At 53.3% G+C, this 70,200-nt stretch overlaps 2 protein-coding genes across 3 annotated transcripts; both read right to left on the bottom strand.

Moving 5' to 3' along the window:
• Positions 1–17,542: 17,542 nt before the first annotated feature.
• Positions 17,543–18,334, bottom strand: LOC101548684 (general transcription factor IIF subunit 2-like). Its single transcript, XM_055138425.1, has one exon. The coding sequence runs from the start codon at positions 18,332–18,334 to the stop codon at positions 17,543–17,545; it is 792 nt and encodes a 263-aa protein (XP_054994400.1).
• An 8,504-nt stretch (positions 18,335–26,838) lies between these two features.
• On the bottom strand, positions 26,839–66,635 carry RIMS3 (regulating synaptic membrane exocytosis 3). 2 transcript variants are annotated; one of them, XM_055138511.1, is made up of 8 exons: positions 66,330–66,635; positions 49,238–49,411; positions 43,198–43,445; positions 38,209–38,350; positions 35,874–35,986; positions 33,898–33,999; positions 33,484–33,623; positions 26,839–32,027 (listed from the first exon to the last, which is right to left on the bottom strand). In XM_055138511.1, the coding sequence occupies exons 3-8, from the start codon at positions 43,412–43,414 to the stop codon at positions 31,815–31,817; spliced, it is 927 nt and encodes a 308-aa protein (XP_054994486.1). In that variant the 5' UTR covers positions 43,415–43,445; positions 49,238–49,411; positions 66,330–66,635; the 3' UTR covers positions 26,839–31,814. The 2 variants fall into 2 exon arrangements, with proteins under 2 accessions (XP_054994486.1, XP_054994487.1); XM_055138512.1 differs by lacking the exon at positions 49,238–49,411.
• Between the last annotated feature and the right edge of the window lie 3,565 nt (positions 66,636–70,200).

The following is a 70,200-nucleotide window of genomic DNA, read 5'->3' as shown; positions in this document are numbered from 1 at the left end:
GATTCCCAGCATCCCATATGGTCCCCTGAGCACCGCCAGGAGTAATTTCTGAGTGCAGATCCAGGAGTAACCTCTGTGCATTGCCAGGTGTGACCCAAAAAGAAAAAAAAATAAAACAAAAAAAGCACTGATGAAAGAAAGAAGCACCTGGGTGTTACCTCTCTCCTGTGAAAACTGTCATTAACATCTGCCACCCAAGAATGAGAGGGGAAAATGTAAAAGGTATTGATGAAGAAATCAATTGGAGGTACTTCATTAAATCTGAAAATATGTTGAGTGTAAGTGATTTAAAAGACTGGTTTTGAAGAAAGCTAGAAATAAGGTGATGGAAAGAGAATATATAATGATGCTGGGATGCCGTGAGATGGTACAGGGGTTGAGGAGCTTGCCTTGCATGCTGCCAACCCCAGTGTGACTTCTGGCACCATTTGGTCCTCGGAGCACTGCCAGGTATAACACAACACCCCCCAAAAACACAACATTGAAAAGGTGAAAGGAAGAAGTCCATTTCTTGAAGTGATAGTTTGGTTTTTTTTTTGCAATTGTATTAATGAATTTTATGTACAAAGTTATTACACCTTCACCACCAGCAAAGAGCTCAAGACCCTCTGCCCAGTACCGTTCTTAATGCAACTTCTCATCCACAAGGATAGAGACTTCTCAAAAGTAACTTCCCCACTCCTCCTCTTGTCCTCTTTGTGATGACAGGGTTGCTCTCATGCCAAAAGAAAACCCACTAAACACTCACTCCCCATTACCTCTCGGTGATTTCTATTTAAATAAGTATTAAAATACTATACTGCATATAAAATGAAACGTATCTATGGGATGGCTTTTATTTGTATTTACATATCAGTAGACAGATATATACAGACTTGGACTGGAGAGAATTATAGTGGGTAGAGTGTTTTCATTGCATGCATCCAACTCAGGTTCAATCCCCAGCACCCTAGATGGTCCCCCAAGCCTCACCAGGAGTGATTACTGAGTGCAGAGGCAGAAGTAAGCTCTGAGCAGAACTAGGTGTAGCCCCAACCCAGAACTGAAAATGAAAATAGAAATATATAAACTCACATTTTATATTGTTGATGTTTTTGGTGGAGAGTATTTGGGCCGTACCTGAGGTGGTTGGAGTCAATCCTGTCTCTGTCCTCAGGGATCACTCCTGCTTATGCTTGGGGGATCATAGGGAATCGAACCGGGGCCAGCTGCAAACAAGACAAGTGCTTTAACCCCTATTTTATCGCTCCAGCCCCCATATTTATATATTGAATCTGTGTGGGTTTTTTAATCTTATGAAAATTAGTTCTACAGTTTTGTTTTCAGTTAATGTTATATCTTTTTTTAAAGTTAAAACAGGTCTCATTCGGAAGTTTAGAAAGGGGTGAGAGAGAGAGAGAGAGAGAGAGAGAGAGAGAGTGTGTGTGTGTGTGTGTGTCAGAAAGAGAGAGAGAGAATAGTATGTTCAGGAGAAAACAAAGACTTCTCCAGAGTGGAGAGGGAGCCCAACACACCTCAGCATTAGATATGTAAGCACACACCTCAAGAGGAGACATGAAGGTGACACATACATGGGCACCAAATTCGATTGGCAGCAACACCTGAGCACAGGCAGTGCATGGACTTGGGCAGCACATGCACCTAATGTTGTATCTTTTTACATGTCAAAGTACATAAACCATGCCAATCTTGTTAATGTAGGTATCACATCCCATTGTTGGATCCCATTGATTACTAAAACTAGTTTATAACTTATGCCTTTTTGATGGATATGTCAGCTATGTTTTTCTATTACAAATAACTAATAAATAACAAATTTATATTACAAATAACTAAAATAAATGTTCTTTTACTTGTATGTTTGAAACTTGTTCTAGCATTTCTAGAAAAAAATTTCTAGGGGGCCAGAGTGATAGTACAGTGAGTAGGGCACTAGCCTTGCATGCGGCTGACCCAGGTTCAATCCCTGGCACCCCAATATGTCCCTCATGCCCAGCAAGAAAGATCCCTGAGTGAAGCCAGGGATGGCCAAAACCAAACAATTTCTTGAAAAGGAATTGATGCCCTAGAGATGATATATTTAACTTTGCTGTCAAATTGCCCCAGAAGGTTGAATCAACTTGTCATTGTGAAGATTCTTTTCATCTCATTCCCTCTAACTCCTAGTTTTTATTTCTTTGCTTCTCTGGAACATACCAAATACCATCTTTTGATCTACTCCCCTCCAGACCTGCTTTTTCTCCAGTCTTCTCCTCCCCACTAGTAAAATCGGAACTATTTTCTCAGCTTCTGAGGCTAAAACCTTGGCATTGCCCTGAGTCCTTTCTCTCTCTCTCTCTCTCACCCCAAATCACCTCAGCAAATCTGTCAGCTGTTTCCACCATCATGTCTCTCTCCCCGCCTCCACTACTGCTATGCTGTGCTACATCAGCATCTCTGCTTGCCTGCTCTGAGCAGCCTCCCCACCTACCTTTATCCCAACCCATTTTTCATGCGGCAGTCATCCTGAGTCTTTAAAACGTTACGTCAAAACCTTCCTTGAGCAATCTGTTTCAGCGGGTGAATAGTTAAACAAACCAGGGATAGCCATCCTGTGGAAACTACTCAGCAATAAAAAGGAACAATTCAATCATAAAAACAGTTTGGATAGACCTGAAGGGAATTGTGCTCTCTGCAAGAACAAAAAATCGAAGAAAAAGTCACTCTTGAAAGGTTACATACAGATTGTCAACAGTGCTGCACAAGTTGGCAAAAAATGGGCTCAGGTCAGAAACAAAAGATATATTTCTCTGAGTGTGCTGTGTGAGGAAGTTGGCAGGCACAGGTTTTGGTTGGTTGGTTTTTTTTTTTTTTTTTTTTTTGCTTTTTGGGACACACCTGGCGATGCACAGGGGTTACTCCTGGCTCTGCACTCAGGAGTTACTCCTGGCGGTGCTCAGGGGACCATATGGGATGCTGGGAATCGAAACCGGGTTGGCTACGTGCAAGGCCAATGCCCTACCCGCTGTGCTATCACTCCAGCCCCAGTTTTGTTTTTTGAAGGCCACACCTGGCAGTGCTCAGGGCTTACTCCTCGTTCTATACTCAGGAGTCACCCCTGGCAGGACTCTGGGACCCTATAGAACCCAGGGACCAAACCAGGTCCACCACGTATAAGGCAAATACCCTACCCACCGTCCTAGCTCTCCGATGCAGGGGTGTGTCTTCAGAGGAAACGTTTCCATCTTCTCGAGGGTGATCTGATGGGAGAGCAGCTCTTCCTGGCAGTAGTGAGCAAGGGTCCCAGCTATTCCCCTGAGAAAGTTCCTCTTGGTAACCATCTGTCTGTGCAAAAATCCATTTCTGAAGAAAGGGAATTGGAGAAAGGGGTGATCTCCATCACGTCTGGCCCATGCAACAGGACTGTCGTTAATTATTTCCCAAGAAAAGTTTCTCTTGATAATATTCTTACCTGTGCAATCTCTTCTGTATAAACAGCATTTCTGTGAAAATCATTTTTTGAAGAATGTCAGGGGAACATCAGATAAGCTTTTACTTCACATTCTTGAAATGACAAAGCCAGAGCGCTGCAGGACAGATCCGCAATTGGCAGGGCTTCAGGCAGAGGAAGTGGTAAGTGGGCTGAGCTCTGTGGGTAGGGACGCTTGTGACTGAACAGTTCTCCATCTTGATGCTGCAGTTACAGATTGACACCTGAACTACATCCCAATGCAACACCATATTCCTGAATCCTAAATGTTAGTGCTGTTGTAAATCACTTGGGCTAAGCTGAAAATCATTCACTAGAGAATCCACACACACAAAAAAGATGCTGAAAGTGTGCTGTGGATTTCAGTTAGAAAAATAGAAAAATCCCATAGGCCCAAACTGCAGGATATAGACATGCAGGAGAGAAACTCCTAGAAAGGTGCCATAAGATGTTTTCCACAAACATTTTAATAAACATGTTTACCTAGAACCCTAAACTAGCTCACAAGAGCCCCAGAGAGATAGTACAGAGGATAAGACACTGTCCTAGGGGCTGGAGAGATAGCACAGCGGGTAGGGCGTTTGCCTTGCACGCGGCCGACCCGGGTTCGAATCCCAGCATCCCATATGGTCCCCCTGAGCACCGCCAGGGGTAATTCCTGAGTGCATGAGCCAGGAATGACCCCTGTGCATTGCCAGGTGTGACCCAAAAAGCAAAAAAAAAAAAAAAAAAAAGACACTGTCCTAGCACACACCTGACCCAGTTCAATCCTTGACACCATATGTAGTCGCTTGAGCACCGCCAGAAGTGATCCCTGAGCACAGAGCCAGGTTTAAGCCCAAAGCAACGCTCGGTAGGTCCCCAAACCAAAGTCAAATAAAATAATATCTTAAAAGCCTATAAGAGAATTGTAGAATTATGGGCCTGAGAGGTAGCCCAGCTGGTTGAGTACATGCTTTGATCCAGGGCATCTTACGTCCCCCTGAGTACCACCAGGAGCTACTCCTGACCACCGAGCCAGGAATAGCCCCTAATTGCTGGGTATTCCCCCCAAACAAACAAGCAAACAAGTACATATTAGAAACAAGGTATACCACCAGGCTAAACGGAATTGAAAGAAATGCTTTTTTTCTTTGTGGGGGGGGGGGTTGCTGAAATGATAGCACAGCGGGTAGGGCGATTGCCTTGCACATGGCTGACTGGGGTTCGATTCCCATCATCCCATATGGTCCCCTGAGCACCGCCAGAAGTGATTTCTGAGTACAAAGCCAGGAGTAACCCCTGAGCATGGCCAGGTGTGACCCTCCCAAAAAAAGCATTTTTTGTTAAGTGTTTTAATATAACAAAATGTAAGAGGAGTCTCCATAAAATTCTGTTTGTGAAGCGGCAATGACAGGAGTGAAAAGAAGGAGAAACCATGGACTATCCCGAGGCAAAAACAAACCCCAAACCAGGAAGAACTGAGTACACACATAACCTGTCCAGCTACCAAAACAGCCAAGAGTGCGAGTAATCATGCAGGTAGGTCGGCCCACGTACTGTTTTCCTGGGTAATGGGCTCTCAGCATTGTGTAAAATCTTACCTGGAGATGTGTGAGAATTTCTACTTAACATTTCTTACAAAAGTGTTCTTGTTTTTCAGTGGGTGGTATGCGGCTCATCTCTATCAGAATTACTTGAGGAAAGAACTAGAATGCAAATACTACTCAGTATTCAGTACACAAAGAATACACAATTATAGGGGCATTTGTACAGAGACTTGACTCCTGAGGTTAATCGCATATAAACGTAATCAGTTTATAGGTTGCAGATCTAGGATTTACATTTGTAAAAGTTAATCCCCCTCTAGTAGGTGATTATTATGTACACTGAAGCTGGAGCAATTCTGCTTTATGCACGTGGGAGATCTAAACACACATACTGAAAGTTAACAGTAGGTTGAGAAATTCAGAGACGAGAGGAGAAGAGTTAAATCATCTGTAGTATGATAAGGATTAAATCAGAAAGGCCAGGGCTGGAGAGAGAGTTCAACGGGCTGAACACATGGTTTGTGTGGAAGAGGCTTGAATTCGATCCCTAGCACTACAAGGTCTCCTGAGCACCGCCAGGGGTGGCTCAGACACAACAATACTAATAAGCAATGGGCATGATATAAAAAAATCAGTCTCTGAAATTATTTTGGCTGACTTGGTGTTAGCCCCGCAGGCCTCAAGGAGTAAAGATCACATGGAATCATATAAACATGCGGCTTAGGTCCTAATGTAAATCTGTCTTAGCGGTCCCCAAGTGGGGCTGAGCACAAGAATCAACTCCTCAGCTTGTTAAAAATAAAGTTATCTTGGCTTCCACCCCGGGAGGTCGTGATTCAGCCTTTCCGAGAGGAGGCCTGACTCAGCATGAAAAATCCAGGTTTGGAAACTACTGTTTTTGTTCCTTTTCTAAACGTTAATCAGGTTTCCCGGAAGCTAGTGTACTGGGTATCTTGATCACACAATTAAGATGGTACCTGGAACATCCTGCGAAAGTCCTGCTGCCTCGAGTTTCCTGGGGTGGTATTGAGGGAAATAAAGGAATTGTGCAAGCAGAGGGCTTCTGCTCATGCGAACAGTCAGGCGAAGACAAGTGGAGTTGTCAGAGCAAACCATGCCTTAGGGCCGATGAATAAGTTCCACAAGTCTGTTTAAAGAATATAAAAATAATTTTGCACTTGTCAGCAATTCCTCACTAAAAAAAAAAATGTTTCTGGTGCTGGAACATTTTGTTCTATAAGTAAAAGCTGTTGGTCCTGTGATCAAAAAAAAAAGAAAAGAAAAAAGTCCCATGATACCATAGGAACAAGTGAACCAATAGACTCCAAGAATCTCTTCCTTACTTCCCTGTGGAAATCTCCAGATAGGGCTCTAATACCTTTGCAAAAATAATCGGGGACAGGGGAGGTGGCTCAAAGGGCTAAAGTGCATGCTGGAGGCCTTGATTCAGTCCCTAGAACCACACGGTCTCCTGAGGACCTCCTGGAGTGACGACCCTCCCCTCCACCTCGAGCACCAAGCAAGGAAATAGCCCTTGAGCACCAGCAGGTGTGGCCCATACACAAAGCAAAAGTCATTGTCACTGTCATCGCGTTGCTCATCGATTTGTTCAAGCGGGCACCAGTAACATCTCTCATTGTGAGACTTATTTGTTATTGTTTTTGGCATATCCAATACGCCACGGGTAGCTTGCCAGGCTCTGCCGTATGGGCGAGGAGATACTCTTGGTAGCTTGCTGGGCTCTCCGAGAGGGGCGGAGGAATTGAACACGGGTTGGCTGTGTGAAAGGTGAATGCCCTACCACTGTGCTATAGCTCCAGCCCAAAAGCAAAAGTACTCGATGGAATTCAATAAGGATCAGATGTTAGAGAGGCAGCAGGGAAGCAGGGAAGCAGGGGAGGCGAGGGAGGTTGCCAAAGAGCTGACTGGCCTCAGGTCCCTGCCACAGAAAGATGGGCCACAAGCAGCCACCCGGGCTCTGGGGTTGCAGCTCTGAAGAGGAAGCCTCGATTCCTCTCTCCAGCTGCAGAGTGGTGCCATTTTAGCTGTCACCATCCTGCGTTCTAAACATTACTGCAATGTTCAGAGCCCACATTTCTCTGGGCCATAAATTATGCCCCAGGCTTTGGACCAGAGATAACAAGCTGTACCAAGGCAAATGTTTAAATAACCACAAGGTCTTAAATAATCAAATGCCGCCAGTCCGAGTGGAAATACAAGATGTTAATCTTATTTTAACAACACAAAAGGGCCCCTAAATTAACAAAACATTCCTGAGAAATAAATGGGAGTCCTCTCTCGAATGCTTTGTAATTTCTCTGTCACTTGACAAGAAACATTCAATTTTCTTATAAAAAAAACAACTTAACAAGGAGCTGGTATTTCAACTTAGTCCAGCCATTAGGAAGTTTTTCTTCTACTGTTCAATAAGCACTTCTGTTTTTAATTCTGAGTCTGAATATACTTATTCATTATTGTACCCATGAAAATATTGAACCTAGGAACCGTAAGTCAGCAATCAACACAGACACCCCATGGCTCCTCTCCTCTCTCCCTCTCCCTCTCTCTCTCAAAGAGACTTTTTGTTTGTTTGTTTGTTTGTTTTTGCTTTTTGGGTCACACCCAGCTATGCTCAGGGGTTACTCCTGGCTCTACTCTCAGGAATTACTTCTGGCAGTGCTTCGGGATTCCGGGGATTGAACCCTGGTTAGTCGCATGCAAGGCAAATGCTCTACCCACTGTACTATCCCCTCAAAGAGTTTGTTGTTGTTGTTGTTTTGCATTTTGGGTCACACCCAGTGATGCTCAGTGGTTACTTCTGGCTTTTTGCACTCGGGAATTACTTCTGGTCGTGACTCAGGGGACCATATGGGATGCTGGGAATCGAACCCGAGTCAGCTGCATGCAAGGCAAACGCCCTACCCACTGTGCTATCGCTCCAACCCCACCTCAAAGATTTTTTACTGAACAAAAGATACTTAGACATGAGGCAAGAGTGAGAGAGGAATACATGTTCAAGGGAGAATACAGACTTCTTCAGCAGGAAAAAAAGGAAAAGGAGAGAGAAAGAACATGTTTTTGAAAGAGCAAGCCTCCTCTATCTCTTTAAAGGAATCAGCAGCAGTAGTAATCGATAATTAGTAATCCTCCCGGCAACCGAATCTGGTGCACCTTGACCTGAGCTTATATGTATCACTGTACCCCACAGCTTACCCATTTCAGTCATCTAATTGGTTATGCCTTATGTAAATGAGGGTTTATAGGACCAACAAACCCACCCTCGATGTATATGTAAGGAAGGGACCAACCAGGGGCTGGAGCAATAGCACAGCAGGTAGGCATTTGCCTTGCACGTGGCCAACCCGGGTTCGATTCAAAGCATCCCATATGGTCCCCTGAGCATCGCCAGGAGTAATTCCTGAGTGTACAGCCAGGAGGAACCCCTGTGCATTGCCGGGTGTGACCCAAAAAGCAAAAAAAAAAAAAAAGAAGAAGAAGAAGGGACCAACCAGAAGTCTTTGATTACTTGGTCCCTCTCTTTTCTTTTAAGTCATTTCTTTCCTAATAGAGTTGCTGTATTGTTCATCCTATTTTGATGAAACTTTAAGATATTTAAGACTTTGGTTTCTCTAAAACCAGTTTACAACTTAGGGTGAGATCCATCTGGTAAAAGGTATTGTGAGAAGAAGTTTTCTCCCAATTGTCTTGCCAACATATTTGTCTGGAACAAGGGTGGGAAATTTGTGGGTAGGGATGGAGAAGAAAACTATCGTGGAAGGTTCATAGCACCCTAACAAATAAGACTTGTTTTGTTTTTGTTTGGTCACATCCAGTGGTACTCAGAGCTTACTACTGGTTCTGTGCTCAGGGATCACTTCTCACAGGGTTTGGGGGACCATATGGGATGCCAAAGATCAAACTTGAGCCATCCACATGTGAGATGAGCACCTTGCCCACTATATTGTCTCTCTGAACCACACATTATTTTTTAATAATCTACTACTTAGCAGCTAATTTGGTCAGTTCACAGGGTAGGTTATGGAGAGGAAGACTGAGTCCATTCTCGTCACCCAGAGATGATACAGGGATTACGACTCTTGCCTTGCATCCTGCTGAGCCTGTATTCTGGTTTGAATTCCTGGCAACACATCTGGTGCCACCAGGGGTCACTCGAGCACAGAGTCAGGAGCAGCCCCTGAGCACTGCCAGTTGTCATCCAGCACCCACTCCCAAAAGATAAAACCATTCCCCTCATCCTCTTCTGATTCCTCTGCTAATATGGATCATGTGGTTAAAGTTAGAAAGGACAAATTAAAAAATATATATATGGGTCATGTGGAGCCCCAAACCCAACAGACAAATTTACCCCTCAGCAACTCGAGCAACTTCCCTTTTGCGGTGGTGGCAGTGCGGCTCCTAGGGACAGGAGGTTACACCCAAGGGTGCTTGTGGGCCACAGGATGATGGAAAGCAAATCCAGAGCCTCATAAATGGAAGGCATGTGCTCTGCCACTTAAGCGTCATCCCTGCCCCAGAAAATTCTTTACTTTCTTTTTGTTATTTGTTATTATTTTTTATTAGCAAATCACCATGGGGCACAGTTACAAACTTATGAACTTTCGTGTTAGCATTTCAATCATACAATGATCATTTACCCATCCCTCCATCAGTGCCCATTCTCCACCATCAGTGTTCCCAGTATCCCTCCCACCACCCCCATTCCATCCCCCCACCCCACCCTGCCTCATCAGCAGGGCATTCCCTTTTATTCTCTCTCCTTTGGGGTGTTGTGGTTTGCAATAGAGGTATTGAGCGGCCATCATGTTCAGTCTATGGTCTACTTTTGGAACGCATCTTTCAACCCGAATGAATCCTCCCAACATCATTTACTTGGTGTTCCCTTCTCTATCTGAGGCTGCCTTTTCCCACAGAATGTGAAGCCAGTTTCCAAGCTGTGAAGCAAACCTCCTGGTCCTTATCTCTCCTACTCTTGGGTGTCAGACTCCCATTCTGCTACTTTATATTCCACAGACGAGTGCAATCTTTCTATGCCTGTCCCTTTCTTTCTGACTCATTCCACTAAACATGATACTTTCCATGTTGATCCACTTCTATGCAAATTTCATGACTTCATCTTTTCTAACAGCTGCATAATATTCCATTGTGTAGATGTACCAAAGTTTCTTTAACCAGTCATCTGTTCTTGGGTACTCGGGTTTTTTCCAGATTGTGGCTATTGTAAACAGTGCTGCAATGAACATACAAGTGCAGATGTCATTTCTACTATACCTTTTTTTTTTTACTTTTTGGGTCACACCCGGCAATGCACAGGGGTTACTCCTGGCTCATGCACTCAGGAATTACTCCTGGCAGTGCTCGGGGGACCATATGGGATGCTGGGAATCAAACCCAGGTCGGCCGAGTGCAAGGCAAATGCCCCACCCGCTGTGCTATCATACTTTTTTGCCTCTCTGGGATATATTCCCAGGAGTGGTATTGCTTGCCCCAGAAATTTTTTTTTGGGGGGGTCACACCTAGCAATGCACAAAGGCTACTCCTAACTCTGCACTCAGGAATTACTCCTGGCGTTGCTCAGGAGACCATATGGGATGCTAGGAATCGAACCCAGGTTGGCTGCGTGCAAGGCAAACACCCTACCCGCTGTGCTATCACTCCAGTCTCGCAAATTTTTTATTGGAGCTTTCCCCCAATTTAAATGTCCTCTTCAATAGTAAACTATTATTTTCATCATTTTAAAAGTCTTGGAGCCAGAGAGATAGTACAGGGGTTAAGACACTTGCTCTATATGCAGACGGCCCTGGTTCCCTCCCTGTCACCACATCTGAATTCCTGAGCATTGCAGGTATGATCCCTAAGCACAGAGCCCAGGATGAACCTTAGGCACGGCCAGAAACAGCCCAACACCACCCCCTCAATCTTTAAGCATTGTCAAATCAATGCCTAGTTCCAGGAATGGTTATCAGGTTTCACTCAGGCAGTTTTGTTCTTCTCTTGGTTTTCAAAATCTTAGAAATGTTTCCCTCAAGAGAGGAATCTTGTCATTTTTACTTTGATCTGTTTCTGATTTACCCATTGCCTGCCTCCTGATGCTCAGAACCGGAAATGAGTGACAGCTCCCAGAGCTATGCTGCTCCCCTGTCAGCTCCCAGAGAGCAGCTCCTAGTAATCCTTGCAAACTTCTGGTGCTTTGTCCCTTCCCAGTGCAGAATTTTGGTCATAAGCTCTTCCACTCAGACACCAGGAGAGCAGTGGGGAATTGGAAAGGTGCTCAGTGGAGACTAATACATAAGCATTAGATCATTTCTTTATTTTTTTTAATAGTGTAAGTAGGGGCCTGAGCAACAGCACAGCAGTTGGGGCACTTACCTTGCATGTGGTTGACTCGGGTTCAATCCCTGGCACTGCATATGTTCCCCTGAGCACTGCCAGAAGTGGTCCCTGAACACAGAGCCAGGAGGAAGTCCTGAGTACAGCCAAGCATGGCCCAAAAACCAAAATACAAAAATAAAACCCACAACAATAACAAACAACAACGACAAATAAACAGTGTAAATAAATAGATGAAAGAAATGCAGAGTCTCTTGCCCCCACGCCTGGCTGTCTTCACCAGGGCCCCTCGGAGGGGGTGGGTTGAGTTTCCCTCCCCACCCCGAGCAGAGCCCCCTCGGCCAAGGACCTCCAGAACCCAGCCATAGCCGTGCTCAAGGCCCCTCTCCCCACACATTTGGACAAGCCTCACGCATGAAGGAACCAGCAGGGAACCCAGGTGTGCGGGACCTGGGGCCGAGATCTCCAAGGCTGCCGGGATCGGTACTGGGCCTCTTCCACCCAGATCCTCCATTTTCCAATAACTAGATGGGCACACCCAGAAACTGCCCCCGGCACTGTGCAATCCCACCAATGGCCAACATCCAGAGACTATAAGACCAAGCTCCCAGAAGCCACTTTGCGGCCCCGGGACCTCTTATAGCCTAATTCTCCCCCTTGGAGAACCTGGCAAGCTACCGAGAGTTTCCTGCCCGCATGGGAGAGTGTGGCAAGCTCCGGGTAGCATATTCATATGCCAAAACCAGTAACAATGATGGGTCTCATTCCCTGACCCTGAAAGAGCCTCCATTGGGAAGAAAGAGTGAAAAAGAGGCTTCTAAAATCTCAGGGCTAGGACGAATGGTATGAGACTGCTCGAGAAAATCAACAATCAATGGGATGATGATGATGATGATGGAATAGATGAAAATGGTAGCTAGCACCAGTATATAGATATAATTGGTACTGTCCCGGCCACTCAAGCCTCCTCTGTATCAATGCTAAATATAATATTCAGTACCTCTTACCTTTGGAATGCAAAACTAAGCTTTGCTTACTCACTCACATTGTTTTGAATTGCAAACCTCAAAAGCAGTGTGTATAATCTTGACACTTATTTTATTTCCAGATATTGACCTCCCAGCCATAAAGTCTGAGAGTCACTTTACTCACTGGCTCCTAACATTTCCAGGGCTTGACCCACCTATTCAAATGGACTTTGAGTCAGTCACACTGTCCTTGATAGTGTAATTAGACGGATCTAGTTAGTAAATGTTCATTCATTTCCGAAGTATTCATCTGCACTCAAGAGCTCTGCCAGGAATTCTGATGTGTAAAGGCTGGCTTCCCCACTACCCCCCCCCACATAATGCACCCCCTTGCGTAAATTGTGAATTAGCCACAGTGGCCAGTACGATGTTGCTCATAGGAGCATTTTAGAACTCCAAGAAGAATAGTTCTTTTGGGAGATATCAGTGAGGGATCTCTGACAAGATAGTTCCTTTTATTCACATTCTTGGAATAATTAGAACACAAGTTTCATGAAAGACATTTGATAGGGTTGCCTTGGGAAAGTAGGTGGAAATCTATAACTTGGGCTAACGAGGAGTTAAGGTGCTTGCCTTGCATCGTGCTGACCCTGGTTTGAATCCCATAATCAAGCACTGAGCCAGGAACAGCCCCTTAGTATCACTGGGAGAACCACCTCCTTCCAAAATAAAATAGTCCAAGGAAGAGAAGGTTCAAAGCAGTGAACGGGAATCATGGGTTTGATGTGGTTTGTTCACTGGTTGGCTTGTTCACAAGCAGTGCTCAGGGGGTTGGAGGCCACTTGGGCCTGACTACAGAAAAGACTCAGAGCCTCCACTTGCAAAGCAAGGGCTGCCCTCTGGTCCTTCATCTATCTCTCCAGCCTCTTTGGTTTTGTTTTTCTGTTTTGTTTTGGGGCCATGCCTAGTGGTGCTCAGGGCTTACTCCTGGTTCTACACTCAGGGACGGCTCCTGGCCTTGCTCAGCAGACCATACGGGGTGCCAGGGATCAAACCCTGGTTGGCCAAGCGCAAGGCAAGAGCAGGACCTGCTGTATTATCGCTGGTCCTATTCTTCTCTTGTATTGGTCATGTCTGTTGGTGCTCTAGGGGAACGTGATGACAGGGACCAAACTTGAGTTACATTACCAGGTCCCAGGAATCATGTTTTATACCAGTTTTTGGCGAGGGAGGGTAGAGGGTGTAGGGGATAATGGGGGCCACACTGGCAGTGTTGTTCGGGGCTCACTCCTGACTCTGTGCTAAGGGATTACTCCTGGTGGTGCTCAGGAGTCTGTTTTTGGTGCCAGGAATCAAACCAGATTTGGCCATGAGCAAGACAAGCACCTTAGCTTGGTCCTGTCTCCCCTGCCCTATACCTGTCTTTCTAGCTAATCCATCCCTTCCTCCCATGGTTGCTGATGTGCTGATCATGAGAGGCCAGGGTGCTCACACATTTCCTGGAGTGCTCCCTGTGGGTCTAACGGTGTTGAAGGGTGGTTCTTGCACATGCTCTGGTTGTAGTGCTCCCCCAGGGTAATGTGGTGTTCCTGCAGGTGCTTACAGGGGTTGTACTTCCTGACTGTGTTACTCACACACACTTTTTTTTTTCATTATGGTGTTTTGCCAGGGCTGCATCTCTTTGTTTTGCTTACACACTGGCCGTGGTGTGGTTGGAAATCACTTACCACTCTGAGTCCCCGGACAGCAGAGCCCTCAGAATTGTGCTCAGCACATGTGGTGGCAGCAAAGCCTGATCTCTTGGCGGTACGCCCTTAAGGCAAGCGCTCTGTGCCACAGGTCCTCTGGGTCCTTTAAACAGGCTTTTTTTTTTTTTGAGGAGGGATTTGAGTATCACATGAGTTGGTACTCAGGGATTATTCCTGGCTCTGTGCTCAGGCGTGACCCCTGGCAGTGCCCAGAGGACCATATGTGGTGCTAGGGATTTGAACCCAGTCAGCCATTTCCAAGGCAAATGCTTTAACCCTGTACTTTCTCCAACCCTTTACCAGATGGGCTGCACTTGCAGTGCTCAAAGCTTACTATAGTCTCTGTGCTCAGGGGTCGCTCCTGGCAGTGCTCAGGGGACCACACACAGTGCCAGAGCTTGAACCACATTTGTCTTTATGCAAAGCAAGAGCCTTAGCCATTGTACTATCTCTCTGATCCCTACACCAAGCTTTACCCCAGGTGTGGAATAAATAAAATTAGGATTTTTAGGTAGAACTTTTGGCAGAAATATAAACACTATTTAAAAAAGTAAGTGAACACTGCTGTTGCTAAGAAATTTAATAATGGTGCTCAGGTCTGGAGATACTGAGGTGCTGGGGGCCACCAGGGTTACACTTGGTGGGGCGGGGGCAGGATATGTGGTGCAGGGGTTCAAAATCAGGTCCGGACTCATGCAAGTCATGCATTCCTGACCTCTGAGCATCTTCTCAGCTCATAGTCTTTTTTTTTTTTTAAGGAAGAGGAAAGATTAGTATAGTTGGTAGTGCAGACATGCTGGTAGATTTGGTAGTGGAAGAAGTGAATTTTCACTGGATTCAAGTGCTGCTCAGGAGTGGAACCCAAACCCCCGAGTACTGCTTGGAAGTACCCCCCGAAAGGAAGAATTTATATATCTTTTATATATGCCAACTTCTTCATCCCAGGATCCAACCTAGGTCACCCTCAAGGATATTCCTAACTTCCCAACTCATTCTTATATTGTTGGTTTTCCTGCTCTATTAGCATGTACTTGGCTTTTTTCTTTGGCAGGGCTGCGGATGGGGGTCAGAGGGCACCTAACAGTGCTACAGCTGACTCCTGGCTCTGTGCTTAGGGATCACTCCTAGTGGGGCTCAGGGGACCATCTGGGGTTCCAGAGATCAAACCCAGGTCAGCTGTATACAAAGCAAACACCCATCTGCTGTACTCTCACTCTGGCCCCAGCATTAAAACAAGAACCCAAAAAGGGCCAAACTCTTCCCCACTTCCTCGTGACTCAGCAGTCTATGCAGGGGCGGGGGAGGGGGGCGTTTCAGAGCAGGAGACAGACACCCTGACTCTCTGGCAGCCCGGAGCAGAAAAGGAGGTGGAATAAAGGAGGTCCTGTCAAAAACCAGCAAACCAGCCCCTGGCCTTGCAGCAAGCATGGTTATCGCTGCCATGTTGCATTACTGTAAACTCCACAATTAGGAGTCCAACCTTAAGACTCCATGCACATAACTCAACCGATGTAAGGAAAGGCCACCCAATTGAAAAGCCACTCCAGCCTTACCGTCCCGATAAAAATATCGAATGCCCTGAGCAAACACCATGATCTCTTAGCACCTGTGTTGCAAACCATAATGCACAAAAGGAAAAGGAGAGAGAGAGAGCAAGAAGGAAAGTGCATCCCATAGAGGGAGGCTGCAGGTGGGGGGTGGGGGGGCGATGGTGGTGGGGAAACGGGGGACATTGATGGTGGGACATGTACACTGGTGGAGGGATGGGTGCTGGATCATTGTATGACTGAAACCCAATTATAAGCAGCTTTGTAACCGTCTATCTCATGAATATCCAATAAAAAATATTTTTTAAATAATGTGGAGTTCATGCCCAATTCAATCTGATTGATCGATTGCTGAATAAATAGCAGTACTCCTACATTAAAAAAAGGAAAGGCAAGTGTCAGGCAGAGCCTGTCCCAACATGACCAGCACAGTGCTGTCTCCCTGCCAAGCTTCTGTGATCTCACACTCTAACTCTTTTTTTATATAATTTATTTATTTTATTGAATCACCATGTGGAAAGTTACAAAGCTCTCAGGCTTATGTCTCAGTTATACAATGCTCGAACACCCGTCCCTTCACCAGTGCACATATTCCACCACCCAAAACCCCAGTATACCTCCCATCCCCTCACTCGCCCACCCCCGCCTGCGTAGCTCATAAATTTCACTTCACTTTCTCTTTACCTTGATTACATTCCATATTTCAACACAAAACTCACTATTGTTGTTGGAGTTTCCCCCCAAAAAAACAGCCCTGCTGAAAAGGAAGCATTTGATAATTAGTTTTCCGTTGCTGAGAATGAAGAGATATGAAGGCCGCAATAGCGGCTGCGTGGTTTGGGATTTCTGCATTTTAGCATTTTAGTAACTAAGTCCAGGGAAATTTATGCTAGAAATTGCATCATTTCCCTTTCGGGGCAGCATGGAGCTATGGCTTAGTTCACAGTCTAGAGACATTTCTGCAAGCAGCTGCTGGTACCAAATGTAGTCTAGCTGGCTTCCGGATCGTGGTCGATCAGCAGCCGAGCGGCTGCACAAACGACACACTCTAGCTCTTGGCATTTTGTTCACTGACGTGTCAACATTTAAAAAGACAAAGTATGAGCCGGGGAGATGGCTCAAGGGCTGGGGTGCAGGCTTTGTGCAGGAGGCCCAGGTTCCGGTTCCATCCCTGGCACCACTTGGTTCCTCCAATCCCCAATCCCACCACCCAAGACTGCTAGATCTGAACCCCAAACCAAATAAATAAATGTGAACAAAGACAATGTGCTTTAGACATTTAGGTTTTTAAACATTTATTTGGGGCCCTTTTTTGCTCTGTGCGGGGGGACCCTATGTGGTGCTGGGGATTAAACTGGGGTTGGTCATATGCAAAGCAAGTGCCTTCCCTCCACCTTCCCCACCCCCCCTCAATGCTATTTCTCCATCCCAGGCACAAATTTCAAACGTGTTAAAGGCAACCATATTGTTCTTTTATTTTAGAGTGTTCTCCCAGTTCAGCCCCTAGAATGCCGGGGGCTTGTCTCTTTGTCTTGAGGGGTGCCACTTTTCCCTTTGGACTTTGGGGGTTGGTTATGTGACAAAAATGGACTTCCTAAGAAAATATTCTCTCTCTCTTTCTCTCTCTCTCTCTGTCTCTCTCTCTCACTCTCTCTCTTTCTCATGAGTTTTTGAGCCACACCCATTAGTGTTCAGGGATCACTCCTAACTGTGCTTAGGGGACCATATGGGATGCCAGGGATAGAACCCAGCAGGCCACGTGCAAGGCAAACGCCCTCCCTGGAGTCCTATCTCTCTGCCCGCCAAAATTTCTCATTTTACCTCCTTTATAGTCTTTCTTTTACAGTCCAAATGTGAATATTTGACAACCCCAAGGGATGGATGGAGCCCTTCTGCGCTGTAGGAATACTACCCGCCAGGCCCGCGGCCTCCCTCACTGCCCGCTGCCGTCTGGCGCAGTCTTAGGGGCCGTCGGGTAGTGCTGGTACTCAGGCTTCAGCTCCCACAGGCTTTTGTGGGGCCCCTTCATGTTCCGGGTGCCTATTTCATTCAGGATTTCTTTCAGGTACACCACGGGCTGCATCGTCAAGTTGACCAAGTCCTTGATGTTGTAATACTGGTGCTTCTCAAAGGCCGCAAAGAGCACAGCCAAAACCTGCTCTCTGTCGGCCCGCACCCTCCTCCCCCTTTCTTTCTTCTTCTTCTCGTGGTCAATATTGTGCTGATGGTCAGCAACAGGTCTGTAGTTGGTGGTGACCAGCTTCTCCAGTTTCTGCGTGGTCCTGGTGGGCTTGCAAGCCTCCTGGATTTGGATTCTCTTCAGCCTCAGGTAGTTGTCGCTTGCAGCGGCTCTACATTCCACCCGATGCACCACTGTTCCCTCCAAGGAGCACTTGTGGGCGGCGTCTTCTGTGAGCACAGCCAGGAGCTGCCCTCTGACCCCCTCCAGGAAGAACTGGTGATCTCGGGGCGCACTGGCCCCACTGGATTGTCCAGGACTGCCCAGGACATTTGTAAATTCCTCATGCAAAGTGAACGATATTCTGGGCTTTTTGTGACTCTTGTCAATCTTCAGCCTCCCTACTTCAGTGCTTCTGGAAGCTTCGGACCACAGCTGTGACAGGTACTTAGGGACCTTCACCAGCCACATCACCTGGTTCTTTTGGATGCCTTTCAAGTCCAGGTATGTGCGCTGGGTCTTGCGGCAGCTGCTTCCAGAGGCCATGTGCTCCTGGGCCGGGGGGTGCAGAGGAAGAGGAGGACGGAAGGGAAGGAGAAGCCGGGCACCAGCTCAGGCCTGGGAAACTGGCCAAAGGAGGTGAAGCACATGCGATCTCAGACACAGTCACCGTTAAAGATGAAATCATGCAATTTGCATGATTTCCAGCAACCTGGATAGAACAGGGAAATAGCATGCTGAGTCGAGCCAGAGGAAGGACAAAGGCAGGCTGATCTCATGTATCTGTAGTATACAGAACACTGAGTGGGGAACTGTTATGTAGTAAAGGGGGGATACCTAGATCAGCTTTGATCCCAGAGTTTAGGGAGGACAGAGAAGGAAAGAAATCAAGAGGGGAAGGAAGAAGAGAAAGGGAAGTAATCGGGAAACAGGGGCCAGGGGCCTTAGGGATATCAGTGATGCGGGAGAGTGCGAGAGTTATACATCCAAAGCACAGACTCTGCAACACTGAAACAGGAGGTCTAAACTACAGCCACAGAACTTTGAACTATGCTTATCAGTTTGGTGGGGTTGGCGGGTGGGGGGGACATGGGAACACTAGCGGAGGGAAGTTGACACCATTGGTAGGATTATTATCAGAATATCGTATGCCAAAAACCCAGTCATCAGTAATTTCACAAATCACACTTCTTTAATTAAATAGACATTAAAAAGTAAAAATGAAACGATCACTGTTAGTCTAGAGCAGAACTTCCTAAACTTCTTCCTCCGGTGTCTCCTTTTCACCTGCAAACGTTTTCATATGACGGAGGGTGTAAAGCAAAATAAAACTGAACACTTACTAACAAAGAAATTTACTTTAGGGGCTGGAGCAATAGCACAGCGGGTAGGGCATTTGCCTTGCACGCGGCCGACCCAGGTTCGATTCCCAGCATCCTATATGGTCCCCTGAGCACCGCCAGGAGTAACTCCTGAGTGCAAAGCCAAGAGGTAACTCCTGTGCATTGCCGGGTGTGACCCAAAAAGAAAAAAAAAGAAAGAAAGAAAGAAATTTACTTTAGAGGTAAATCGATGGCTCAATGATCTGGTTCAAATCCTGGCATTGGGGGGTGCCCTGAGCTACCTCTGGAGTGACACACTGCCCCCCCACCTCCGCAACCTAGCAGGAAGTTGGGAGAATCCCCTAAGCAATGCTAGGCGTGGTCCCAAAACAACAAAAAATATTTTAAAACAAATTAAGCTATGATCTCTTGTGGGCTTGTGACCCTCAGTTAAAAAAAACTAGAGTTAGGGGCTGGAGCAATTGTACAGCAGATAGGGTGCTTACCTTGCATGCAGCCGGCCTGGGTTCAACCCCCAGCATCCCACATGGTCCCCTAAATCCTGCCAGGAATAATCCCTGAGCATAAAGTCAGTAATAAACCCCGAACACAGCCAGGTGTGGCACCCTCCAAACTTTTTAATTAAAAGAAAATTTAAATATAAAAATCTAGGATCTGAGAGCACTGTTCAACAACTGTCAGATAATTCATAATTATTAAGGAGAATTTGGAAATCAGCTGTGGTCCAAAAACAAAACAAGAAATTGTGCTGAAGTGTGGTCCATGTGTATGGTCCGGTATGTATGTGCCGGTATAAGGAAGTGGTGGCTCAGACCTCCCAGGGCAAGTTCTCTCAGCGACAAGAGCTTTGGGTCTTTACTTTCAAGCAGGGGCTATTTCCCCATGGTCCCTTGACCTGACTTAATCTTAAATATTTTATGTATTCTTTGTTTTACAATCAACATAAAACATGGTTTTTTAAAATCTTTTATAGTCAACATAAAAACTCCCAGCTCTGTCTGTTTTGATTGATTCTCCTCTCTTCCCGTCAGGATGAAAGGGCTGTGTTGTGCTGGGCTGTTACTCAGTGTTCTTTGCATTCAGTAAATTGATTCTTTTCCTTATCTCTTTTTTTTTTTTATAAGAAATGAAAGATTTCATGTAAGATGTTTTCTTTATTTGGATGAATAGAAGGGATGAGGGAGGAGATTGGGGGAGAGCGAGAGAAGGGACAGGTAAGGGGGGACCAGCTGGGGCCTCCCCACCAGCCCCTCACCTAGCTCTCGGGTACCCCTGTCTCCAAACTCGGATCCATGCCATGCCTTCACCAGAAAAAGAAAACTACCCCAAGATAAGACAAGAGGCACAGGGTACGGATGCGGGTGTAGGTTTAGAGGCACACATGGACCTGAGCATGGGGAGGGTCGGGGAGACCCCAGCCGGTGACAGCCCCGCAGGCCCCCAAGGTTAGTTGGCAGATTCTAGGCTTTAGGAGACATGCCGAGGGCCTCTGCAGGGGACTTTCAGGCAAAGTAACTGGACAGCCCTCTTTGAGGCTCCCAAGGCTGATGGTGAAGATGTTCTAATTAGCAATTGAACAGCTTGGGGAGGGGGTTATGGGGGCAGGGTGGGGTAGGGAACTCCCAAGCAGGACCTCAAGGGGTTGGGGGGCTACTCCAGGCAATACTTAGCCAAGCCCACCGATGCAGGGCGGTGTGGTGCCTACGAGGGGCTTCCCAGCAGAGTGCCCAGCTTCCAGCTCCATCCCAACCGGCACCACCCTCCCACCCCGCCGCATTGCTATCTCCTGGGTCAGCAATATTTCTTTTTTTAATTTTGTCTTGGGGCCACACCTGGCGGAGCTCAGGACTTATTCCTGGTGGGGCCGGGGGATGGAACCCAGGCCCGCTGCGTGGGAGGCAAACGCCCTACCCGCTGTACTATCGCTCCAGCCCCAGCCGTGATATTTCTCAAGGCTCCCGAGACGCCGGTTCGGGTCCTCCCACACCTAAGGCAGAGCACATACCTGCAGAGCCAGCGGGCTTTACAAGGGACGCCAGCGGGCAGGCGGAAGGGGCAGCCGCCTCTCTGGACTGAGTGCTCAGCCTGCCTGCTCTATTTATTTGCCGCCTGGGAGGAATTCTGGGGCTGGCCGGTGTTCCCACCCTGCCCTGCTAATCCAATCCCAGCTGCGAAGAGCTCCTGTTGCCTGAGCCCGGGTTCCCGCCCCAGGGACCAGGTTGTGGCTGCCTTAGAGAGGCCAGCCTCCAGGTCCTGGAGATCAGCCCGCCTGGGCTCAGCATCCTCAGGGGAAAACTAGAGTCCTAGCCCCAAGAGGCCGCTTTGCTGGTGGGAGGCTGGAGGCTGGGCAATCCCCAGTACCCCCCCTGACCCTCCTTCTGCCCGTGACCCTGAGCACTGGGCCAGAAGGAGCCCCCAACATAGCCAGGTGTGTCTTCCCTCAACAGAAAAAAAAACCAAAAAGCATTTTTATTTTGTTAACCTCTGCTCTTTCCCTTGGTTTTCAGCACCGTTTTGGCTTCCTCAGGTCCCTTACCTCTAAACTGCTCATTTCCAGTTTTTCTTTTTCCTTTTCTTGGTGTGTGTGTGTGCGTGCGTGCGTGCGTGTGTTTTCCTTGGGCTATCTCGGGTCATAAATGGAATCCTCAGTCCTGACTTTCTCACTTTTTTTTTTTTTTGCCCTGGTGTTGCTCAGGGCTTTCTCCTGGCTCTGTGCTCAGGGATCACTCCTAGTGGGGTTCACGCACCATTTGGGGTGCTGGGAATTAAACTCAGGTCAGCCATGTGCAAGGCAAGTGATTTTTATCTGCTGTACTATTTCTCTAGCTCTTTCTTTCCTTTTTTTTCTTTTTTCCCTTTTTCCTTCTTTCCTTCTATCTCTCTCTCCCTCTCCTTCTCTCCCTCTCCCTCCCTCTCCCTCTCCCTCTCCCTCCCCCTCCCTCCCTCTCCCTCTCCTTCTCTCTCTCTCCCTCTTCCTCTCCCTTTCCCTCTCTCTCTTTCCCTCTGTCTCCCTCTGTCTTCCTCTCTCTCTCCCTCTCTCTCTCTCCCTCTCCTCTCTCTCTCTCTCTCTCTCTCTCTCTCTCTCTCTCTCTCTCTCTCTCTCTCTCTCTCTCTCTCTCTCTCCCTCCCTCCCCCGCCCCCCCTTGTGTGGGGCCATAGTCAGCCATGCTGAGGGCTTACTCCTGGCCCTGCACTCAAGAGATCACTCCTGATGGAGCTTAGGAGACCACACATGGTTTGGGGGGATCGAACCCAGGTCACTCATACGCAAGGCAAGTGTCCTACCCACTGTACTATCGACCCAGCTCATTTCTCACTTCCCACACCGTTTGGAGATGATATTTCTCTGAGAACACCAGCCACAGTTCACCTCTCTCTCCAGAGCATCACGCAAACAAGCCCCGAGTCAGTCCCCAAACACACCTGGTTCCTTATAGGTCATCTGGCGCCCCTCGCCTTCCTGTGCCTTCCCCCCTCACACAAGCCTGCGTTCCTGCTGTTCCCCTTCCACGCTGTTCCCTACACCAGGACCCCTTCAAACCAGTTAAACTAGACTTTTCCTTCTAGCTCACTCCCAATCCAAAGGAATCAACAAGTTCTACCCATTCTCAAACGTTCCCCCTCAAACTCCAGTCCTTGGGCCACTTGAGACAGGCCAAGCCTTCTCTTTCCTGAATCAGGGCTTTCACTGCTGGGGTTTGGTTTATTTTGTTCTGGGGACCACACCCACCATTGCTCCAGGGCTACATCTGGTCCTTTGCCCAGTGCTCCCGCATGCCCAGTGCTCCAGTCCTTTGAACTATCTCCCAGGCCCCAGGGCGAGGACTTCTTAACTGGAGACCTACTTCCTCCATCATATATTGCACCACTGAAGTCAGAACTGTTGCTAAACCTTGAGGCTAAGCGCAGCCTCCAGGATTTTCTTTACGACATGGCTGGCATCCAAAGCCTGTCCACGGGAGGCTGTTTGGGTCTTCAGCATCCTTCCTCTCTTGCAGAAACTCCCTAAAATTCCTCCTGTGAGTTTAGCACAGTTAAATCCCCATGTAACTGTCTCCTACTCCCAGGTTTTTCTTGGTGTGGCAAATCCCCTTTAGTTCATGTAGTTCTCACTTCCTCTTCTTTCTTTTTTTCTAAATGTTCAGACCTCTGCTTTTAAAATTCCCTAGAAATACCATAAAGTTCTTGGCTACAAAGAAGAGTCATGAGAAATAAGCAAAAATCAACAACTTGAGTTTATTAATGAGATAATATCTGTGTCAACTACAGAACTGTACATAAGTTTTTTTCTTGGGTTCCACACCCACATTTGATGATGCTCAGGATTACTCATGACTCTGCACAGAGGAATCACTCCTGGCAGTGCTCAGGAAATCATGTCGAATGCCAAGGATCAAACCTGGTGGGCTGCATGCAAGGCAAGTGCCTTACCTGCTGTGCTATCTCTCTGGCCCAAAGCTGTACATCTTTTTTTTTTTTTTTTTAGGTTTAGACAGAATATCCCAATAAGCTATCTATTCTAATCCAAAAATATTAAATTCACCTCTTCTAAAATATTCTCAACTTCTAAGAAATGTCTTGGACTTTTATTTATTTTTTTTTGAGGGGGGATCCCAAAAGCTGCTCAGGAGTCTCGGGGGCCCACTGGCAAGTCTCAGCCAGCAGGATTAGAAGTTCAAAGCAAGGGCCAAGGATACCTCCAGCTCTGGCCCTACAGTGCTGGGGGTTACCTAGCTCACCCTGGGGGTGCTGGAGGCCTCCAGGACTGTACCTGATTCAGGGGTGAAGCCTGGAGGGGACCATGTGGTCCCAGAAACTGAACCTGGGTTTAGGCATGTGCCCTACACCCATACTCTATTTCATTTCTGAAGTATCTTTATTTTATTTTATTGGCTTTTTTTGGCCACATCTGGCAGTGCTCAAGGCTTTGTGCTCAGGACTTCTGGCTCTGCACTCAAGTTTTGGGGACTAAAACGGGTGCCAGAGATCAAACCCAGGTCAGAGTCAGTCTGTTCATGTCCTTTATTCATTTATCCACTGAAATGGTTCTTTTTGTTTTGATTTGTAGGAACTTCCTTTTATAGTCTAGCTATTAATCCCTTGCTTCTTTTTAAAACCATTTTAATTGTGGTACCAGGATTTACAACGCTGTGAATCATTCTTGTCACGCATACATCATTTCAATACCACACCATTGCCAGTGAGTCACTTACCTTCACCAGAGGGCCATGTTTGTTTTCTTTTGTTTGGAGCCATACCTGTGTGTCAGGGCTTACTCCTACCTCTAGACTTAAGGATCACTCCTGGCAGGGCTCAGAAGACCATATATGGTGCTGGGGATCAAACCCAGCGTTGACTGCGTGCAAGTTAAGTGCCTAACCCACTGTACTATCTCTCTGGCCCCACTTGCTTCTTTTTTTTTTTTTTTTTGCTTTTTGGGTCACACCTGGCAATGCACAGGGGTTACTCCTGGCTCTGCACTCAGGAATTACTCCTGGCGGTGCTCAGGGGACCATATGGGATGCCGGGAATCGAACCCGGGTCGGCCGCATGCAAGACAAACGCCCTACCCGCTGTGCTATTGCTCCAGCCCCCACTTGCTTCTTTTTAGTTTGCTTTGTTTTGAGGTCACACTTGGCAGTACTCAGGGATTACTCGTGATTCTGTGCTCAGGGAGGGATCACTCCTAGCTGAGCTTGGAGGACCTTATGAGGTGCTAGGAATTGAACTGGGGTCAGTCAAATGCAAGGCAAGTGCCCTACCTGCTGTACTTAGTTCTCAAGCTTCTCGTTGCTTCTTTTTGACATAACACCATCCTATTTATGATTTGTGTCTGTGGTGTCATTCACTAAATAGAAGTTCCTATTTTTAATGTAATCACATTACAAAGTTTTATTGAATAAGTTTTTCTTCCTTGTCTTCACACAAAAAAATTTCTTCCCGGGGCTGGAGCAATAGCACAGTGGGTAGGGCGTTTGCCTTGCACGCGGCCAACCCTGGTTCGAATCCCAGCATCCCATATGGTCCCCTGAGCACTGCCAGGAGTAATTCCTGAGTGCACATCCAGGAGGAACCCCTGTGCATTGCTGGGTGTGACCCAAAAGCTAAAAAAAAAAAATTTCTTCCCTGTTATTTTAATCCTTTACATTTTACCTTTCAATCTGGGGTCCATTAAGTCATCCTGTCATCCTGTTTTTGCATCTTGCTTTAGGTAGGGATTCTTTTGCTGTAGAGATAAACCTGAGTTCCTAGTGCATATTTTATTTATTCTCATTTTCAGGCCACATCTGGTGGTTCTCAAGGCTTACTCCTGACTCTATGCTCAGAGGTCACTCCTGGCAGGGTTTGAAAGTTGCCATATGGGTTGCTAGGGATCGAAACTGTAAACCAAGCACCTTACCCCAGCCCCTCCTGATGCATATTTTGGATTTTGTTTTTCTTTTTGCGTCACACCCAGCAATGCACAGGGGCTACTCCTGGCTCTACACTCAGGAATTACTCCTGGTGGTGCTTGGGGGACCATATGGGATGCTGGGGATTGAACCCAGGTCGGCCGCGTGCAAGGCAACCACCCTACCCGCTGTACTATCACTTCAGCCCCTGATGCATATTTTAAACTAGTCATCTTCCCCGTTGTTTTAAGGTGCCCCTAAAGTGACGGAAGTGATGTGTTAATTTCCCAGATACAAATGTTAGTCTTTGAATTCTTAATTTTACTCACCAACTTTATTATTTATTTTTTATTCCCTCCTCCCCCTTTGTTGATGATGTTGTGATGGCGGGTTGCACACGTGGCTGGCTGTGCTCCTTCCACATATTTTAGCCATGGTGTTGACCGGGGGTCCCATCGGGCTGTGGTTCTTGCATTTTGGGCTGCATACTCACAGAGGTTCATGCTCCTTTACTTGTGGCATTAGCACACATGCTATGGTTGTGGCGCTCACACACGTGCTCACCAAAGACCCTACTTTCTGGCCTTTGGCACTCTCACATCTTTTGAGTTGTAGTGCTGGCTGGCGGGGGAGTGGGCTCGGGGGTTCACATCCCCTTTTGTGGTACAGCCAGAAGTTGCTTATGGAGGTGGGGGCTCACAGAGCAGAGCTGCCAGGGTCATACCCACTGTACTCTGGCTCTGATCCCAAACTCCTAGTTAATTTGAACTATGGTTTTTTTTTTCATTTTTGCTTTTTGGGTCACACCCAGCGATACACAGGGGTTACCCCTGGCTCATGCACTCAGGAATTAACTCCTGGTGGTGCTCGGGGGACCATATGGGATGCTGAGAATCGAACCTGGGTTGGTCGTGTGCCAGGCAAACGCCCTACCCACTGTGCTATTGCTCCAGCCCCCCAATTTGAACTATGTTTATTGCTGTTAACTACATGCTTATTGCTTATTTTGCAAATTCAATTGATTTTTGTATGGTGATCTAGTAGCGAGTAATCTTACTGAATAATCTCACCAGTTCTAATAATTGGGTTTCGTTTTGTTGTTGGTTTTTTTTTGTTGTTTTTTTTTTTCTTCTTTTTCTGAGGGGTGCATACCTAGTGTTGCTGGTCCTGTGCCCTCTCAGGTTTTTCTCTGAGCAGTTCGGCGCTTCTGAGGCAGAGAGCTCCTGCCAGCCTCCCATGCTCCTGGCCAGGCGCCCGGGGCCCTGTGATCTGCCTTCTGGAGTTACGAATAGTCTTCAGAAAGCCACGCGAGAAATCATTTTTCAAAGTGACTTTAATCATTTTTTTTTTTTTTGCTGCCCAAATACTGTACATGCAGAAGCCATGTGAAGAATTTTCTCCTCGAGGGGATTGGCAAGAACGTGGTACGAAACAGCCGGTGGTCCTTCCCAGCTGTCCACCTGCCACCCAGGAGCCGTGAGTTTGGAAAGAGGCTGCACATAGAAAATGTCTAGAGCACAGATATAAAAGGCTAATTGCTTCTTATCTAAACAGTGTGCTTGTCGGTCCCTGTCAGCTATCCCTTTCTTTGCAGGATGCATTTGGAAAGTCTAAAAAAGGGGTTCCTGCCTCCTGTGAGTTTACATTCTAAAGGAGTTGATAGAACGATCGGGCCAACTTTGCCTAAACAACAGCCAACTCTGCCTTCTGAGAGGGTGTCTGTGGAAAAGGCGATCTGGAGAGAGGAGCGGTTTCTTTTTTGTTTTGTTTTGTTTTGTTTTGTTAAAGCAAAATACTTCGAAGGGAATTAAGTTCCCTCCCTTCCCCCTCCTCCCAGCGGAGCGCGTTTTCTGGAGACTCCTCAGAGCTTCCTCTCTCCCACTGATGTCTTTCTGGAAGCAGACAGGCAGGAGGGCCACCTCCTCTGCTGGTGGGGGGCCACAGGCTCGCGCAGGCAGCAGCTCACGGGACAATCTCGGCAGCACCTTGAAAATCGCCCGCTGCGGGCGATCCTTGGTCGCTTCGTAGCATTACACAGCGTCGAGGAGGGAGGACAGACCTCAGGGAGGTGAGAGAGTCTGTTTGCATTCCCAGTTCTCTCAGAAGCAGCATCTGGGCGGGGACCGGATGAGGCGCCGCCAGCAGCCAGGGCTGGAGGAAGCCAACCTGGAGCCAGGGGTCCCACCACCCTCATGGGCTCCGGCTCAGCCCCTGCACACCTGGAGGGAACTAAAGAACAACCAGCAAACGCTCTGACTGTGATTCTCCATGTGCGGCTGGCCCGGCCCTCGGCCATGGGGGCAGATGCTCAGCGGCCCCTGGAATTCCCACAGCCTATTTCTGTCAGTGTGGACTCCCTGGGAGGCCCCGGGCCCCTGTTCTTACTGTCCACGGTCCAGTCAGAGCACTGGGAGAGGTCCCCCCAAGCAGCAGTGCTGGTGCCTCCCGGTGGGTGCTGACCCCAGCTGGTGGGGGGCGGGGGCCCCTCCCCGAGGGAACTCCGTCTCATGTTGTTCCTCACAGGCACACACGTCCCGAGCTTGGGGGTTGGGGGGAGGGGGGAGAGTTACTTTGCTACATGGAAAGATTAAGCCCTTTGTCAGAGAACAAGGTCGCACCAGCAGGCGCCAACAATCTGGGCCGCGTGAACCGGCCCGTGGGTCAAGCTGGTGCCTGAGGAGGCCGAGTCGCTCTCTTTGGCATCACTGACATTGCTCTGAGATGCTCAGGCACACGTTCAAAATAACCCTTTCAAAGCAAGACCAGGCCAGGCCCTTCCGGTCTCACCTGATTTGGGGGAGGGGGGGAGGGGGAGTGTCCCCAGCCCTTCAGTCACGGTGATTTGGTTTTGTCCCAATCTCTTCTGAGAGAAGACAGGGAGGCGTCCCCATGGCCCCCTCCTCCCTCAGCATGTGGTGAAAGATAATCCAGCACAGGAAGTAGCATCTTACAGAACCTCTATACATGTGGGGATCCGGGAGCAGGATGCAGCCCCTTCCTCTCCCTGCTGGCAGCGGGACCAGCTCCTGCTTCCGAAGGAGGCGCCATTGCTGTCCCCCAAATGGGCAACAACTGGTCCAGCGGCTGAGTGAGGCAGTGATGTCTCACCTGGACAGGACCAGAGAAACCAAGGGGCAGCCCTTCCCGGAGTCCCGCTTCGTTGGGGGCCAAGGGAGATGGGGCCATGTAGGGATCGGGAGGTGGGGAACCCCCGTGGGAGGGGAGGGGTCTCAGCACGTCAGGGGCAGCAGGGCCTAGAGGTCCCCGGTGTGTGCCAGGGCTCCTGACAGACAGTCTCAGGCTGTGCTACCTTCCCAGGGAAGTTGCTACCTTCCTTGGAGGTCACTGCCATCCTTCAAAGGGGGGGAGGGGCTTGTGCCCTCCTCGGGGCTGGCAGTGGGGAAGAGCTCGGGCAGGGTGTCCTGGGGAACTGGCCTGCCGTCAGCGCTCTCACTGCAGAGACCCCGTGAGTGACCCCACAGGCCATGTGGGCTGCCTCGCCCTCAGCTCCTGGTTCTGTCTCAGCCCTGTGAAGTGGTGCTGCTGCCTGGCACACCACGAGCCACCCTACCACCCCCCTCCCTCCCCCAGGAGAGTGGGAGAGTCAGGGAGGGTCTCCCAGGGGAGAGCTGTTCCCAGGGTTGAGTCCCCCTTGTCAAACCAAAACTCGGTTCCAATGACCGGAGCCCGGTTTAGGCATGTCCCCGTGGGAATGGGTCTGGGAGGGCAGCGAGGCAGGCGGGCAGAGCAGAAACATGCCCACATGTGCTCTGAACCTCCTGCATGCTGGTCCCCACCGCATCGCCCAGGGCCAGCCCTCCACACCCCCCAGCTGAGCAGGGGAAGGAAGGAGAGAGCCCCCGCACCAGGGCCACGGGCATGAGGAGCCAGGGTGCGGCAGCTGGCCCCAAGCTAGGAGTTGGGGGCCTTCCTGCTCCTCGCCTCCTCCTCAGATGACCCGTGTGCCCCAGCAGGGGAGGCCAGGCAGGCCCCCTCCCCTCCTGAGACTGTGTCCTCAGACAAGCCCCTGCACCACTAGCCGTCGTAGGGACGCGTCAGGAGCACAGGGCTGCAGCCCAGGGGAGAAACCAGGAGACTCGGTGCAAAGGGCTCATGAGTAGGAGCCCCCATAGTCGACTCAAGGGCCACTTCCTGGGCAGCTCAGCCTGAAAGGCCCCCCGGCACCCCTCCTGGCCCCAGCTTCCCCTGTGCCCACACTCCCAGCACGGCTCTTTCCCACGGCCATCTCTCCACTGGCAGCTCCAGCCGTCTCTCCCCCCACCCCCTGGGGGTGGCCACACAATCTGGGGTCACCTCAGCGGACGTGGACACCATCCCAGACACCCACCCTCCATCTCTCCGAGGGAGACTCTCGCGCTCTCCTGAGCAGGTTCCGCAGACAGGACATGAAATGACGCTTCGGAGGTGGCACCACCTCCCTCTCTACACCCGGGTCAGAGGACCGAGCCCTGCGCCTCAGCTGCCCACCCCGAGCCCTCCCTGCCCGAGCCAGCTCTGTCTGGGCTCTGGGCTCCCTTCAGGGGGAGGCTACAGGCTCTGACGTCAGCCCAGGGGGGCACTCCGGGAAAACGAGGTCACTTGAGTAGAAATGACGGCAGCTCCTCCGTCCTCCCTCAGAACCCACTCTTCCCCCTCTATAGCTTTGGTTAAATGACGTCTGAGCACTGGGGCTGAGACAGCGGATGCTGCCTCCAGGCCAGTCACCGTTACCCGTGGGATGATGTCGGGGAAGAAGCAGAGAAATGGCCTCGCTTCTCTCCACCAGACACAGACCCAAGGACGGCTGAGGCCGAACCTTTCACCTTTCACCCTTGACCTGGGCAGGGAGAGGGGGCCGACTGGAGCACTTCTGAACCCATCTTCGGGATTCCCAGCAGACACCAGGGTCAGTTGAGACCATCCCCACCGACAGGGCCCAGCTGCCCGTCAAGTCGGGGTCCGCGCGGCTCGGTCCAGGTCAGGGAGGAAAGCAGCAGAGGTGGGTGAGGGCCGGGGCAGGCCGGGCCGCTCTCTAGGGGGCGGCGGCGGGTGCGAGAAGGCAGGCAGGCAAGGGGAGTATTGCTTGTACAGCGCTGGTGACGGCGGTGGTCTGGGCTCCAGAGCCAGGAGTCTGTGGAGCTAGGAGGCCGAGACCAAGCACATCCGAGCTCCCAGGCAGGAACCCTGGCCGGGAAATGAGCAAACACAAAAAAACAAAACCCCACTGACAAAACAGAACAGAGCCCCAAATGCTCAGCTTCCTGCAGCGATGCCCGGGAGCGGGGACAGGGGCCACGTGACTCCCAGAGAATCTGCCCTCCTCCCCACCCAGGTCCGCAGCACCTCTTCGGCCTGAGCCCCAGGGTGTCGGGACAGGGACGGGCACCCTCGGGGCCTCCAAGAACTGGCTGCTTGGGCGGATGTCCCCTCCTAGCAGACAGGCCCTCCACCTCTCCTGGGGCCCACGGGTGCCCCTCTGGCATGTGGGAGCTCGGCGGGAGAGAGGCCAAGAACAATGCCACAGGAAGCACCCCCTGCCCTCCACCCGCCAGCCTGGCATCTCCGACCTCATGAGCTGGTTAGCACTGAGGTGGCCAGGCCCCCGGGAGAAAGCTGTTTGCATGCGCTCAGCTTCTCCCTGGCCCCAGGGTCCCCACAGGATGCCGGACGAGCACGGAGCATGCCGCATGCCGCAGTGCACTGCAGGAAGGGGCAGCCTCGGCAGGGGGGCGGGGCGGGGTGTTGGGGTTCCCAGAGGCCTCGGAGTGGTCAGCTGTGGTGGACACTACATTCCTCAAAAAGAGCAGCAATGCTGGGGGAGGCACGGGCGGGGGACAAAGGACAATACAGAGAAGTCATCAGAGCCCACCAAGAAGGGACCTGGGGGGCACGCAGGCCCTGCCCGGGGCTCGGCGCCGGGCCACACAGATGAGTCTCTCTGGGCCCCCACTTCCAGCCCTGCACTCGGGGGAGACCTGCACACCTTGGGTTTCTTTTCAACGAGACACAGACAGGACTGCAGCCCACGGAGCCACCGAGATGGACGAGGCCCAGACACACGGACAGCTAGAACATGGGAGACACGCACGCACACGGAGACACACAGGCACGCACGCCACCGTCTCCACTGCCAGCTGGGACGAGCCCAGGAGCCACCAGGCATGCAGCAGGGGGAGGGAGTCCAGAAAGACGCGAAGACTATGTACAGGGAAGGAGACGGGGAGGGGGGCGACGGGGAGGGGGCTGCAGGTGCCCCTTTCCCACTGCACATCCGTCCTCTTCCTGAGGTCCTCAGGAGCACGACGGGCTGGTGGCACTCTCCAGGGAGGACTGGGACAGGCGCCTGGTGAGCGAGCCAAGGGTCGAGTCTGCCACCGAGGACGTGGGGAAGAGTTTGTACCAGCCGGTGACCGCGGCGCTCAGGTCCAGCTCGTCCAGCATGATCTGGGCCATGCCCATGAAGCACTTGTGGTCCATGCGGCCGTAGTCTCCCCACACGATCACCTGTGGGGGTGGGGAGGTGGTGGGTAGGGACTGAGCAACGGGCCCACACTGGTTTCGGGACGGGCTCCTGAGCACGGGTAAGATGTGCCAGGCGCATCTGGCAGGGTTGACAGCCATTGTCTCAGCTCTCAGGAAGAGCCGGGAAAGGGAAGCTCCGAGAGGCCAATGGACACAGAGACTGGTGACACAGCGGGGACTGGAGCCGAGGTCTGATTTCCAGGGCCTCCCAGAATCCTCGAGAACAGCTGTTTCCAGAAAGGGTCAGACCAGGAACACCAGCCCTGGGCCCCAGCCCTGTCCTGGACTGGCCCCCTGTAGGGCTGGGTAAGCTCCAGGCCCTCACAGGACCATGCTAGCCCACAAGTCTGGGAGAGGGAAAGCAACCAAACGGATGTTTCCGATCAGTTGATGCTCAGCTTCCCAACTGATGCTTCTACCCACAGATCCTTTTTTCATGACTGTGAAGTGGGCAGTCCAGTGCGCCCAGTTCCCCCAGAATCAGGATCAGCAGGTCTTGGCAGTTTGCAACTCCAAGGCCAAAGCCATGAGATCACCAGACTCCAGAGGAATGGCCCTGGGTACGAAATTCGACCGTGCCTGGGGCCTGGTGAGAGCCCGGTGGTTAGGGCACACGCTAGGCATGCTCCTGACCCAGGTTCTGCTCCCAGCACCAAATGGTCCCTTGAGCATCCCCGAGGGACTCCCCAGCACCACAGGGATTCCTGGTCCCACAGGCTAAGTTCTGGTTGGCTGAGAATTGGCTGAACTTCTGAGCACTGCTTGGGAGGCCCCCCGCCTCCGTTGCTCCAATATAAACCAGACAGCCCACAGCTCAAGCTCTTCCATCACCAGCTAGGCCTCAGGCAAGGCGCCCGGCCACCGATACCACAGCTGGCACCTAGCAGGGAGCTGGCCGCGCGCTGGGCCTCCTGTCAGGCCTGCTACAAGCAGGCCTCGAAGAACCTGCACTCCACCCCAGCCCAGTGAACCCGGAGCCTCACCCCTGCAGTGCTGCCCTGCTCCACCTTGTGGGCACCAAGAGGGTGGCAGCTCCCGGAGCAGGGGAGGGTCCCTCCCTTCAGCGCTGGCGGGGAAGGAGCTGACCTGTCCCCGAGCAGCTGGGGTGAGGATCGTCCTGGCCTGTGCTCCTCTAGCTCTGCAAGTTGCTCAGCAGAGCCTGGTCTCGGCCTCGTGCTGTCACTGCACCCCAGCCCAGGGGCACCCGAGAGGACCGTCTGCAGCACCCACCGCGTCAGCTCAAGGTTCGAGTGAGGCTCTGACTCAGAGACCCCAGGAACGGTGACTGTCCGCCCCATCCTGCCACCTATATTCCCCTCTGCTGCCCGATGAGTCACCTAGGGTTGCCCCACTTCTGCCCACGGCTGCCCCTGGTCCCAGGGGAGATCACCAAGGAGGCAAGTCTCAGGAGCACCCATCACCCACGCCCCTCACTCACCTGCAGCTCCTTGCCTTGGGGGCCCTCGTCAAACAGCAGAGCCTGCTGGTACAGGGGGTCACAGGTCTTCTTGGCCACCTTTGTCTTCTTTTTGGCCAGACAGGCCCCGTTCTCAAGCAGGTAGACCTTGATATAGGTGGCTGAGGTGGGGGAGAGAGCAGAATGGGGCGTCTGGGGGTGACTGCCAGGGTCGGGAGAGTCAGGCACTCCCGGAGGGATGCAGCCTTAGTCAAACCTGCCTCCCCCATCCTCCCCGCTGCCTGTTCACCAGCGTCCCGGCCACCGGGCCTCCGGGGCCAAGAACACTGCTGAAGGCCCGAGAAGCCCAGGGCCCAGGCCCAGGGCTCGGCCGCTGCTCTCCCAGCAGAAGCCAACTCGCCACACATGCCCCCTCTCCCCGAAGCCCCGCCTCACCTGGGAGCGATTTGGAGCCTGGTTTGGGGGTCAGTCCCCGAGCCTCGATCACTTCCACCTCCAGCTGGCCGCTCCGATCCATGATGGCGACATGCACGTCCCCTGCGACCAAGAGGAGGCGTGAGGGGCCTCACCAGGCCCAGGGCTGGGCCAGCCATTGGGCACAAGACCCAGACAACTGCCCGCGCCCCACCCCGGCCCTTCGGTTCCCCTCAGAACAGCTTCAACAGTCGGGGTGGGGAGGGATGGAGGCCTGTTTAGGTACCTGCGGGTGACTGACCGGCTCCCGCCTGGTGAAGCCAGTGGCTGTGTCTGGGTAACTAGGGGGTCAGTCTGAGGACAGAACATTTCTATCAGGACGAGCAGGGGAAGGCCATGGTCTGGTCTTGGTGACTTCTCACTTCCTGCACAGTGGCCCTCAGTCACTCCTTAAACACTGGCCTGACGTGGCTCTACAGGACACGTGTCTACAAGGACACTGAGACAGGCAGCTGCCGGCCAGGACTGCTTGTTCCCTATCAGGGGTAGAGGGTGGCAGCAGGCGCCCAGCTGGGGCAGGTCCTCTCCGTGGCGGTAGTTATTGGACCTCAGGAACTCTCAGCTTCACCCAACACAGGTGAGCAGGCTGAGGGCGTGCGCTTGACTCACTTGGATCAGACTTGAAAGGATGTCAAGTCGTAAGACTGGAGCAGAGAAAAGGGGCCACACTTTGGGCTCAGACACCCAGTGGAGGCTCACTGAGTACACATCGTGTCATCATGTGCTCTTGCATTTGTGGGGAGATGGGGGATTTATATCTTCTAGGAAACATCCGAGCACTCACTCCCTTCCAGAGAAGGCAGTCGGGGAGGGGTCCAATGCGAGCCTGTCCCTCCCAATCGTGGACACCAGGGGGCACCACATGCAAATATTTAGGCTGTGGTGGTGCATTAGCCTAGCGGAAGGGCTGGCTGCCTACTGCCTTCCAGCGGACTCCCCAGGCCATTAAGAGCCTGAAAGCAAGAACGGGAAATTAGCTAAATCCAACCCAAGGGCCAGATGAGAGCTGATATTCATCCTCCGAGAGCCCCTGCGGAGCCCTCCTCCCGCAGACACAGACTACGTGAGATGGAGGGAGGAGGACAAGGCTGGACCCTGAGGGCAGTGGAAGGAGCCCTGGCCTGGAATGCCCTGCATGGTTAGCCGTGGGGGCCCTGTCTGCACCGGCTCCCTCCCCTACTGGGAGGGCAAAGGCCAACCACTGATCAAATGCGGGCTGAGTGCAGGCGTCTGGGTCAGACGTTGCTCTGGCCAGACCATGGGGGGGGGGGAGGAGCTCTGGGGCTGCTAAGCCTGGGGACCAGCGTCAGGAGGGAAAGGCGGGTTGAAGGAGGGAGCCAGCATTGCAAGTGGAGACACCAGGAGTCCTCCCAAACTGCAGGGACAAGAGAAACGGACTGAGCGGTCTCCAGGTGCCGGGCTCTGGCAGAAGGGATGAGTAAGCCAGTCCCCGTGGCATAGTTGAGACGCAGCAAGCCAAGCAGGGGACAGGAGCTCAACCACCACTTCAAACGCAGAACTAATACTGGGCGGAGGTGTCATTATTCCCGATGTACAGATGAGGACTCAGAGGTCCACAAAGGACCCTGACCTGCCCGGGGGGTACGGAGAATTGGTGAGAGCACAGAAGAATCTATGACTAGTCAATTCAGTGACAATCTTTGTTTGCCCTTTTAAGCCAGGCACACAGCACTCACGGGACATGGAGGGGGGCGGTGAGGGTGCTCTGGGGGCTGGTGGTGAGGTCCAGGAGGGACAGGCTGCGAGACAGGCTGAGCCGGCTGCTGAGACTGGCCGGACCTCCTCTGCTGGCTGACGAGAGAGCTGCTGACGCTAATTTGCTGGTGGCACCAAGCCAGAAAAAGGGGCTGCCTTTTGCTGCCTGTGCCCGCCAGACACGCTCCCCCTTACCCACACTGTTCCACTTGAAGACTCACCCATGGGGGGTGTCGCCAGTGTCTGTCGGCCCACGATCTGGGCCGGTCCCAGCCCATCCAGGAAATCACTGAACTGACTCTCAGCCCCGAGGCGGGTGGTTGGGAAGATGAACCTGGAGGAGGCAGAGCAGCAGGTGAGGGCATCTGCCCTGGCACCACAGGTCCTCCCACGTGCCTCAGTTTTCCCTCTGTGTGAAATGAGTCCACTGCTTACCCGGGGACCAGGAGCTGTTTCTCTCCGCACATCCGGGGAAAGTGCATTGCTATCACTTCAGAAAAGAGACTAAACCCTGGGCTGAAGCAGGCAGGATGTTTGCCTGCACACAGCCTGTCGAGTTCCGTCTGTACCCTCTACAGTCCCCTGAGCCTCACCAGAAGTGATCTCTGCGCACACAGCCAGGAGTAAACCCTGAGCATCCACCCCACCCCCCCAAAAAAAGAAAACAGAAAAGAGAGAGAATGAAAACACTAACTTAATGATGATGTTTCATCCAAAGACAGTAGGTATTCCTACGGGGTCCCTGAAAGACACGGGCATTCTCATGCTAAGAAACAGAGGCACAGGCCCCAAATGGTGACGTCTGACACCACTTTTGAGAACTCAGGTCAAACCTCAAAGTACGCTGGATATCCAAGACCACAACATGAAGCAGTACCCCAAACAGCCAAGGAGATCCAAATGAGGATAGGGTTAATGAAGGAAGATAGTGGGCGGCAGGAGGGGGGGGTCTATGGCTGCAGGGTGTGGGGGAAGGGACCGGAAATAGTAAGAAGAAAAAGTGACAGTGATTGAAAGTTGGCCAAGCCCCAACAGGGCACTAAGTGCTCCACACCCATGAATCATTAATCATTAATTCTCGCAAGCACTCTGTGTGGTAGGAACTATTACCCAATTTTACAGATGAGAAAACAGAGGCTCCAAAAGGCAAGCGATTTGCCTGTCCTGCAAAACAGAGATAATGCCAGCCCACCGGGGGTAAGTGGAGGAGCAAAGTAGATGGTGCAAGAGAAGTTGCAGACAAACAGAAATTACTCAATCGGAGCTATTGTTGCTGTCGCCAGCACCCCTGGGAAAGCATTCTTGTTTCATGTCCTCATGCTGAGATGTTCTGGGTGTGGCTGGCAGAGGCTGGACCAAAAAAGGGAGGCTGGCTCAGGTCAGCACAGGAGCTACAGGGGACCAGGAGAGTGCTAAGACCTCCTAGAGGAACCCAGCCTGCTGGCTAAAAAGAGCAAAGGTTTTCTAAGAACTAAGGTCTGGCTGGACAGTTTGGCCCCATGGCCCCTTTGTCCAGAGAAGCCTAGGGGTGAACAGGCCTGGGTCTCTCCTCCACTCCCAGAAAGGGGCTTCGAGACCCACCCTCACTGGCCGCAGGCAGCTACAGTGCACTAGGGCATTCTTAGAGCGATCGGGTCTAGAAAGGTTCAGTACAGGAAGTGGGCGCTTAGGGTTCTAGAATTTCAGCAGTTTAGGGTGGGGAATGTGGAGATGGTGAGCAAAGGCAGGGCAGTCTAAGGCCTCCTTCCAAGCCCTGACCCCAGTGCCACTGAAGAGCTATGAGCTTGGCAGAGGTCACCCTCCCGCTGTTTCTCCTCCTAGACAATGGAGCCAGTGGTCCTTCTGACATCCGGGGGCTGCCGAGTGTCCAGTGAGACACTCTTCCAGAACTGACAGTGGACTTCTCTTGGCGCCTCACATTCGTGGGTGGGGTAGAGCAGCAGGGCATGTGGGAATAAAATCTTAAGTCATGGAGATGACTAAAGGACAAAATCCCAACACCCTTAGGCCTGGGTAAGGCTCAGTTAGAAAACCTTAATCACCCAACAGTGCCATCAATTCAGAAGAGATGAGAGACCCTCTAACCCAGTGTTAGAAGGTTCCAAGGTTTGGTAGCACCTGTTAAGTGAAGGACAGAAGTCCACAGGACACCACCCGGGGAAACTTACGTCCACCTCACTGTGGAGGGACTTTCTTTGTCTATCATAGGCTGAGACCGCGCCCTCCCGACTGCCCCCTCCCAAATGAATGTGACTTCTTGACTGGGAGTGACTCCCCAGTTTGAGAAACATGGATTAAGTTCCATCTCCTTCCGGAATCTCCATGCAAAGCCACGTTGTGGGGACTCGGTTCACCTGGGCAAAGTCGTGACTTGAGATGGAAAGGAATCTGGGGTCAGGATCTCCTCCTGACCCCTCTCTTCTGGAGGAAGGGGCAGTGCTCCGAGGCTGGGAGGCAGGGGACAGAGGGAAGGAGGGGCTGGGAGGCCACCCCCACCCCACCCCCGGCACCCAAGGGGAAGCAGAGCACTGGGGAGGGGGGCAGGGCTGCACGCACGTGCCCTCCGAGCTGTTGCTGTTGGTGCTGCCGTCCGTGGACTCGCGGCTGCCCTGGCGCGTGACCCGGCTCCGCATCTCCACCGCGATGCCCGTCTCTGTGCTCCGCCGGATGTTGCTGCGCAGCTTCTTCGTGGTCCCTTCTGTGACCCCGCCCCAGAAGCGCAGAGAGAAAACAAGGTCAGAGGGTGGAAGAAGCAGGTCTGGGGCACGGGCGAGGTCACCTTCGTGGGCACGGGGTCGGAGGCACTGTGGCCAAGTGAGGCTTGGCTGGGAGCACCTCTAGAGCCTGTCCCCCTGCTCTGGGCAGGGACCATGACACAGCCCACAGAGAGACAGTCGGGATGTGGGGGCCACTGAAGGGGGCTCATCAGGCGGAGCCCCAGCCCAGCACTGCCACCCCCCCATCCCCAACTCCCTGCAGGCTGGATTTGTCTCCTCTGGAGTTTGCTTTCCCTGTACCGGGTTTGATTTCCTCTTACACACTGAGACCTCACCTGGACCTGGAGAGGGACCCTATGAGGGCCGGCCACTGGCCTGAGCTGGCTCTCTGGCACAGCTTTGCCCAGCAGCTGGGACAGCCCACCACTGGACCAGACACTGCTGGGGGGTAGGGGGGAGGTATTTAAATCAGGCGTGTGCAGGGACCCCTGGGAAGCCTTGTCAGAGCCCAGTAGAAGGACTCAGAAGTTGTGCTGTGATGGCACAGCTGTGTCTCTGTACCTGCTGTTCAGGGGTCCTTTGTCCCCCCACCACCACCACCTGTGGGGAATATGGGGCACTTCCCCCGCTCCAGCAGCACACCCTCCTGTGTGGGTTTCCATGGCAACCTCCTCAGCACTGCAGTGTGGTCCCTGTCCCTCTCCTCCAAGGAGGTGGGGGTGAGGGGCAGGCGCAGGTGGAGGGTTTACTGGGGCCCTTCCTGAGGAAGTGCGGCTGTCTGAGGGCATGATTGGTGGGGGGCTGAGGGGAACGCTGCTGAAGGCTGGGTGGAGTCCAGGCAAAGTAAATGCGGATGGGAACGGAGGCTCCCCAGAGGGGAAGGAATGCTGTTCAGGTGATTCTCCCCTCCGTTGGCCTCCCCCACCCACTCAACAATGGTGCATCAGGGAGGGGGTGTCTACGGCCCAGCCTGGGAAAGGGGGGCTTGAATCCTCCACTCTGCCCTATTAGTCTTTCAGAAAGTCCCACTGGCGGATGAAGACAGACAGGATGGGGAGGCTGGGAGCAGCACAGCAAACACGTAGCCTGACACATGCCTGCAACATACACCCATCTGCTCACAGCCTCCGTCCACAGGGATCCAAACCCACAAACGGGAGGACCGGGGGGGGGTTCATAGCTGCTGTTCCCCCAGCCCACTAAAGAGACAGGAGTCCCTAAGGTGGCCCTCCAAACTGCTCACCACACACACCCCCTGCCCTGAGGAGGAAGTCTCACCACCGCCTGACCCTGGCCGCGCACCCTCTCTGAGGGCCTGGGAAAGCTTCTGCTCTCCGGGGAAGAAATTTACCTGCCAGCAGGTCTGATCACATATTTGAGCCCTGAGTCAGGAAGTCCCAGACCCTGAAATATCAGAGGTACCTCGGTGAGTTCCTCACTTTGCCATTTCTTAGCTGGGAAGTCTTAGCAGGCACTCGTGGCTGCACCCCAGGCCCACTGACTCTGATGAGCTACTATAGCCCCCCTCCCACCAGCTCCATGTGGGCTGGAGATGGGATTCAGTAGACATTAAATTCCAGGGGTCTGGGTGGGGAAACAAAAACCTCTAGGACAGTGGGTAAAGTGCTTGTTTTGCATGAGCGAACCCAAGTTCAGTCCCCGCCTGGCACCCCCTGTGGTCCTCCAAGCCCTACCAGGAGTGATCCCTGAGCACAGAGCCAAGAGTAAGCTCTGAGCACTGCCAGGTGTGGCCTAAAAAACTAAAATTCTTTCAATATCACAGATGATTCTACATGTAACTACATTGCCTGTCTGTCTGCCTGTCTGTCTCTGTCTCTCTTTCTCTTTCTCTTTCTCTCTCTCTCTTTCTTCCTGCCCCCCTTCTGTTTTCTAGGTTCCAGGCAATAAATAAGAAAGTCTTTTTCCTTCCTGGTACTTAAAAACACCTTTTGTGTAAGAGATTTATCTGCGTAGAGAAACTGTTGTTGCAGTGTGTACAGTCCACCAGGAGTGATCCCTGAGCACAGACCCAGGAGTAAGCCCTGAGCACTGCCAGGTGTGCCCCAAAGCAAACAAAATCCTTCCAACCTCACAGATGATCCTACATCCTACATGTAACTATGTAACTGTGCACTCACACCTCTCTCTCTCTCTCTCTCTCTCTCTCTCTCTCTCTCTCTCTCTCTCTCTCTCTCTCTCTCGTCCCTGGAGACTAAATGACTCAGGAGCACCTCATATGCCCTGCCACAGATGCTAGGCACAGCCTCCAGCTGCTTGCCTCACAGGAACTGGTCCTAAGCATGGGACCCGGACCCTGACCAGAGCCCAGCCCAGGAAGGCAGAACCGCTGTCCCTGGTACTGAAACTGAAAACCAGGTTGTCCTCTGTGTGGGCCCCACTGAAAGTCAGGCAGGCAGGACCCACCTGGCTCTTGGGACCCCAAAGCCCTGACTCTGTCTTCCTTTCGTGACTTAGGGAACACACGCGCTAGAGGGAATCTGGGAATCCTTAGCACCATTTTACAGAAGGGGAAACTGAGAGCTAGAGGAAGAGTGAATTCCCCAGGTCTCCTGGGGAAGTGAGGAAATCCGCACAAGGCCTCGGACACTGCAGCATGTGCTTTCAGAAGGGGTAACGCAACATGAGTCGGTGCCAGGCTGGGTAACTCGGGAGACCTGAACTAGGCAGAGGTGTGGAACAAGGGGAGGGTACAGGTGGGCCCTGAGCCAGTGCAGGAAGGAGGTACTGGGAAGGGCAGACACAGAACCAGGAAACCAGGTCCCCCCAGAAGTTCCCCCATGCTCCCCACTTTGCAGCCCATGATGGGGAAGAGAAGCATGAGGGCAGCTAGATACCCCACAAGGATATTTTCCCTAAGTGTTTCCTGTACAATCCTCAGGGGACAGATTTTCCCATCCAGGATGGGGCTCCAGGAAAAAAAATAAAGAGAAAAGATTATAGATGGCAGAATATGCCAACAGCAATGGCCAGGGGTCTGGTGGCCAAGGAAATCACTTCTCTTGGGGTCCTGCTGTGTGCCGCAGGTAATAACAGCATCACCCACCCACCAGTGTTGCTGGGGGCAGGCACAAAGCCGGGCACCTTCACATACGCTCACCCACTCAATCCCCTGGCCAACCCTGAAAGTCATGCATTGTTGGCATGGATGAGAAAGTAGGCAGAGAGGAGAAGCATCTTGCTCCGGGTCACCCAGCTGGGACTAGGACAAGAGTACCAGCTGACAACCAACTTGGAATTGTCCTCCAGGAAAGCACCGTGTTCCCAGCAGACTCTGCAGGCTGGGTACAGGGAGTCCATCGGAGGATCACCAGGGGGCTCTTCCTGCCGACAGTGCTCCATGATTCACAGAGACCTTCCTTTATATGTGCATCCAACAGTGCTCCATGATTCACAGAGACCTTCCTTTATATGTGCATCTATGCAAGGCCCCTGACTCAAACCCCAGGCCTCGAGCCACGTCCTGGCAGAGTCAAGGCCTCCCCCTCCTCGTCACTCTTCTCTCCCCAGCGAGAAAGGCTTCCTGGCATCTGCTCACAGCAACACCTGCTGACTCTGGGCTCCAGGGAGGTGACAGTCCCACACAGATCTCTGGAATCTCTCCCGGTGACTGGGACCCGGCCGAGGCCTTGGAAAACTGACCTGCCAGTCACTCTGGGAATATGACCCCGGGGTCTGCCACTGGGCTCTCCTGGTTCCTAAAGCAAGACACCCACTACCCAGCACCTCCACAACCTCTTTCTGATCCCCGATTCTGATGGGCCCTTTGCTCCTAGCTCCGGTTCCCCCTAAGCCCCGTCTCACACTCAGAGGCCCCTGCTAACCCCAGGCCCCCTCCTCAGCTCTTTCCCCGGGCCAGCCACCACATCACAGCCAGATCACTGGAAAAGACCATCCCACATGCTCCTGTGAAGGGCTTTGTAAAGGCCTATTTTCAGGCCTGGAGAAGTCCCCCACCCCCAGTCCCAACTGGGATTCTGCTGAGCCCCCTCCCTGGATCCTCCGGGTCCCCGCCCCCTCACCACCCCCACCCAGCTGCCTATTTGAAGGTTTCTTGGGGAAGTTGTTACTCGGAGCAAAATAAGCAGGAAGAGATTTTAAAACAAAACCAGCTGGTGTCTGGGCTGATGCCACGAAGGGAGGAGGTTGGGGGGGAGGGGAGGTGCTGGCTCCTCTGTGATGTGGGGTCCAGGTGTGCCTGTGTGGGACTGGGTAGATCACCTGCCAGTCTGCGCGGGTTTTCGTAACTAGGTGTCTGGGAAGCAGCAGAATATATTTAGCAGGAGCTGAGCGCGTGTGTTTGCGTGTCATTGTGAAATGTGTGGATACACGTGACCCATTTCTGAGTCCCGGGACCAATGTGAGAGTGTGGTGGATGCCCGCAGGCGACTGTGCACGTGTGCTCTAAAGGACCCAGCCGGTGTGCATGGCACTGCTGTCCTGGTGGGTGATCTCCCCCGACCCTCGACCCCAGAGGGGTGCCTTCCCCGAGCCACCGTGCAAAGTATGCGCCCAGCTCTCTCCTGTGACATCACAGATGCGATTCCGTAACTTGTGAGCCTTCGTGTGGCTCCGTGTTCTCTGGACCTGGGTGACATGACGTGGAGGTAGTGAAGTGCCAAGATGGGGAGCCTGACCTGGGAGGCTCGTGCCAGGGTTTGAATCCCGACTGGCCACTTGCGAGTGGACAAGACGGAGTTGTGGGGAGAGGTTACTACCCATATCTGGGCACCCAAGGGGACGGCGGGGGGAGGGGGGAGGGGTGGGGGCGGGGAGAGGGGGGACGGGGGGGGGGGGGCGAGGCGCTCACCCGGGGTGGGCAGGGGCAGCGCGCTCTTGCTCCACTGCGTCAGGCCCACGATGGCCACCATCTTGGCGCCCAGGCTGCTGCGCCGCTTCTTGGCCACGCTGGTCCCGGGCGCGCCGGCCGCCTGCTGGGCGCCGCAGATCTCGCCGCTGATGCTGGAGCTCCGCACCACGTTCCTGGAGGCTGCGGCCGAGGCCGGCCCCGGCTCCCCGCTAAACATGATCTGCCCAGCGGTCGGCTCTCAGGCAGCTCTGCAAGGTGGGGGAGAGACGGGGCCGAGTCAGATCAGGGAAGTGGGCGCTCCACCCGCTGTCCCGCCTGCGTCTCGAGTCCTGCGACCTGGAGCCAGCCGGGGCCTCGGCCTCTGAAGGCTGGGAGAGGGAACGGGGCACGGAGGTGCAGGGTGGGGTTGGGGGGATGTCTGGCCCAGGCAGCCCGAGGTCGACAGGGTCGGGGGCAGCAGTAGTGCCCAGTGACCTGCGCCCACCTTGGGACTCCAGAACCTTCCCCACAGCAGCGGTGTGGTCCTGTGGCTGGGCATGCTGAGATTTATTTCAATGAAGACCTCGGCAGGAGAAATGCAACATTTACCCCAGGGGTTGGCTGTGTTCAGCCAGAAACTGCCTGTAGAAGGATCTGGGACAGGGGCAGGAGCCACAGCACAGTGGGTAGGGCGTTTGCCCTGCACGTGACTCACCAGGGTTCCATCCCCAGCACCCTGTACGGTCCCCTGAGCTCCACCAGGAGTGATCCCTGAGTGTAGAGCCAGGAGTAAGAGCCTAGCACCGCTGACCTGGCCCAAATACCAACAGTCAAGGTCTGGGGGAAGAGAGATGGGGTCCTAGAGCAATGTCCCACAGAGGAAATACCCCAGAGGTGTGCGTGATTTGTTCCACCTCCCAAACAAACACAGGAAGAAGGAACGTGACTCCAGCCTGTCGGAGTCCTATAGACAGGGATTCTCCTCCCAGGTGCCCGTGAGGTTCGGGAAAGTGTAAAGACGCAGGCCCCTGAAGGGTGCACAGAAAGCATCTCTCGGAACATTTTAACCCATTTCCTCCTGGTGAGGCATTTAAAAAAAAATAATGAACTTCTGGGCCAGAGATGGCTCCCCAGGCTGGAGCATGGTGGCACACAGGAGGCTGGGTTGGATCCCCAGCCTCGCACTGTCCTGCCGGTGGAGGGGGACCCCCCCACCCCGATCACAGAGCTGGGAATAGCTCTCGAGTACCGCAGAGTGTGCCCCAAACACACAAAATGAACTCATGCCGCAAATACAATATCACAGTCTGGTATTATTCTCATCGCCTGCAATCCCCAGCCAATACCATCAGCACGCTGAATATCTTAACATCGCCACAACACTCCACTGTAAGGAGGCAGCATCACAGACAAATATTTTAATACCATTCATTACTTTTATATGTTTGAGGATGTGTGGTGGGGTGAGAGGTGGGTGTATACCCGGTGGTGCTCAGGGGCTATTTCTGACTCTGCTCAGGAGTGACCTCTGATGGTGCTTGGCAGACCATATGCGGTACTGGGGAACCTAGCAAGGCCAACAGTCAACAACATAGTATTTTACCCCATAGCCCCATCCCTCTTACTCCCTTCCCCAAGTTACTTTTTTTTTTTTAGCTTTTTGGATCACACCCAGCAATGCACAGGAGTTACTCCTGGCTCATGCACTCAGGAATTACTCCTGATGATGCTTGGGGGACCATATGGGATGCTGGGAATTGAAGCCGGGTTGGCTGCATGCAAGGCAAACGCCCTACCAGCTGTGCTATTGCTCCAGCCCCTCCCCTCCACTGTTACTTCTTATATTAGGTGTACCTCCTGGCCCTTGCTTGTCTTTGACACAAGTGTGAAAAGCATCTTTCTGTGCCCATGTGGCCTGCACACTTCCTCAGGACTGACTCCCAGAGATGGAGTAATAGGGCTAGAAGGTATGAATTCTTCTTCTTTTTTTTTTTTTTTTGCTTTTTTGGGTCACTCCTGGCGATGCTCAGGGGTTAATCCTGGCTCCGAACTCAGGAATTACTCCTGGCAATGCTCAGGGGACCATGTGGGATGCTGGGAATTGAACCTGGGTTGGTCGAGTGCAAGGCAAACGCCTTACCTGCTGTGCTATTGCTCCAGCCCCAGTATGAATTCTTCTGATGGTCACCCCACACCCATCTTCCCTTCCTGTGCCTTGAGAAAAGTCTGGCTTTGTCCAGCTGTTCCCTCCCTACTTGAAAGGCACATCCCTTAGCTTATTAAGCAGTGAGTGGCACTCACCTTGGTAATGCGTCCAAAGGTGTCCAGAGGTGGACCCTTGGCTAAGGTGGCCCTATTTTACTTAAGGGGAAGATTTGGATTCAGTGCTTACGAGAGAGGTGGGGAGGTGGTATCTCTCCTTCTCCTCTCTCTCCTCTCCCCCTCCCTCGAGACTCCTCCTCTGAGAGAAGGCCCAGCCCTAGGATGAAGAAGCCACGATTACAGATAAAACGAACCTCGGCTCACTCACACCTGGAATCTGCCTTCTCTGTCTCCCAGTTAGACGAGATCATGTGTTTTCCGCTGCTTAAGCCAGTTTGAATCAGAGTTCTCTGTTACTTCCAGAAGTATCCTTCCGATACTGAGGGTATAATCATGTTTTTGACTCTTGGCATATAATGCCAAATTCCTTCCCAAAGCTGTATTCAAGAAATATTTCATTCCCTAAAATTGCAAGGCCTGGACTGAGAGCAAGGGGTCAGGCTGGTTTGGTCCTACCCTCCCAAAGCTTCCAGTCCAGGAGGAGAGACAGACAGTAAATAACTAATTAAGTGATTTATTTTTCATGAGGGCTCTGACGGTCTAGGGACAGAGAGCTGCAGAAAGGGAGTCACTCAGGGAGGGGAATGCAGGCATCTCGGACTACATGGGAATGGACTCTGAGCCCAGAGAGAAAGCTCTGGGCAGGGGCTGAGCTCATGGGTTCATTCTCTGGTGCTAGTATGATCCCCTGAGCACGACTGGGAGTGACCTCAAGCATGGGACCACGAATAGTCCCCAGGCGTCATGGAGTGTGGCTGCAAACAACAAAATAAAAAATAGAAGTGGGTTTTCCTGACGTCAGCCTCCGCAGTGGGCAGGAGGTCCTATACTACAGCCTGGCTCCTCTGCTCCAGCGGAGGGTGGATTATAGGGAAGATGGAGGCAACACCGGCTCTCTTCTGGCCACAGTAATTCTTCCCATCCCGGGGTCCGGGGCTCCCTATCATCCTAAGGGACTCTGACTTTTCAAACAAATATGAAGAGCCAGAGTGATAGGATAGTGGGAAGGCACTTACCTGGCACCCGGCCGACCTGGGTTCAATCCCCGGCACCCCACATAGCCCCCCAATCCCCACCAGGAGTGATCCCTGAGCACTGCCGGTGTGGCACAAAACAAGCAAAACAAAACAATAAAGAATACAGAAAGGCCAGGGTGTGGCTCGGTGGCAGGGCACAGGGTTGGCCCTGTATGCGGCTCAGGGGCTTGATGCCGGGCACAAAACTAAACCCCCATATGAACAACAGTCGAATCGACCCAGAAAGGGGAAGGAAAATGGGGACAGGGAGGGGAAGGCAGCCTTCCAGCTGATGGGAGAGGCAGTCTCCAGACAGGGAGAGTGGCCGCCAGGCCTCGGGGTCAGCGTGGCTCCCGCCAGCCTGGCGGAGCAGGGCTGCCAGTGGGGATGAGTCAAAGCGGTGTTTTCTGCCTTCTCTGCGGCTGGCGGCATGGCTCTCACTCCCCCCGTGATGCGCGCCGAGTCCCGGATTGTATTTCTCCATCCGTTCCCCCACCCACCTTGCAGCTAATGGAAAGTCCCCCCTGGACCCGGGCCTGGGGCGAGCTCTTCTCTTTCGTTTCCAGTCCTGGTGCCAGTTGGTGTGCCAGTTGGGGTATCCGTGCGGCCGGCAGAGGATGGCGGGAGACGGCTTAGCCGGCTCCGAGAGTCAGCTGCACTGTAGGCCCCACTTGCCTTTTAAAGGATTTCCAGGGGGTGTGTGGCTATTTCTGTGCTGCAGATGAGAAAACCGAGTCTCAAAGAAGCTGAGGCCGGACCATTCGTGCTCAGCTGAGAAGTGGCAAGGCCTGGATGGAGCCGGATGTTTCCCTAAGGAGCAGACCGAGGCAGCCGCCCCTGCCCCTCGCACCCAGAGCCCACCCGGAGCTGTGAGCTCATCCCCCCTGCTTGGGCTTTATCCTAGGGCTCTGGGCTCTTGGAGGAAACTTCAAGGAACGTTTCCGTGGCCGGAAAAGCACCTCACTGGCCTAGGTTTTCACAGCTTCTGTGAGTGTCTGAGGGGGAGCCAAGACCCCATTCAGATAACGGCAGGAGATACAAAAGCTTTAGACCACTCAAGAACCACCCCGGGATGGAGGGGAGGTAAGGGACAAGATTCCCGACCCTGCCAACCCCAGGCTCATCTTTCCTCATGAATAATGAAGGGGATCTGACATCCAGGACTCTGCACCGTCCTAGCCATGTTCTCATCTCTAACCACCTGGGATCACCTGAACGGCTGATAAACATCTGGAGGGGAGGGGGCACTTCAGAGGGCAGGCCATGTCCAAGGAGACAGGAGGAGGCGGAGCCAATGCACCAGAGCCAAGGTCAGGGGGGCTCAGGAGTCCTGGGAGGGCAGCCTGGAGGGTTCTGAGTTGGGAGGTGGGACTGAGAGGTCTATTGGCTCCTCCTGATCATGTTCCTTTCCAGTCACTGTGTCCCACTAAAGGGCTGGAGTCAGGGGTCTCTGAAAGTCCTTTTGACTTGGAGAGCAGAATCTGAATACTGCAGTGGCAGGCTCAGAGTTAGGATGCTAGAAGCTTCTCTGGTAGCCGGCATAGCTCAGGAAGGATGAGACGGGCAGAGCCAACCACTGAGGCCCCATGGGAAGAGAGGGTCCACGTCCATAGCAGCAAGGAGCCCTCAGTGGACTGGGCTGGAACAGGGCTGCAGGCAGAGATGGGGGGCAGGAGGGCGAGGGGCCAACAGGACCCACAGTTCCTTGCCTACAGGTGGTTCTGAAAGACCCTTTGCACAAAAGCCACCAGGCAGGACTGACCCTCCCCAGCCCTGTCCACGGGTATCCTGGAAGGAAGAACTGTTGGGCACCAAGACCCCAGTCTGATGCCCTCCCTGCGGAGTCAGATCTCCCCTGCAGGGAGAGGAGCAATAGCCCCTGCTGCCCAAACTGCAAGGCGGCAGCTTCCTGCCAAGCGACCCAGCAACACGACAACTCTTTCCTTCCTAGCTCTCCAAGCCGGGCCTCAACTCCAGAATTTCAGGGCCTTAAGGGCTCCCCAAAACCTCTCCTGAATCCTTAGAACAGCAGGACCGTCTGCTCTGCCAAAACACCCAAAACTCCCTGGCCCCCTGGCCACGTGTCTAGCCTGGAAAGGAGACCTTTTTGAGAATTAATGAGCCTGAGATAAACCAAAACTCCCAGCCTTTCAATCTGGTCCCCCACCCTAGACCAAGGGGGCCCGTCACATGCAGAGAAGGACTGGTGGGCTTGCAGGTAAGGCAGTGACTGATGCCCACCCCCTCTTGCCCCAGCCTTCCATGCTGGCAGACATCGCTAATCCAGCTCTCTTTCCCATCAAGTTCACATCTAAACTCTGAATTCCTGTCCACTCAGCATCTCAGCACTCGTGAGTGAGAACTGATCTGAGGGGCCAGAGAGATAATGCAGGGGTCAAGGCATTTGCCTTGCATGCGCTGACCCCAGGTCTAGTGCCCAGCACCACACACGGTCCCCGGAGTCACAGTCCCACCAGGAGGAAGCTCTGAACACCTCTGGGTGTGGCCCCAAACAAAAACAACCAAAATATGACTTGCCGTCCCTCTTCAAGTCTGAGTGTTTCACTTGGCAGAGTAGGAAACCGAGGTCCAGACTGGGAAGAGATGACCAGGTAACAGAAAAAATGTGATGGTAACACCAGTCTTCCAACTCAAGTCCCCACTTGCAAGCCCCACCTGTGTCAGTTGCTTCCTCCCCATTCCCCGGCTCAAAGCAAACTCACCAAACTGATGAATCTGCTCGTGGGGTGCTGCATCCCAGGGGGCTCACCCCCCCCTATAGCTTGCCTCTCGGGCGTGCACTCAAGTCTTCAACTGGCTGCTGCCAAGATTCCAGCTTTCCAGAAAGGATGTGAAGGCAATCAGGGCAGCTCCCTGTAGGAGGCTATGTGATAAGTCTGGAAGGAAAGACGGGAACTCAGAGGAAGGACTATAGAAGATGTTTGCCCCAGGGCTTCCAGTTGCTTGTGGAGGAATAAAAGACTTTGAAGAGAACTGTGTGACCTCGAGGAATCATGTAAGCCTTTGAGACTCTGGTTTTTCTCTTGCAAAATCATGCCAAGTGGATGAGAGATAACAGGGGTTAAGGCACTTGCCGTGCACGTGGTCTACCTGGGTACACACAACAGGAAGTCAGGACAAGGGGCAAAAAGTCACTCACCGGGGTAGGAAGTCAGGAACTAGAGGACGGGGAGTGTAGGATGGGGAACAGTCAGGGATGAGTGACAGGAAGACAAGACCAGGGGACAGAAGGTCTGAGCTGGGTGACATGAAGTCTGAGGTCAGAGGACAGAGAGCCAGGGACTGGGAGAGTCAGGGCTGGGTGACAGGAAGTCAGGACCAGGCAAAAGGAAGTCAGAAAATGGGAATAGTCAGGGCTGGGGGAAGGAAGTAAGGATCAAGGGACAGGAAATTAGGAACAGGACAAAAAGCTAGGGACTGGAAGCAGCCAGACTGGGTGATAGGATGTCAAGAGCAAGGGACACGAAGTCAGGGACCAGCATCCCACAGAATCCCTTGAGCACCACCAGGAGTGAACCCTGAACACAGAGCAGGAGTAAGCCCTGAGCACAGTTGGGTGTCGCCCAATCCTCCAAATCATCTAAACACCTGGACCCCCTAATCCTGTCTTCAGACACTATTTTATTGGACTTTATTTTTATTTGGGGGACCTCCCAAGCTACACCACCCACAGTGCTCCTTGACCTAGTGGTTCAATGCTAAGACTCAGCCATGCTGGCAGCCTGACGGCTCATGTGCCCGGCGAGCATTCCAGCTCCTTGAGGCCCAGTCCCCGCCTTGAATGTCAACTGTTGGTGCGGAAGTCCCACCCAACATTTCAAGACTTAACCTAGAAGGGTCTTGTCAAGGTCTAATTGCTAAGGAGCTCTAGCAATTACTCTAGATTATTCTAGTCCTATTCTTCCTTCCTCTGTCCTTTTCCTGACTAATGGGGGCCTGTGTCCCTCCCCAGAACATTCTGTGACATGCCCCGGAGTCTAGGGGCCAGAGATGGGGGGAGCTGCCGGCTGTGCTCCCAGCCCTGACCCTAAGCAGGTCGTTCTGCTTCTCTGAGCCTCCATTCGCTCTTCTACGAAGGAGTCAGTGACCCCGGCCCGACGGCCCAGGCTGCATGGAGGACGGGAGGAGGGGTGAGGAGCAGGAATCCGGGAGGGACAACACAGCTCTGCAGGCAGCGACTCAGCTCAAAGCCGAGATCTGCCACTTCTAAGCCTTATGACGCAGGACAATTTCCTTAACAAACCCCCTGAGCCGGCTGCCCCTCCTCTCTAAGCGGGGATAATGATGCCTGCCTTAGGATTCGTAGATGAAATATTACAAAGTAAGGATCGGTACGTGCCAAATGCTCAGTTGGGCAATTACATGGCTTCTGCTCATCACGGCGCCTTTGTAAACAGTGACGGCCCGGGCAGGTGTTCATGCCCGGCGGGCTGCGAGCGAGCCAGGTGCAAGGACTTGATGGGGGGAAGCGGGGAGCCAAACAGCAGCACCACCAACTCCCACCTGGGGGCTCCCCCAGAGCCCAGGGGGCATGGAGGATTGGGGTTCCTGCACCCCGGAACTGTTCCCTCCCAGCATCTCCGCTCCTGGCCCCTTGAGGATGCTAAGTCTCGTGTCTGGGACGCCGACCCCCCACTCCCACCCAGCTCTAAGGCCAGTCTGTCCCCGTGAGCCACGTCAGAGGCCAGGGCTGCCGCCACAGAAGCAGGACGGGCTCCCTGGGAACAAGCTTTCCCTTTCCACAGAGCGAGGGAGGTGGGTGACCCGGCGCGTGTGGCAGGAGAGGGGGGCTGAGCTGGGGAGCACACCCAGCCCCAGAGGGAGCACGGCAACAGCTGTCACTCAATCTTTTGGCTCCCGCTCCCCTGCAAAGGCTTGGATGCGCATCTCACACACAGAGCCCCGTGGCACTGAGCACACCAACCACACCACACAGCTGACACACTCAAACACATTTCCATGAGCAGATATGAATATGCACCCTCACCCCTCAGATATTCATCTTCACAGAGGTACCTCGAGTGGCCACGCTGATGCTCAGAGGGTATGCCACACCCTCCACACACACCACATACACATACCACACACATACTACATACACACAACACACACCACATACACTACACATACACCATACCCACACCACACCCACACCACACATACTACACCCCGCACCCCCTCACACACACACACATACCACACACCCCATACACACACACACACACACACACACACACACACACACACACACCCTGCCTTGGCCAGAGACAGGGAGAACCCATCCCTTCCTTGGGCAGGGAAGGGGGGAGTGTCTTACCCAAATCTGTGGGTTCCCTGGCTGAGGATACATGCCAGCTCTGAACAGGTGCTTAAGTGAGCTTGAACACGCACGTGCACACGCGCACACACCCAGGGATGCTCCAGCCCCCATCCCAGCCACGAGGGCCTCATCGCTGCAGGCTGGACAAAGGAGCTCATGGGTGAGGCTGGTGGCGAGGAGATGAGGCTGGCGGGGAGCAGCTGCTGTCACCATGGCGACCGAGCTGACCCACTTCTCCACCCAGCCCAGGCGATAGGGGTGAGGCAGCTTTGGGCAGACCCTCTCTCCCACCCCACAGTGATGGGATGACCCTGGAGGTGAGCTGGGGACCAGAGAGGCCCTCCCCAGGCCTCTCCCGAGGGCGCCTACGAGGCCTGGCCTTGCCCAGCACTGGGGGCTGATCTGGAGGCCGCAATAGCCCTGCATGTTCCCTGGACGCAGAACCCATGGCAGGGAAGGGGGTGGGGCGGCCAGGGCCACACCTGTGTCCCCACACTCCCAGGACACAGGTCGCCCAAAGTCAATGAGGCAGAGCGGGGAGAATCTCCTGATTCAAACCAGCTGGGGGGCAGAACTTGTCCCACTCTCAGACTGGGGTATGCTGGCCTGCCGTGCCTGCCTCCTGGGCAGTGAGTGTGTGTGTGTGTGTGTGTGTGTACATATGTGTATGCGTGTGTGTGTGCGAGTGTATGTGCGCACGTGTGCAGGGGTGGGAGCTGGCATGTGCCTGCTGACAGCCAGGGGGCTCCTGAGGACAAGGCCATGCAGTCTCCCCCTGAACTGGGGACACAGAGGAACAGCACAGCCTTCAGACAGAGTCTGGGAGGAGACAGCTCACAAAGCCGGATGAATCACCGCGCGCCAGCCTCCCAGAGCGCCCCATTTCCCCCAGGAACAACAAACTGCCCTCGCCAAGGCAAGCCAGGCGACCCTGTCACCCCGTGCTCGCACTGTCCCCTGACTCCTCCGAGGCGCACCCCCCGCCCCGTGCCATGCCAGGAGCCCTCCTCCAGCTGGCCCTGTCCTCGTGCCTGTGCCAGACAAACCCCCCCTCAGTTCAGTCCCCATTTAAATGTCACTTCTTCGGAGCCCTCCCAGAAGACACGGGTCTCCCAGTCTGTTCCCCCAAACTCAGAGCCCGAGTTGTATGCCCCCAGGAACATATGCTGGGGTTTTACGCTCTTGCACCTATTAGGGACCCCTTGCTGGACCATATATCCTGGCAGCTGTGACTGATGGGGGTCACAAGGTGACCAGGGTGGGTGGAACAGGGTGGGTGCACCCAACACGATACACATTCTCAGGGAACCAAGGCCGGACTCTTGGTAGCCCTGAGGCCCTCCTGCTGCGGCCTGTGCCAGCTGAAACCTGCCATCTTTGCTCTCAGAATCCAGCCCCACAACAAAAGTGGGTGGCGCCCCCCGCAGGCACCAGGATGAGAAATAATATACGAGCACTGAGGCGGGGGGAGCCCCCAGGCAAGCACAGGGTGAACACCCCAACCAGGCTGTCCTCAAGCACCACAAGGAAAGGCTGGTGAGCGTCACGGGCATGTGTGCAGGCACGGCCACCACCATGCACCCCCTCTCACCCCCACCCCCGCAGTCAGGCACGGGTGTGGGGCCCTGGTCACGGCATCAGCGTCCACCAAGGGGGACCAGGTGGAAAATGTAGAAGAAACCAAAGGTTACGTGAAGGCAGGGACACAGCGGGGAGAAGCCGGGAGAGGTGGGGTGAGGCGGTGCCAAGCCACGCCAAGGGGCCCAGGGGTTCTCAGAAGCCACTCCCGCAGGAACTGAAGTGCTGACACCTTGATTTTGAACTGGAGTCTTCAGAGTCATCAGCAAATCAGTTCCGATTGTCTTCAGCCTCCTCCCCGCCCCGTGCTGTAAGAGCGGCTGTTCCTCATTAGTCGGGGTTCTCCCCTCACCCCCGCCCCCCCCAGTCCCGCTCCCGCTCCACAGATGCCAAACAGGAGTCACTGCGAATTCATCACTCCCCAGTGTCCTGCCCAACACAGGTCTGGCACCCGGCGGGGCTCTGTAAATATTTGTTGACTGAATGAACAAAAATTTAAATAAACATTACGTTATTTATAGCTGGATAGTGGAATCGTGAATCATTTTTCTTTTCTTCGTGGGACAGATTGTGTTTTCTAAAGTTGCCACTCCAGAAACTGGATTCATGTTATAATTAAAAAAATAAATAATTTTTTTCTTTTCAATTGGTACATTGAAAATACCAGGCATGTATTCTGTGAAGAGGGAAAACTTCTGCCAGATGCTCCCTTGCTGCCGGTTTTGATTGATCCATTGATCCTGCCTCGTGTCAACGAGAGTGCTTTTCTGGAGTCAGGACGACAGAGTATGAGCGCCGCGGGGCCTTGTGGCTGACGTTCTGGGAGGGGCGGCAGAGACGGTACCACCAACCTCATGCACTCCAGAGCCTGGGATCTGACCAGAGGTGACTGCTGTCACCTGCACTTGAAAAACCCACCAGCCCGGGGCCCACAGCAGCCTTCAAACAGAAGCCGGAGGTTGTCCTGCATGAATGCACTGTCCAGTGTTCCTCAAACCAAAATGTGCACCCTGAATTCCGGGGGCCTTGCTGAAATTCCAGCTCTATTCCACAGGTCCCAGGGGCAAGCCTGGTTTCTGCATTTATTTCCTGGGCGAGCTCCTAGGTGAGGTCCCTGTGGTGTGGCTGGTTTGCGGATCAACTGATGCATTGAGAAGGAAATGTCAAATGCCCTGGTCACTTTCGTGGAAGGAACAGACCCTTTGGGATGGACAGACCAGAGACACATCAAGGGAAGTATGTTGCACAGCATCTCAAGAGTAAGTGAGATTTGGAGAGGCCGAGGTGGCAGGGAAAGGGGGCAGCTGGGGTTTAGGGTGTGGCTTGGTGGTGGAGCACCTGCCTTGCAGGTGTAAGGCTCTGGATTCCATTCCTGGTGGCACCACCACCCCCAGAAAAGACGGGTAAGTCGCTGAGAAGGTTCAGAGAGGATGGCGACTCGAGCACTGCGGCTGGAGACTGGCGGGGCAGCGCCAGAAGTCCTGCTGGGGGCTGGATGGCAGGGCTAACCCGAACCCTGAGAACAGAGATCTGAGCCGGACGGGAGCTGCTCATGTCAGGCTGACACCAACCAGCAAAGTCCAAAGGCAGCATGACAGGGGTGGGGAAGAAGGGCTGCACCATCTCAGGAGGGATGGGACGAAGAGGGGTGTCTGTGGGTCTGAAGGAGCTCGGAGGCTGCCAGAAGTTCGTCTCAGGACAAAGTCACAGAGGGGGTGGAGACCACAGGATGGTGGCAGCTGAGAGGTGCCAGCATCCATGTGCTGGGGGTCCCAGGGCACAGGGCGGCTGACTCCGCCTGGACAGTGGGGTGAGTCGGAGCATGGAAGAAGAGGGCAGCTCCCAAGGGGAGGCGGCCGGCAGGTGAGCGGCACCCCCAAGTGGGCAGTTACCCAGAGAAAGTACGGGGAGAGAAGGGCAGGAAAAGGGTCCGGTCAGGAAGAGTGAAGAGAAGGTAGTGAGGTAATCTGCAGTGAGGGAGGAGGGAATAGGATACCTGGGGGTGGGGAAAGCCCAGGGGCCAGGGAGATAGCACAGTGGTTAGAGTCCATATCAAGTATGCCGGTGACCTTGGGTGAACCTCTGGCGCCACATGACCCACCCAGGCATCACCTGCACCTTCCAGCCGGGTTGGCTGAGAACTACTAGAAGTCACTCCCAAGCTCTCCAAATGCAGGTGAGAGCACCTCCCCAAAAAGCAAGGAAACTCTGAAGAGTCGCAAGTACAGAAATAGCTCATCTGGTGCCCTCCCTAGCCCACCACAGCGCCCAGGAAGCCTAGGCAGGGCAGGATGCTGGGGGTGGGGGGTACGGAAAAGCTGGAGAGAAAGAACACAGCCTGGAGAGAGCAGGGTTCACATGGATGGGAAAGGAGGTCAGAGCTGCAGGGAAGCTGGGGCTGAAGGCCCCAGGCTCCCAGTCACTTATTACAGCTCATTCCTGGCTGCCGTAATAAGTTGGAGGCCCCTGCAAGATGCAGGGTTTGGCACCCCGGCAGGCTGCGGAGGCCTAGGGCAGAGCAGAAAAAGCTGGGGAGGAGGTGTTTGGACCCATCTCATTGCTGGTGAGCCACTAACTGGTCATCCAAGCGGGCTGTGAGAGCCAGCAGGGACCCCAGCAGGGACCTAACAAAGGTTCCCTGCAAGCCCAGCCCTGGGTCTTCACAAAATACTCGCCGGGTCCCTATGTGGGGCGCCACATGGTGCACAGGTAGGCTCACCCTCCGAGGCAGGGGCCCGGCCCAAGGTGCGGGGTGCGGGGATGGACCCCCGCAGCCCCGCCCCGCCCAGCCTGCGCCCACACCCCGCCCGGAGACGCGGCAGCACCACGGACAGCGCCGCCCGCCTGCCCCGGGCGATCAATATTTCAAGCCCAGGGAAGGGGCTCGGGTTACCAGGCCCAGAGCCAAGCCGGAAGGCGCCGCCCCTCCCAGCCCCCCACCCCAACCCCTTCCTAGCCAAGCAGCCCAGCGCCTTCAGAGGCTGCGCCTTCCCGGCACACCCTTCCCCTCCCCTTTCTGGAGCACAAAGACACACAAGCACGCCGCACACGTTCACACGGCCACTCAGACACACCCCGCGGCCAGACACGCGTGGTGCAAAGGCCCGAGACACACAGCACACCACGCCCAGGCCAGCGACCGAGCCACACCGCACACATGCGCACGCACCCTATGCCTCCCGCAGCACGTGGGGCCGCCTTCATACAGACACACATGCACAGCGCGCTCAGTCACAGCAGACACCCACCTGCACAGAACCTCAGGCAGCGCTCGGAGACACTCTGATCACACAAGCATGGACGCGCGCGCGCGCACACACACACACACACACACACACACACACACACACACACAATGTCCTCAGCAGACACATCACTCAGAACTGTATATACATACAAATCTAAACTCTCCCTTCCTCTCTCCCACACACACCCTCAGACTTGTACCAGGATTACACCAGGCCCTACTACCCAACCCCCACCATTCTGGAGCTCAGGCTGGCCTGTCCACTGACCCGCCAGGGGCAGGAGGGTCCTGTCCTTGCATAAATCCACTGTGACAAGTCCCAGGGGCAGTAGGTCAGCCACACAAAGGGCTGGGGAGAGGGGACTTGTGAGAGCCCCCCTAACTTCCTGATTTTACCATTCCATGAGCCTCAAGTTCTGGGGTGAGGTCTCGCCTTCCTCTGGGCTTCCCCAGGCTCTGTGGGCGCTGCTGTGTATGGAAACCAGAACTCGAATCTACAGCTCCTACTCCTTCCAGGAGGTGCCCAGTCCTGCCTCTGAGCTCGGGAGGCATCGTCCTCCTCCCACCCCCACCATCTAGACCCCCAAGAGACGGGGGCCCACGGCCCAAGTTCTCCAAGTTCTCCACAACCATGGCAGGACTCCCTGGGAGAAGGAGCAGTGGGGTGGCAGGTGAGGGAGGAGCAGGCCGACGCAAGGCAGGACCCACACACGGTTCCAGCCAGGTGAAAGAGACACTCCCGGTTACCAGGCCAGCAGCTCACATCTCTCATCTCTGGGACCCCAGAGCGCTTCCCGGCTTTACACTACCCACATAACAGTGTGGGAGCCCCTGGAAGATTTCTGCTAAATATGCACACGCTTGGGTCGTTCACTCGCTCTCCAGGATGACACTCTGAACTTACCTACATTGCTTTAATAGAATTTTTGTGGTACTCCTATGAACGGGCACCAATTCACTTTTAATCAAAGGGAAATGACAAAAACATAAATGCGGTAAAAGCCAAACTCGACAGGCTGACCTCGTCACATGGCACTTCATTCAAGTGCTCTTGGGAGATCCTTTGTCTTTACCAGCACAGGACTGTGGCAGGAGTGAACAACTCACTAAAGACTCTGATCATAGGACTTTTGAGTATCAAGCATGTTTAACTGAGGTATTTTACATTTTTATTCTTTTGTGGGGGAGGGTACTCAGCAGTGCTCGGGGCTTACTCCAGGATTTGCTCTCAGGGATCACTTCTGGCAGGCTCGGGGGACCATATGGGGTGCTAGGGATCTAACCCAGGTTGGTCAGGGGCAAGACAAATGCCCTACCCACTGTACTATTGCTTCAGCCCAAACATTTTGTTCTTTAGAATAACCTACCACACTTCATAGACTAGAGTACAGTGGAAGAATAATGTATATGGGACGGAGACCCACGGAATCCCTGTGCTTGACTGCAACATTTGTTTGTTGCCCGCGGTCTGAAATGAAGCCTGCAGTCTCTCCAAGGTGTGCTGTATCATGAAGAATCAGCTCTATGGAGTTGCCAGCAGAGAACCCTTTGCAAGAAGGGCAGGGTGGCCAGCACTGGAAAGCTAAAGACACACTAGCATTGCTGTCACACTCTTCCAGGGACAAGCTTGAGCTTGACAGAGCTAAAAAGGTACCGATTCTCTTACTACGGGAGCTAATGCCAGGAAATGGCAGGTGCCTGAGCAGCAGGGAGACACGGGGTCTCCTTGATGGTCCCACACCGGGTGCTGGGACACTCTAGGCTCATCTTCCTCCCACAGGAGCTTGGGCAAAGCCACCCGCTGGTGCCCCAATGCCACACTTCACTCTGGCAATGACGACTATAAATTGCTCAGTTTCCTCGTATTCAAGATCTACCCACCATGAAATATAAGCCTCACCGACAGGTAGGGGGTTGTACAGGGAGGACGGTGATCTGGTATCAGTCCTTAAGGCCCATTTTTGCTATTTGCTTTGGTTTGGGTTTTTGAGCCACATTCGGCAATGCTCAGGGATTACTCCCAGCTCTGTGCTCAGGAATTACTCCTGGTGGTGCTTGGCAGACCATATAGGATGTCGGGGATTGAACACTGGTTGGCTGTGTGCAAGGCAAACAGTACCTGCTGTACTATCTTCCCAGCCCCCTTAACGCCCTTTTTATTCCCCCAAAGGAAAATGACGAGTAAGGAGTTGAGGTTAAGAGTTTTGGTGTTGGTGTCACAACGCTGTGTGTCCTTAGCCTGAAAATGGGACCTTTCTGAACCTGTTTTCTTGTCTGTAAAATGGGGGATCATGGAAAGCTAATTTGGAGGGTGTGAGAGTTAAATGACATTATGTATATAGTGGCTGAGAAGCACTCAAAAAATGTCTTCTACTAGGGAAGTAGAAAGTAAAAAAGCAATATTGGTTAAAATTTTAAGAAAAAAGATGGACTGGGGGCCAAGGGGAGTAGAAATCATGGCATGGTTGTTCATTGAGAAAAGGAAATGAGGCCAGCCTTAGAGAACTAATAAGATTCTGGTAGGAAAAATGGCCCTGACTCTTCATGCCCTCCTCTCCCCTCCCCCGCCTTTCCAAAGAGAAGAGAGAAAATTCAGTGTCTCATCTCTACCTCTTTGCTTGAGCCTCTGAATGAACATCTGACGGGTTCTTCAGACCCAGCCCTGGCTCCCCTGTATGCCACAGTGCCCGGTCTGTTTTCTCATGCAGAGCGCTGGCGGTCAGTCTCCCACCACACCCCACCCCTGGTGCTCCAAGATTCTCGAAGATGCCTTTTAACATCTATTTGCTCAGATACCAAAGACCCCTTTCTCCGAGGTCAAGAGCCTGTCTGCCCGGCAGCTCTGTGACCCTTCCCCAAAGCCACGTGGGCAAGGGGTGGGTCCCTGACCCACCAATCAGATCTTCCCCTGGGAGTTTGGACTTGGGTCTGCCGTGCCCAGCATGCTATCTCTGAACACGTTGGAACCCAGGGGCACGATGTGGGAAGTGAAGGAAGCTCCGTGTCCAGAAGAGCAGAGAAGCCCAGTCGGTGAGGACACAGAGGTGCAGAGGGCCACTTGGGACCAGATACCTGCTGCCTCCATTCCTCCTGCCCTTCCAAGATTTACCTCCTGGAGGCTGACAAGCTTTCTGTCCCTCGGTTCTTCAAATAAACCCTTTTCTTTGATTACTGAAGCTGGCTTGAATGGGTATCTATATACTAGCAAAGGCCTAGTTTAGGCAGGGAGGGGGAGGCGCAGAGATGAATATTCGGGGGGCCGCATCACGGCCGAGCCTGTCCTGGAGGCAGTCTCTCTGCTGCTGGGAGAGCGGAGGAGGAGAGGACGGCAATAGAGGAGTGGTCGAGGGTGCGCTCCAGGAGGGCCGGGAGGGCTGAGCCTGGGCTTCACGGCCCAGGAGGAATGTCTCCAGGGAGACAAAGGTGGGCTGGACAGGGGACAGCGAGGGCAGAGGCCCAGAGCCCCCTCGTGGGAGAGGAAGTGCTGTGAGTTCAAAGTGTGGTGGACCAGCAGGGAGAAGAGGCTGGAGAGGTGCTTGGGCATAGATCACAGAGGGCTTTGAAGACCATGCTCAGAGGCAGGGGCCGCTTCCTGTTGGCCATGGGGCGCAACTGAAGTATTTTAAGTAGCAGGGGGTGACAGGGTCAGTGCTGTATTTTAGAAAGATCACAGGACCGAGGAAGGGCTGGGGTAAGCAGGACTTGGCCACTTGGGGGTGGTGCGCCTGGGAAAGAAGTCCAAGGTCCTAGGAAGGAGCTCGCTTTGGCTTCCGGTTTTAGGGCCTTGCTACAGAAATGACACTGCACAGAGTTGGTGTCTCTGTGAAGGAGAAGTCCGAAGTGGCTTCCAGGAGGAGGAGGCAACTTGGGGGGAAGCCCTGAGGTCCAGGATGAGAGAGCTTTTTTTGAAATGCAACACAAGGGCTGGAGAGATAGTACAACAGCAGGTAGGACACTTGCCTTGCATGTGGCTGACCCGGGTTCAATCTCTGGCCTCCAATATGGCCTCCCAAGCACCACCAGGAGTGATTCCTGAGTGCAGAGCTGGGAGTAACCTGTGAGCATAAGCATGTGTGGCCCAAAAACTCTTTTAAAAATGCGACACAAAAAGGTGGGCAAGGCTTCTGGAAAACAGTATGGGCAATTCTCAAAAAATTAGAAATTGAGCTCCCATTTGACCCAGCAATACCACTTCTGGGACTATATCTTGGAGAGGCAAAAAAGTATAGTAGAAATGACATTTGCACTTGTATGTTCATTGCTGCACTGTTTACAATAGCCAAAATCTGGAAAAAAACAGAGCACCCAAGAACAGATGATTGGTTAAAGAAACTTTGGTATATCAACACAATGGAATACTATTAGAAAAGATGAAGTCATGAAATTTGCATAGAAGTGGATCAACATGAAAAGTATCATGTTAAGTGAAAAGAGTCAGAAAGAGTGGGATAGACATAGAAAGATTGCACTCATCTGTGGAATATAAAGTAACAGAATAGGAGACTAACACCCAAGAATAATAGAGATAAGGACCAGGAGGTTTGCCCCATGGCTTGGAAGCTGGCCTCACATGCTGGGGGAAAAGACAGCTCAGATAGAAAAAGGGTGTTTAGAGGACCTGCTCAGGTTGGGTGATACGTGCTGAAAATAGACTATAGACCGAACACAATGGCCACTCAATACCTTTATTGCAGACCACAACACCCAAAAGGAGAGAGAGAACAAAAAGGAATGCCCTGCCACAGAGGTGGGGTGGGGTGGTGGGGGATGGGATGGGGGTGGTGGGAGGGATACTGGGACCATTGGTGGTGGAGAATGGGCACTGGTGGAGGGATGGGCACTCAATCATTGTATGGCTGAAACACAAGCACCAAAGTTTGTAAGTATGTAACTGGATCTCACAGTGATTCACTATTAAAAAAATAATTTTTTTAAAAAAAGGTGGGCAAGGACTGGCTTGGCTGGGGAGGCTATCTTGGAGGCCAGCTTTGATTCCAAGAACTATTGGAAGGTGTGAAGCAGCACATCCACATTGCCATCTTTCGAAGAACACGGGCTGCAGTGAGGACCAGGAAGCAAAGGGGGGCAAGAAGAGCAAGGCAGGGAGAAGAGTTGGCAAGGGCTGGCGAGGAGTGAGGAGGGAGCCCGCTGTGTGGGGCGGTGGGCAGGCAGGGGGAGATAGAGAGGCTGGGGGTGGTGGGGGGGAGGCAGTGGGTAAAGAGGGGGAGGCTCAGGAGCCACTGAGCCGGGCTGCAGGCTGTGGGGGTGCGGGAGGGGGAGGAGGTGTCCAGGAGAACTTGCAGCGTTCCAGCTTGAGCAAGTGGGCGGCCGGTGGCAGAGATGAGCCAGGGACGCTGGCGGCAGAGCAGGTGCCAGCGGCAGAGCTGGGATCTGGACTGAGGCCGGCTGTGAGACATCTAAATGTGGGCCCGGAAGCAGTGCGCCCTGCAGCCATGTGCCCAGGAGATCTCAAGAAGGTTTCAAGTCGGACCCACCCGGGGGGAGGGAGGCAGGGGAGGGGGAGCCCCAGGCTGGGGGTGGGGGGGCGAGTGACCCTGGACTCTTATTCTTGGGAAAGCAGAACCGTGAAACTCAGGCTCCTCCCAGCCAGGCAGCCTCTGGCTTTGGCTCCCCCTGCCCTGGCCAGGTACCCTGTAGAGTATTTCCCAGGTGAGGGGTCACCCCGCCTTTGCTGGGACCACTCTCTTCATCCTCTGGTGCACCAGGTCTCCCTTCAGACCAGCGCAGGGGCCACTCTTAGAGGAGGCGTCCGCACTGCAGCCAGTTGGGGTTTGAATTCCAGAGCTATTCGATAGCTCTGAGACTGTGGCCAAGAAACGGAACGGCACTTTCCTCCCCTCCGCAGCGGAAATCCTACGAGCGCCTCCCTCCGAGGGCTGTGTGGAGACGCGCCTGCAGATGGCCGTGCACGCAGTCAGCACTGAGTACATGTTCCTGTTATTAACCAGCCGTCCACCTGGGACAGTCAGGCAGGCCCTCCTCCTTAGTCCTTCTCCACCTGAGGACTGTCTGCAGGTGTCTTGTCTTCGTCTTCTGACCCTGACCCACTTTGGGGCGCCATATACAAGGTAGGACCCAGGGCTGAATGGAAACATGGGATCTCTCGTGGAAAAGGCATCAGAATCTCAAGGTGGTGAGAGAAGAACATGACACCCAGCAGGGGTCCTGATGGATGCCGCCCCTCGGGACCCAACACAGAGGAAGCCAGCCCTGGGCCCGGCTTCAGGCAGAGTAGGTGTCAGCCCCGATGCCACCGTCAAAATGCCAGCTGATGGGAGCTGGGGGCTTGGTGATTTCCGTCTGGCATTTCCTTTGATCCTCCCTACGGAGATGATATCACCCCATTTTACAGCCCAGGACATGAAGGGCCAGAGGAGGGCCAGAGTGATTTGGGAGTGGGATGACCTGGGGTCACCCACCCCAGGAACTGCCCAGCAGGGGTGGGAACTCAGGCCAGCCTGATGCCAGAGCCCTGCCTCTTGTTCTCTGGCTCCCCAGGGAGGCAGGGAGAGTTGGGCCCCTAGGGACGAGCTGTGTCAACAAGGCACAGCCCAGAGAGAGAGAGAGAGCGGCGGATGGGGACCAGCCCCTCCCTCTGGGACAAGCCACATAAACAACCGGCTCCCAGGGACCAGACCGCTGCACAGGGAAGGGGGGACCAGAGGGCAAAAGGTCACTCCTTCGAAGGCTCCGCCCGAGGGCCACACAGCCCAGCCATGTGGCGATTCCATGCCTGCCTCTGTGTCTTGGGGGCTGCCCTGGGTCTCCGGCAAGCTCCCACGTCTTATGTGTCTGGCTGCCACCTGCCCACCCTGTCCTCATCCCAGACCAAGGTCTTAGCACCCCCTTTCCCCTTCTTTGTATTCCCCACTCCTGGTGGCCCAGGGTCCCTGAATCTTTCCCTTCAATAGTATAATGACCTGTTCTGGCTTTCTGCGGGCTGGAAGGGGGCTCCACAGGATGGAGCAGCCTGGACACAGAGTTGGACCCACCGGGGTCTGGGAGCCTGAGGCATCTTCTGAAATGGGGATGGGAGGGATCCCCACCCTTCCCCTCTCTGCCCCTCACCCTCTCTCCAGCGGCAGAGCTCGAGGTAGCAGGCTCCTGCAAGGAGAAGAGTGACCACATAGAATGTGCCCTCCAGCTGCCAGCCCCGGGCTGGGCACTGAATGTCCAGTTACTACCTTTAATCCCCAAGCACCTTCCAGAAGGCATGCCAACAATTCCAGTTTTCCGGGGGGGTCTGAGGCATGGGCGTTGAGGTCACCTGTCTGAGGTGGTGACAGAGTCCAGAAGGGGAGGGTGTGGGGCCGCAACCCAGGTTCCGCTGAGGCCCAAGTACCAGGTGGCCTCAGCGCCCGGTGAGTCTCCATTCCCAGACAGCTGCCTTGCTCTGAAACCCAAACCCACTCACCCATGGAGGAGGCGGCTCCTCTGTCAGGGAGAGGCCTGAGAAGTCGTCTCTGCCCGGAGCCCCGAAATGCCAGGGCGGGAGAACTCCACCCCCAGACACCCCCACTGTCAGCAAAATGCTGCGATCGAGGCTCATCCTGAACCCCAAGTCCACGCAAGGTCAGGGTGAGAGCTACTTGCACCAGCTCCCCTGCCCCACCTCAGCCCATGACATGGGCTGGGGGCATACGGGTGCGGTCAGAGTCCTCCACGGCAGTGCTCCCGGGCGGGGTGGGAGAGTCGCTGGGCCTTTGCTGCAGCCTGGGGGAGGCGGCTGCGGCTGGGGAGTGGGGCAGACTGGGGTGAGAGTTCTCACATGGCACTAATGAAATCAACCACCAGCTTGCCCCCCCTCCCCAGGGACCCTCCAGGCTCCAGCTGATGCAATGCCCAGGCCAGATAATTGTTTTCTTCCCTCCTTAAAGGGCCAGCGGCTCTGGCAGCTTCAGACACCACCCAGACCCTGACAGACCCCCGCAGGGCTTAGCTCCAGGTTAGGGATAGGGGGAGCCGGAAAGTAGCAGCTCAAGCTTGGGTTCCAGAGTTAAATCCATGCCGTCCAGAGACCAGAAGTGCCCGTGAGCAAGGCGGGAGGGAGACACACTAGTTAAGTAAGACACAGACAGTGCCTGTGAGCCCACAGAGACCACAGGCCCCAGGGAAGGAACCTTGGTCCCGACTGGGTCCTCAGCCTGGCTCCTGCCTACTGTCCCATCAGGCCCGGGGCACAGAGGTTGCTCCTGTGCTCGGCAGTTATCAGCTCCCCTGAGTGCGAGGCCTTGCGTCCAGAAGCACCATTTCATTCACTTGTCACCACAAACCTAGCTGGGCTGTTTCACGGAAGGAGGCTCAGAGAGAGCAAGTGATTTCTTTAAGACACACAGCCAGAAAGTGGTAGGGCCTGGCCTGGGAGCTAAGTTTGCCGAACTCCAGGCTTCATCTCCTGGCAGATATTGGGTAGGTGTGGAACCTCAGGCCTGGTGGTCCCTAAGTCAGCAGCCGGGCATGGGGACAAGGGAAGGGGGCCTCTAAGGCCCCTAACAATAAGCTTTGAAAGACATGGTGCTTGGCTTCACAAACCCCTTCCCCAACACCCCCCTACAGAGAATGTCCCATTAGGCTGCCCACATGCCCCCAGGGACAGTTGGCAACTGCCTGATTACAGACTAATTGGTGGCTGGCAGTAACAGTGGGGCTGCCTAGTTAACCCTTTGGTGACCAAGCAGAGCCCAGAATGGCCCTTTCTTTACCACCTCAGCCCCAACCCATGAATCCTGAAGTCATCAAGGGCAGAGGACAGCCCCGAGGGGACAGCAGCCCTCCCCCCCATGTCCAGAATGACCCTGGGGAGCAACAGTAGTGACATTCACCAGGGCCCTCTGGTACTAAAGAGACATGTCCAGACAGACCTGGGGCAGGGAGGCAATGCCACCAGCATTGAGCCCTGGTCTTGGGTCTGGCACAGCCCACCCTATCAGAGTGCACAGGGGTCTGCCCTGCGTTCCCAGGCCTGAGACTGGGGCGAAACCCCCTGGCCTGGGCTGGGTGCCCCAAGACAGGGACAGGAGCTGGGCTTAGGCGACTGGCAGTCAGCCTCCTCCTGCATGGGGGGGCAGGCTGCCCAGGAGGGGTATGCCAAGCCTCCCTGAGCCCACCCTCCCAGGAAGCCCCCTTCCCTGCCCGGGCTGGAGTGAGCAACACCCAGTCTGCATCACGGTGGGCAGCCTTGGGCACCACAATGGTGTCTTACTGGGAAAAAAAGAGTGGCAGCTTCTCACCCCGGGCGCAGGCAGGAGAGAGCAAGGCGGGCTGGTTTCCAGCTCCCTTTCCAGGAGGGATTTTAAGCACTTTCCAAAAATGCCACGCGAGACAGGGCTGCTGAGGCTCAGGGCCCCAGGTGCTCGGAGCATCAGCAAAGAACTCACGACTCTGAGGTTCCCCAACCCCATTCTCCAGGCGTCCAAATACCCCAGGTCCCCCTCTCATACCTTACCCCCCCACCAGGAGCATCATATCAACAGTGCCCGTGCACCTCCGCCGGCCCCCGCCCCAGCAACCCCCAGACCCTACGTGGCGCCTCACGTCCTGAGCCCCCCTCCCCCTTCCCCGTGGTCCCCGGGCCTCCGCAGCCCCCTCCTCACGTCCACTCCCAGCCAAGCCAGGCCTACAGACTTACCCCGAGGTGAGGCCGGGGGTCCAGGCCGGGAGGGCTCTCCGCCGGCCCGGGCGGCTCCTCAAGGCGGGGCAGGTGCTGCCCCAGGACCCCGCCCCGCGGACCCGGCGGTAGGCGCGGCCGGCCCGGTGCCAGGCGGGCGGCGGACTCCGAGAGGGTAGGGGCGCGGGGCGGGGAGGGGCGGCGACAGAGGCTCACGGGGGCATCACCCGCCACCGGGCCGGGCAGCTCCGCTCCGCCCGCCTGCGCTGCCCGCTCCGCAGCCGCCACTGCTCTCAGCCGCCGCCGGGTGCAAAGCCCGAGCCCCGGCCGGCGGGAGGCGAGGAGGGAGGCGGGGCCAGCCGGGGGCGGGGTCTTGGGGGCGGGGGCTCGCCCGGGAAGGGGCCTCGGGGCGGGGCCTCCGGCGGTGGGCGTGGCTTTGGGGAGAAGGCGAGACTGGGTTAGCCGGGTTGGCGGTCTCTTATGCTAATAAGGTCCCCAAAGGGGCGGGGTCTAAGATGCCTCCCGCTCCGGCAGGTCCCAGGAGAAGCTCGGGTCTCTGGCCTGGGAGGCGCGCCCCTCCTCTCCATCACTACCTTTATCTGTTCTTTCTCAATCCTTCCTTCTCTTTGGGCCACCTCCCAGCGCTTCACTGACACCATGGTTCGCTCTCATCCAGGACCACATCCAAAACCCTCAGATGATGAGAGAAGAAGGAAATGATTTACAAACGTCAAATCCCGCTTACCGATGGGAAAAACTGAAGCCCTAAGTAGAGGCTTAGAAAACACTTGCCCAAATGCCTGCTGTGAAGAGAAAGACTTTGTGATAGCGAGTGATGCGGATCGGATGGGGTCCTGCCCTGATTCAACCTCCTCCCCTGACCTCCCCCACTTGTCCTAGTTCAGCCAGTTTTCAACTTGGAGGTGGTTTTGCTCCCCACCCCCACCGCCCAAACATTTGACAATGTCTAGAGACACGTTTGATGCTCACACTAGAGGCTGCTAGTGAGAAGAGATCAAGAATGTAGCCAATAATGTACATCTCGCAATGCACAGGACAGGCCTCACCCCCGAAGAATGATGAGATCCAAAATGAAAGTGATGTTAAGGTTGAGAAATCCTGCAATAGACCTGGCATGGGATGAAGCAATCTGGATTCCTGGGCAGCCTGAGCCTTAAGGAGGATGTTGTCTTAAAACTCTCCTAGGGTTATGCTAGTCTTGTTGTGGCTAGCCTTACGTAGCTGCTCAGATCCACTATAGGGCTCCAGTAATCTTAATTTCACTCAGCTATAGAGGGGTCAATATTAATATTTGCCTCCTTAGTGTCAGGAGAGGTAGTATAGGGATTTAGGTGCTTACTTGCATGAGGCCATCTCTGATTCAATCCCCCACACCACATTTGGCCCCATGCTGGGAATAAGCACAGGGCTGGAAATAAGCCCTCTCAGAGAATAAGTGGATGTGATCCCAACTTTCCCCCTCCTCCTCAAAAGGTTTTTTTTTTTTTGCCTGCCTAAATGCTTGCTAGATTCAGGCAGAATTAAGTAGCCCCACTGCTGAATGCATGGACTAAAATGGAATGGTAGTGGGAAAGGGGGAAAGACAAGGAAAATTATTACATGAGATGACCCTTCCAGGAAGAGCTGACCCACTTCTACATAACCTTCACCTCATCTCATCCCCTCCCACCTGGTCTGTGAGAAAGGAAAACCAAAAGCCAACAGTGTGGAAACCTAAAGCTGGGTCCCACAACTGACCAGACTCACAATTTTATACAGTTACTAATTAAGATGTCAGGTGCGAGAGATAATACACAAGTAAAGGCACTCACCTTGCATGCAGCTGGCCTCAGTTCTATCTCTGGCACCACATATGGTTCCCTGAGCACTGCCAAGAGTGATCCCTCAGCACAGAGCCAGGAATAAGTCCTGAGCACCTCCAGGTATGTGTGTTTCCTCCACCCCCCATCCCTACACACAAAAAACCACATTGCTACGTCAGGGCTATAACTGTGATATGGAATGATTTCTCTGGAGCATAAGGGAGCTTAGAATGGGAGACCCAAAATAGCAGCCCAGGAAGGAATATAAATAACAGTGGAGGTGAATGATGGAGAGAACAGCAAGAGAATGGACAAGAAAAAGAAGACACTGAGGTTCTCCTGTGCAATTACACCATGCACCTCATCACAGATCCGAGTAAACCAGGGAACACTTATGCATCATGGCCCCCTTGCACAGAGGATAAAAAGTTGGAATTGGAGTGCCAGGGATGTGGCCCAGTGGTAGAGCATATGCCTCTTGTGTGTAAATCCTGAGTTCAATCCCCAGTGCCACCCCCAAAATATATGGGGCTGCAGAGATAGTACAGTGGATAATGTGCTTGACTTGCACAGAACAACCCAGGCTTGTTCCCAGGAACCACATATGAACCCCCAAACATAGCCAGGAGTGATCCCTAAGCACAGAGCCAAGAGCCTAAGCACCACTGGGTGGTCTCCCCCAAATTACAGGAAAGTTGAACTTTGCATAAATAAACATTCTAAAGTACTCTTCATATCTAATTTCAGGGTTTCCCAAACTCCATAGTGGCTTTCAGGAAGATCAGGTGGGAGAGTTAACACAACAGTTAAGACACTTACTTCGAATGTAGCTGACCGGATTTGATCCATGATGCCTCATATGGTCCCCTGAGCTCCGCCAGGAGTGATCCCTCAGTGTAAAAACAGGAGTAAGCAAGTCCTGAGCACAGCTGGTGTAGCCCAAAGACTTTTTGAAAAAGAAAAGAATTGTGGGGTGAGAGTTCGTTCTTAGGTGCCTACAGTAAAATAAACATCCAGAAGTAAAATATCTGGTCAGAGAGCAACAGAAAAGGATTTATCTAACTCGACATTAAAACATTTTAGAATTAAAGAGATAGTTCAGTGATAAGGATGCTTGCTTTGCATGACATGCCCAGGTTGATCCCCCACATCCCAATGGCCCTCCAAGACCACCAGGAGTGATCCATGAGTTCAGAATCAGGAGTAAGTGATGAGTCCCATTGGATGTGCTACCCTCCCCCCAAAAAAAACCAGCAAAAAATAATAATGAAAATAAAACATTCTTGGTTCTGGGGCAATGACTCAAGTGGCTGGAGTGTGTGTCTTGCATGTGGAGGCCCTGAGCTCAATTCCAAGCACCACAAGTTCTCCTGAGTCCTACTTGTGCTTCTGGAAGCCCCCCAAAATCATGTTATAAAGTCAACGTCTTGGAAGCATATGGTATTGAGTCTGAGCTAGACGAGTCAATGGAAGAAAACGGAATGTAACCACACAAGAAAATTCAGTAGATGATAAAGATAGCACTTTAGGTAAGTGGGGGTGGGGGTGGTGGTGGAATAACTGGCAAGTCATTTGGGGAAATTAAAAGAAAGCTTTATCCTTACCAGACACCAAAATAAATTCCAGGTGGAGCACATATAGAAATCACACCATAATGTACCAGAACAGATGACTGTGTTAATCGTCTTGGAGATGGAAAGACTTTCTAAGCATGGTGAAACCTAGAAGCCAACGGGGAAAGGAAACAGCCACAAGGCTGACTATAAAGACCCCCACGGAGAAGAATAGATTATGTTTAATTTAAACACAAGAAGGAGGGGATGCACCCTAGTTGTCCTGTGACCCTTAACCCGGCAAGGGCCCCATGACCTTTCCCAAGAGGAAAAGAGGACAAGGCTGGATTGTGAGAGTCAAGGATGGGCACATGGGGAGGCTTTTCCCAGGCCGCCCTGGCAAGCGCCCAACATATCAGGACCGGGAAGGCCCAGAAATCCCAGCCACGCCATCTGGGTCCACAGCAGGTGTCTCAGCACCGCGGAGCCCGCCGGCCCGAAGGCTGCTCAGCACTT

This window comes from Sorex araneus, chromosome 5 (assembly GCF_027595985.1).
Source record: "Sorex araneus isolate mSorAra2 chromosome 5, mSorAra2.pri, whole genome shotgun sequence".
NCBI lineage: Eukaryota > Metazoa > Chordata > Mammalia > Eulipotyphla > Soricidae > Sorex > Sorex araneus.
Note: the sequence above shows the minus strand (reverse complement) of the source record. Positions and strands in the feature narration are given on the sequence as shown.

What these genes read in the sequence shown, in the direction of transcription:
- LOC101548684 (XM_055138425.1), bottom strand. Translation starts at nt 18,334, where the DNA reads ATGGCCTCTGGAAGCAGCTGCCGCAAGACCCAGCGCACATACCTGGAC.
- RIMS3 (XM_055138511.1), bottom strand. Translation starts at nt 43,414, where the DNA reads ATGTTTAGCGGGGAGCCGGGGCCGGCCTCGGCCGCAGCCTCCAGGAAC. An exon ending in AGGCTCCAAATCGCTCCCAG is followed by an intron (nt 33,624 to 33,897) that starts GTGAGGCGGGGC and finishes CCCCCACCTCAG; the next exon opens with CCACCTATATCAAGGTCTAC. An exon ending in CCCAAGGCAAGGAGCTGCAG is followed by an intron (nt 32,028 to 33,483) that starts GTGAGTGAGGGG and finishes CCACCCCCACAG; the next exon opens with GTGATCGTGTGGGGAGACTA.